The 62,292-nt window shown below is 49.9% G+C and overlaps 1 protein-coding gene across 1 annotated transcript; it reads right to left on the reverse strand.

The window, feature by feature from the left end:
• Nucleotides 1-32,085: 32,085 nt before the first annotated feature.
• fam83c (family with sequence similarity 83 member C) lies at nucleotides 32,086-58,445 on the reverse strand. Its single transcript, XM_041204434.1, has 4 exons — nucleotides 57,921-58,445; nucleotides 48,403-48,570; nucleotides 44,479-44,603; nucleotides 32,086-33,543 (listed from the first exon to the last, which is right to left on the reverse strand). Exons 1-4 carry the CDS (start codon nucleotides 58,443-58,445, stop codon nucleotides 32,706-32,708), a joined length of 1,656 nt encoding a protein of 551 aa, XP_041060368.1. The 3' UTR covers nucleotides 32,086-32,705.
• Nucleotides 58,446-62,292: the final 3,847 nt, after the last annotated feature.

Consider the following 62,292-nt stretch of genomic DNA (forward strand, 5'->3'; position numbering starts at 1 on the left):
AGACCCTGCAGCCTGGCCTTCTCCTGTACCAGACCCTGCAGCCTGGCCTTCTCCTGTACGAGACCCTGCAGCCTGGCTTGCTCCTGTGGCAGACCCTGCAGCCAGGCTTGCTCCTGTGGCAGACCCTGCAGCCTGGCCTTCTCCTGTACCAGAACCTGCAGCCTGGCCTGCTCCTGTACCAGACCCTGCAGCCTGGCCCTGTCCCTGGGGGAGACCCTGCAGCCTGGCCTGCTCCTGTACGAGACCCTGCAGCCTGGCCTGCTCCTGTACCAGACCCTGCAGCCTGGCCTACTCCTGTACGAGACCCTGCAGCCTGGCCCTGTCCCTGGGGGAGACCCTGCAGCCTGGCCTGCTCCTGTGGCAGACCCTGCAGCCTGGCCCTGTCCCTGGGGGAGACACTGCAGCCTGGCCATGTCCCTGGGGGAGACCCTGCAGCCTGGCCTTCTCCTGTACCAGACCCTGCAGCCTGGCTTGCTCCTGTGGCAGACCCTGCAGGCTGGCCCTGTCCCTGTGGCAGGCCCTGCAGCCTGGCCTTCTCCTGTACCAGACCCTGCAGCCTGGCCTGCTCCTGTACCAGACCCTGCAGCCTGGCCCTGTCCCTGGGGGAGACCCTGCAGCCTGGCCTGCTCCTGTACCAGACCTTGCAGCCTGGCCTGCTCCTGTACCAGACCCTGCAGCCTGGCCTGCTCCTGTACCAGACCCTGCAGCCTGGCCTTCTCCTGTACGAGACCCTGCAGCCTGGCCTTCTCCTGTACGAGACCCTGCAGCCTGGCCTTCTCCTGTACAAGACCCTGCAGCCTGGCTTGCTCCTGTACCAGACCCTGCAGCCTGGCCTGCTCCTGTGGCAGACCCTGCAGCCTGGCCTTCTCATGTACCAGACCCTGCAGCCTGGCCTTCTCCTGTACCAGACCCTGCAGCCTGGCCCTGTCCCTGTGACAGACCCTGCAGCCTGGCCTGCTCCTGTACCAGACCCTGCAGCCTGGCCTGCTCCTGTACCAGACCCTGCAGCCTGGCCTGCTCCTGTACCAGACCCTGCAGCCTGGCCTGCTCTTGTACGAGATCCTGCAGCCTGGCCTGCTCCTGTACGAGACCCTGGAGCCTGGCCTGCTCCTGTGGCAGACCCTGCAGCCTGGCCCTGTCCCTGGGGGAGACCCTGCAGCCTGGCCTGCTCCTGTGGCAGACCCTGCAGCCTGGCCCTGCCCTGGGGGAGACCCTGCAGCCTTGCCCTGTCCCTGGGGGAGACCCTGCAGCCTGGCCTTCTCCTGTACCAGACCCTGCAGCCTGGCCTTCTCCTGTGCGAGACCCTGCAGCCTGTCCTTCTCCTGTACCAGACCCTGCAGCCTGGCCTTCTCCTGTACGAGACCCTGCAGCCTGGCCTTCTCCTGTACGAGACCCTGCAGCCTGGCCCTGTCCCTGGGGGAGACCCTGCAGCCTGGCCTGCTCCTGTACGAGACCCTGCAGCCTGGCCTGCTCCTGTACCAGACCCTGCAGCCTGGCCTGCTCCTGTACCAGACCCTGGAGCCTGGCCCTGTCCCTGTGACAGACCCTGCAGCCTGGCCTGCTCCTGTACCAGACCCTGCAGCCTGGCCCTGTCCCTGGGGGAGATCCTGCAGCCTGGCCTGCTCCTGTACCAGATGCTGCAGCCTGGCCCTGTCCCTGGGGGAGACCCTGCAGCCTGGCCTGCTCCTGTACCAGACCCTGCAGCCTGGCCTGCTCCTGTACCAGACCCTGCAGCCTGGCCTGCTCCTGTACCAGACCCTGCAGCCTGGCCTGCTCCTGTACCAGACCCTGCAGCCTGGCCTGCTCCTGTACGAGATCCTGCAGCCTGGCCTGCTCCTGTACGAGACCCTGCAGCCTGGCCTGCTCCTGTGGCAGACCTTGCAGCCTGGCCCTGTCCCTGGGGGAGACCCTGCAGCCTGGCCTGCTCCTGTGGCAGACCCTGCAGCCTGGCCCTGTCCCTGGGGGAGACCCTGCAGCCTGGCCCTGTCCCTGGGGGAGACCCTGCAGCCTGGCCTTCTCCTGTACCATTCCCTGCAGCCTGGCCTGCTCCTGTACCAGACCCTGCAGCCTGGCCCTGTCCCTGGGGGAGACCCTGCAGCCTGGCCTGCTCCTGTACGACACCCTGCAGCCTGGCCTTCTCCTGTGGCAGACCCTGCAGCCTGGCCCTGTCCCTGGGGGAGACCCTGCAGCCTGGCCTGCTCCTGTACCAGACCCTGCAGCCTGGCCTGCTCCTGAGGCAGACCCTGCAGCCTGGCCTGCTCCTGTACCAGACCCTGCAGCCTGGCCCTGTCCCTGGGGGAGACCCTGCAGCCTGGCCTGCTCCTGTACGAGACCCTGCAGCCTGGTCTGCTCCTGTACCAGACCCTGCAGCCTGGCCTGCTCCTGTACCAGACCCTGCAGCCTGGCCTGCTCCTGTACCAGACCCTGCAGCCTGGCCTGCTCCTGTACCAGACCCTGCAGCCTGGCCCTGTCCCTGGGGGAGACCCTGCAGCCTGGCCTGCTCCTGTGGCAGACCCTGCAGCCTGGCCCTGTCCCTGGGGGAGACCCTGCAGCCTGGCCCTGTCCCTGGGGGAGACCCTGCAGCCTGGCCTTCTCCTGTACCAGACCCTGCAGCCTGGCCTTCTCCTGTGCGAGACCCTGCAGCCTGGCCTTCTCCTGTACAAGACCCTGCAGCCTGGCTTGCTCCTGTGGCAGACCCTGCAGCCTGGCCCTGTCCCTGTGGCAGACCCTGCAGCCTGGCCTTCTCCTGTACCAGACCCTGCAGCCTGGCCTGCTCCTGTACCAGACCCTGCAGCCTGGCCCTGTCCCTGTGACAGACCCTGCAGCCTGGCCTGCTCCTGTACCAGACCCTGCAGCCTGGCCCTGTCCCTGGGGGAGATCCTGCAGCCTGGCCTGCTCCTGTACCAGACCCTGCAGCCTGGCCTGCTCCTGTACCAGACCCTGCAGCCTGGCCTGCTCCTGTACCAGACCCTGCAGCCTGGCCCTGTCCCTGGGGGAGACCCTGCAGCCTGGCCTGCTCCTGTGGCAGACCCTGCAGCCTGGCCCTGTCCCTGGGGGAGACCCTGCAGCCTGGCCCTGTCCCTGGGGGAGACCCTGCAGCCTGGCCTTCTCCTGTACGAGACCCTGCAGCCTGGCCTTCTCCTGTACGAGACCCTGCAGCCTGGCCTTCTCCTGTACGAGACCCTGCAGCCTGGCTTGCTCCTGTGGCAGTCCCTGCAGCCTGGCCCTGTCCCTGTGGCAGACCCTGCAGCCTGGCCTTCTCCTGTACCAGACCCTGCGTCCTGGCTGCTCCTGTACCAGACCCTGCAGCCTGGCCCTGTCCCTGGGGGAGATCCTGCAGCCTGGCCTGCTCCTGTACCATACCCTGCAGCCTGGCCTGCTCCTGTACGAGACCCTGCAGCCTGGCCTGCTCCTGTACCAGACCCTGCAGCCTGGCCTGCTCCTGTACCAGACCCTGCAGCCTGGCCCTGTCCCTGGGGAAGACCCTGCAGCCTGCCCTGCTCCTGTACGAGACCCTGCAGCCTGGCCTGCTCCTGTACGAGACCCTGCAGCCTGGCCTGCTCCTGTACCAGACCTGCAGCCTGGCCCTGTCCCTGTGACAGACCCTGCAGCCTGGCCTGCTCCTGTACGAGACCCTGCAGCCTGGCCTTCTCCTGTACGAGACCCTGCAGCCTGGCTTGCTCCTGTACCAGACCCTGCAGCCTGGCCTGCTCCTGTGGCAGACCCTGCAGCCTGGCCTTCTCCTGTACCAGACCCTGCAGCCTGGCCTTCTCCTGTATGAGACCCTGCAGCCTGGCCCTGTCCCTGGGGGATATCCTGCAGCCTGGCCTGCTCCTGTACCAAACCCTGCAGCCTGGCCCTGTCCCTGGGGGAGACCCTGCAGCCTGGCCTACTCCTGTACGAGACCCTGCAGCCTGGCCTGCTCCTGTACGAGATCCTGCAGCCTGGCCTGCTCCTGTACGAGACCCTGCAGCCTGGCCTGCTCCTGTACCAGACCCTGCAGCCTGGCCTGCTCCTGTACCAGACCCTGCAGCCTGGCCTGCTCCTGTACCAGACCCTGCAGCCGGGCCTGTTCCTGTACCAGACCCTGCAGCCTGGCCTGCTCCTGTACCAGACCCTGCAGCCTGGCCTTCTCCTTTACCAGACCCTGCAGCCTGGCCTTCTCCTGTACGAGACCCTGCAGCCTGGCCTTCTCCTGTACGAGACCCTGCAGCCTGGCTTGCTCCTGTACCAGACCCTGCAGCCTGGCCTGCTCCTGTGGCAGACCCTGCAGCCTGGCCTTCTCCTGTACCAGACCCTGCAGCCTGGCCTTCTCCTGTACGAGACCCTGCAGCCTGGCCCTGTCCCTGGGGGAGATCCTGCAGCCTGGCCTGCTCCTGTACCAAACCCTGCAGCCTGGCCCTGTCCCTGGGGGAGACCCTGCAGCCTGGCCTTCTCCCATACCAGACCCTGCAGCCTGGCCTTCTCCTGTACGAGACCCTGCAGCCTGGCTTGCTCCTGTGGCAGACCCTGCAGCCAGGCTTGCTCCTGTGGCAGACCCTGCAGCCTGGCCTGCTCCTGTACCAGACCCTGCAGCCTGGCCCTGTCCCTGGGGGAGACCCTGCAGCCTCGCCTGCTCCTGTACGAGACCCTGCAGCCTGGCCTGCTCCTGTACCAGACCCTGCAGCCTGGCCTACTCCTGTACGAGACCCTGCAGCCTGGCCCTGTCCCTGGGGGAGACCCTGCAGCCTGGCCTGCTCCTGTGGCAGACCCTGCAGCCTGGCCCTGTCCCTGGGGGAGACACTGCAGCCTGGCCATGTCCCTGGGGGAGACCCTGCAGCCTGGCCTTCTCCTGTACCAGACCCTGCAGCCTGGCTTGCTCCTGTGGCAGACCCTGCAGGCTGGCCCTGTCCCTGTGGCAGACCCCGCAGCCTGGCCTTCTCCTGTACCAGACCCTGCAGCCTGGCCTGCTCCTGTACCAGACCCTGCAGCCTGGCCCTGTCCCTGGGGGAGACCCTGCAGCCTGGCCTGCTCCTGTACCAGACCCTGCAGCCTGGCCTGCTCCTGTACCAGACCCTGCAGCCTGGCCTGCTCCTGTACCAGACCCTGCAGCCTGGCCTGCTCCTGTACCAGACCCTGCAGCCTGGCCTGCTCCTGTACGAGACCCTGCAGGCTGGCCTTCTCCTGTACGAGACCCTGCAGCCTGGCCTTCTCCTGTACAAGCCCCTGCAGCCTGGCTTGCTCCTGTACCAGACCCTGGAGCCTGGCCTGCTCCTGTGGCAGACCCTGCAGCCTGGCCTTCTCCTGTACCAGACCCTGCAGCCTGGCCTTCTCCTGTACCAGACCCTGCAGCCTGGCCCTGTCCCTGTGACAGACCCTGCAGCCTGGCCTGCTCCTGTACCAGACCCTGCAGCCTGGCCTGCTCCTGTACCAGACCCTGCAGCCTGGCCTGCTCCTGTACCAGACCCTGCAGCCTGGCCTGCTCTTGTACGAGATCCTGCAGCCTGGCCTGCTCCTGTACGAGACCCTGCAGCCTGGCCTGCTCCTGTGGCAGACCCTGCAGCCTGGCCCTGTCCCTGGGGGAGACCCTGCAGCCTGGCCTTCTCCTGTACCAGACCCTGCAGCCTGGCCTTCTCCTGTGCGAGACCCTGCAGCCTGTCCTTCTCCTGTACCAGACCCTGCAGCCTGGCCTTCTCCTGTACGAGACCCTGCAGCCTGGCCTTCTCCTGTACGAGACCCTGCAGCCTGGCCCTGTCCCTGGGGGAGACCCTGCAGCCTGGCCTGCTCCTGTACGAGACCCTGCAGCCTGGCCTGCTCCTGTACCAGACCCTGCAGCCTGGCCTGCTCCTGTACCAGACCCTGGAGCCTGGCCCTGTCCCTGTGACAGACCCTGCAGCCTGGCCTGCTCCTGTACCAGACCCTGCAGCCTGGCCCTGTCCCTGGGGGAGATCCTGCAGCCTGGCCTGCTCCTGTACCAGACCCTGCAGCCTGGCCCTGTCCCTGGGGGAGACCCTGCAGCCTGGCCTGCTCCTGTACCAGACCCTGCAGCCTGGCCTGCTCCTGTACCAGACCCTGCAGCCTGGCCTGCTCCTGTACCAGACCCTGCAGCCTGGCCTGCTCCTGTACCAGACCCTGCAGCCTGGCCTGCTCCTGTACGAGATCCTGCAGCCTGACCTGCTCCTGTACGAGACCCTGCAGCCTGGCCTGCTCCTGTGGCAGACCTTGCAGCCTGGCCCTGTCCCTGGGGGAGACCCTGCAGCCTGGCCTGCTCCTGTGGCAGACCCTGCAGCCTGGCCCTGTCCCTGGGGGAGACCCTGCAGCCTGGCCCTGTCCCTGGGGGAGACCCTGCAGCCTGGCCTTCTCCTGTACCAGACCCTGCAGCCTGGCCTTCTCCTGTACGAGACCCTGCAGCCTGGCCTTCTCCTGTACGACACCCTGCAGCCTGGCGTTCTCCTGTGGCAGACCCTGCAGCCTGGCCCTATCCCTGGGGGAGACCCTGCAGCCTGGCCTGCTCCTGTACCAGACCCTGCAGCCTGGCCTGCTCCTGAGGCAGACCCTGCAGCCTGGCCTGCTCCTGTACCAGACCCTGCAGCCTGGCCCTGTCCCTGGGGGAGACCCTGCAGCCTGGCCTGCTCCTGTACGAGACCCTGCAGCCTGGCCTGCTCCTGTACGAGACCCTGCAGCCTGGCCTTCTCCTGTACGAGACCCTGCAGCCTGGCTTGCTCCTGTGGCAGACCCTGCAGCCTGGCCCTGTCCCTGTGGCAGACCCTGCAGCCTGGCCTTCTCCTGTACCAGACCCTGCGTCCTGGCTGCTCCTGTACCAGACCCTGCAGCCTGGCCCTGTCCCTGGGGGAGATCCTGCAGCCTGGCCTGCTCCTGTACCATACCCTGCAGCCTGGCCTGCTCCTGTACCAGACCCTGCAGCCTGGCCTGCTCCTGTACCAGACCCTGCAGCCTGGCCTGCTCCTGTACCAGACCCTGCAGCCTGGCCCTGTCCCTGGGGAAGACCCTGCAGCCTGCCCTGCTCCTGTACGAGACCCTGCAGCCTGGCCTGCTCCTGTACGAGACCCTGCAGCCTGGCCTGCTCCTGTACCAGACCTGCAGCCTGGCCCTGTCCCTGTGACAGACCCTGCAGCCTGGCCTGCTCCTGTACGAGACCCTGCAGCCTGGCCTTCTCCTGTACGAGACCCTGCAGCCTGGCTTGCTCCTGTACCAGACCCTGCAGCCTGGCCTGCTCCTGTGGCAGACCCTGCAGCCTGGCCTTCTCCTGTACCAGACCCTGCAGCCTGGCCTTCTCCTGTATGAGACCCTGCAGCCTGGCCCTGTCCCTGGGGGATATCCTGCAGCCTGGCCTGCTCCTGTACCAAACCCTGCAGCCTGGCCCTGTCCCTGGGGGAGACCCTGCAGCCTGGCCTACTCCTGTACGAGACCCTGCAGCCTGGCCTGCTCCTGTACGAGATCCTGCAGCCTGGCCTGCTCCTGTACGAGACCCTGCAGCCTGGCCTGCTCCTGTACCAGACCCTGCAGCCTGGCCTGCTCCTGTACCAGACCCTGCAGCCTGGCCTGCTCCTGTACCAGACCCTGCAGCCGGGCCTGTTCCTGTACCAGACCCTGCAGCCTGGCCTGCTCCTGTACCAGACCCTGCAGCCTGGCCTTCTCCTTTACCAGACCCTGCAGCCTGGCCTTCTCCTGTACGAGACCCTGCAGCCTGGCCTTCTCCTGTACGAGACCCTGCAGCCTGGCTTGCTCCTGTACCAGACCCTGCAGCCTGGCCTGCTCCTGTGGCAGACCCTGCAGCCTGGCCTTCTCCTGTACCAGACCCTGCAGCCTGGCCTTCTCCTGTACGAGACCCTGCAGCCTGGCCCTGTCCCTGGGGGAGATCCTGCAGCCTGGCCTGCTCCTGTACCAAACCCTGCAGCCTGGCCCTGTCCCTGGGGGAGACCCTGCAGCCTGGCCTTCTCCCATACCAGACCCTGCAGCCTGGCCTTCTCCTGTACGAGACCCTGCAGCCTGGCTTGCTCCTGTGGCAGACCCTGCAGCCAGGCTTGCTCCTGTGGCAGACCCTGCAGCCTGGCCTGCTCCTGTACCAGACCCTGCAGCCTGGCCCTGTCCCTGGGGGAGACCCTGCAGCCTCGCCTGCTCCTGTACGAGACCCTGCAGCCTGGCCTGCTCCTGTACCAGACCCTGCAGCCTGGCCTACTCCTGTACGAGACCCTGCAGCCTGGCCCTGTCCCTGGGGGAGACCCTGCAGCCTGGCCTGCTCCTGTGGCAGACCCTGCAGCCTGGCCCTGTCCCTGGGGGAGACACTGCAGCCTGGCCATGTCCCTGGGGGAGACCCTGCAGCCTGGCCTTCTCCTGTACCAGACCCTGCAGCCTGGCTTGCTCCTGTGGCAGACCCTGCAGGCTGGCCCTGTCCCTGTGGCAGACCCTGCAGCCTGGCCTTCTCCTGTACCAGACCCTGCAGCCTGGCCTGCTCCTGTACCAGACCCTGCAGCCTGGCCCTGTCCCTGGGGGAGACCCTGCAGCCTGGCCTGCTCCTGTACCAGACCCTGCAGCCTGGCCTGCTCCTGTACCAGACCCTGCAGCCTGGCCTGCTCCTGTACCAGACCCTGCAGCCTGGCCTGCTCCTGTACCAGACCCTGCAGCCTGGCCTGCTCCTGTACGAGACCCTGCAGCCTGGCCTTCTCCTGTACGAGACCCTGCAGCCTGGCCTTCTCCTGTACAAGACCCTGCAGCCTGGCTTGCTCCTGTACCAGACCCTGGAGCCTGGCCTGCTCCTGTGGCAGACCCTGCAGCCTGGCCTTCTCCTGTACCAGACCCTGCAGCCTGGCCTTCTCCTGTACCAGACCCTGCAGCCTGGCCCTGTCCCTGTGACAGACCCTGCAGCCTGGCCTGCTCCTGTACCAGACCCTGCAGCCTGGCCTGCTCCTGTACCAGACCCTGCAGCCTGGCCTGCTCCTGTACCAGACCCTGCAGCCTGGCCTGCTCTTGTACGAGATCCTGCAGCCTGGCCTGCTCCTGTACGAGACCCTGCAGCCTGGCCTGCTCCTGTGGCAGACCCTGCAGCCTGGCCCTGTCCCTGGGGGAGACCCTGCAGCCTGGCCTTCTCCTGTACCAGACCCTGCAGCCTGGCCTTCTCCTGTGCGAGACCCTGCAGCCTGTCCTTCTCCTGTACCAGACCCTGCAGCCTGGCCTTCTCCTGTACGAGACCCTGCAGCCTGGCCTTCTCCTGTACGAGACCCTGCAGCCTGGCCCTGTCCCTGGGGGAGACCCTGCAGCCTGGCCTGCTCCTGTACGAGACCCTGCAGCCTGGCCTGCTCCTGTACCAGACCCTGCAGCCTGGCCTGCTCCTGTACCAGACCCTGGAGCCTGGCCCTGTCCCTGTGACAGACCCTGCAGCCTGGCCTGCTCCTGTACCAGACCCTGCAGCCTGGCCCTGTCCCTGGGGGAGATCCTGCAGCCTGGCCTGCTCCTGTACCAGACCCTGCAGCCTGGCCCTGTCCCTGGGGGAGACCCTGCAGCCTGGCCTGCTCCTGTACCAGACCCTGCAGCCTGGCCTGCTCCTGTACCAGACCCTGCAGCCTGGCCTGCTCCTGTACCAGACCCTGCAGCCTGGCCTGCTCCTGTACCAGACCCTGCAGCCTGGCCTGCTCCTGTACGAGATCCTGCAGCCTGACCTGCTCCTGTACGAGACCCTGCAGCCTGGCCTGCTCCTGTGGCAGACCTTGCAGCCTGGCCCTGTCCCTGGGGGAGACCCTGCAGCCTGGCCTGCTCCTGTGGCAGACCCTGCAGCCTGGCCCTGTCCCTGGGGGAGACCCTGCAGCCTGGCCCTGTCCCTGGGGGAGACCCTGCAGCCTGGCCTTCTCCTGTACCAGACCCTGCAGCCTGGCCTTCTCCTGTACGAGACCCTGCAGCCTGGCCTTCTCCTGTACGACACCCTGCAGCCTGGCGTTCTCCTGTGGCAGACCCTGCAGCCTGGCCCTATCCCTGGGGGAGACCCTGCAGCCTGGCCTGCTCCTGTACCAGACACTGCAGCCTGGCCTGCTCCTGAGGCAGACCCTGCAGCCTGGCCTGCTCCTGTACCAGACCCTGCAGCCTGGCCCTGTCCCTGGGGGAGACCCTGCAGCCTGGCCTGCTCCTGTACGAGACCCTGCAGCCTGGTCTGCTCCTGTACCAGACCCTGCAGCCTGGCCTGCTCCTGTACCAGACCCTGCAGCCTGGCCTGCTCCTGTACCAGACCCTGCAGCCTGGCCCTGCCCCTGGGGGAGACCCTGCAGCCTGGCCTGCTCCTGTACCAGACCCTGCAGCCTGGCCCTGTCCCTGGGGGAGACCCTGCAGCCTGGCCCTGTCCCTGGGGGAGACCCTGCAGCCTGGCCTTCTCCTGTACCAGACCCTGCAGCCTGGCCTTCTCCTGTGCGAGACCCTGCAGCCTGGCCTTCTCCTGTACGAGACCCTGCAGCCTGGCTTGCTCCTGTGGCAGGCCCTGCAGCCTGGCCCTGTCCCTGTGGCAGACCCTGCAGCCTGGCCTTCTCCTGTACCAGACCCTGCAGCCTGGCCTGCTCCTGTACCAGACCCTGCAGCCTGGCACTGTCCCTGGGGGAGATCCTGCAGCCTGGCCTGCTCCTGTACCAGACCCTGCAGCCTGGCCTGCTCCTGAGGCAGACCCTGCAGCCTGGCCTGCTCCTGTACCAGACCCTGCAGCCTGGCCCTGTCCCTGGGGGAGACCCTGCACCTGGCCTGCTCCTGTACGAGACCCTGCAGCCTGGCCTGCTCCTGTACCAGACCCTGCAGCCTGGCCTGCTCCTGTACCAGACCCTGCAGCCTGGCCCTGTCCCTGTGACAGACCCTGCAGCCTGGCCTGCTCCTGTACCAGACCCTGCAGCCTGGCCCTGTCCCTGGGGGAGATCCTGCAGCCTGGCCTGCTCCTGTACCAGACCCTGCAGCCTGGCCTGCTCCTGTACCAGACCCTGCAGCCTGGCCTGCTCCTGTACCAGACCCTGCAGCCTGGCCCTGTCCCTGGGGGAGACCCTGCAGCCTGGCCTGCTCCTTTGGCAGACCCTGCAGCCTGGCCCTGTCCCTGGGGGAGACCCTGCAGCCTGGCCCTGTCCCTGGGGGAGACCCTGCAGCCTGGCCTTCTCCTGTACGAGACCCTGCAGCCTGGCCTTCTCCTGTACGAGACCCTGCAGCCTGGCCTTCTCCTGTACGAGACCCTGCAGCCTGGCTTGCTCCTGTGGCAGACCCTGCAGCCTGGCCCTGTCCCTGTGGCAGACCCTGCAGCCTGGCCTGCTCCTGTACCAGACCCTGCAGCCTGGCCTGCTCCTGTACCAGACCCTGCAGCCTGGCCTGCTCCTGTACCAGACCCTGCAGCCTGGCCTGCTCCTGTACCAGACCCTGCAGCCTGGCCCTGTCCCTGGGGGAGACCCTGCAGCCTGGCCTGCTCCTGTACGAGACCCTGCAGCCTGGCCTGCTCCTGTACGAGACCCTGCAGCCTGGCCTGCTCCTGTACCAGACCTGCAGCCTGGCCCTGTCCCTGTGACAGACCCTGCAGCCTGGCCTGCTCCTGTACCAGACCCTGCAGCCTGGCCCTGTCCCTGGGGGAGATCCTGTAGCCTGGCCTGCTCCTGTACCAGACGCTGCAGCCTGGCCCTGTCCCTGGGGGAGACCCTGCAGCCTGGCCTGCTCCTGTACCAGACCCTGCAGCCTGGCCTGCTCCTGTACCAGACCCTGCAGCCTGGCCTGCTCCTGTACGAGACCCTGTAGCCTGGCCTGCTCCTTTACCAGACCCTGCAGCCTGGCCTTCTCCTGTACGAGACCCTGCAGCCTGGCCTTCTCCTGTACGAGACCCTGCAGCCTGGCTTGCTCCTGTACCAGACCCTGCAGCCTGGCCTGCTCCTGTGGCAGACCCTGCAGCCTGGCATTCTCCTGTACCAGACCCTGCAGCCTGGCCTTCTCCTGTATGAGACCCTGCAGCCTGGCCCTGTCCCTGGGGGATATCCTGCAGCCTGGCCTGCTCCTGTACCAAACCCTGCAGCCTGGCCCTGTCCCTGGGGGAGACCCTGCAGCCTGGCCTACTCCTGTACGAGACCCTGCAGCCTGGCCTGCTCCTGTACGAGATCCTGCAGCCTGGCCTGCTCCTGTACGAGACCCTGCAGCCTGGCCTGCTCCTGTACCAGACCCTGCAGCCTGGCCTGCTCCTGTACCAGACCCTGCAGCCTGGCCCTGTCCCTCGGGTAGACCCTGCAGCCTGGCCTGCTCCTGTACCAGACCCTGCAGCCTGGCCTGCTCCTGTACCAGACCCTGCAGCCTGGCCTGCTCCTGTACCAGACCCTGCAGCCTGGCCTGCTCCTGTACCAGACCCTGCAGCCTGGCCCTGTCCCTGTGGCAGACCCTGCAGCCTGGCCTTCTCCTGTACCAGACCCTGCAGCCTGGCCTGCTCCTGTACCAGACCCTGCAGCCTGGCACTGTCCCTGGGGGAGATCCTGCAGCCTGGCCTGCTCCTGTACCAGACCCTGCAGCCTGGCCTGCTCCTGAGGCAGACCCTGCAGCCTGGCCTGCTCCTGTACCAGACCCTGCAGCCTGGCCCTGTCCCTGTGGGAGACCCTGCAGAATGGCCTGCTCCTGTACGAGACCCTGCAGCCTGGCCTGCTCCTGAGGCAGACCCTGCAGCCTGGCCTGCTCCTGTACCAGACCCTGCAGCCTGGCCCTGTCCCTGTGACAGACCCTGCAGCCTGGCCTGCTCCTGTACCAGACCCTGCAGCCTGGCCCTGTCCCTGGGGGAGATCCTGCAGCCTGGCCTGCTCCTGTACCAGACCCTGCAGCCTGGCCTGCTCCTGTACCAGACCCTGCAGCCTGGCCTGCTCCTGTACCAGACCCTGCAGCCTGGCCCTGTCCCTGGGGGAGACCCTGCAGCCTGGCCTGCTCCTGTACGAGACCCTGCAGCCTGGTCTGCTCCTGTACCAGACCCTGCAGCCTGGCCTGCTCCTGTACCAGACCCTGCAGCCTGGCCTGCTCCTGTACCAGACCCTGCAGCCTGGCCTGCTCCTGTACCAGACCCTGCAGCCTGGCCCTGTCCCTGGGGGAGACCCTGCAGCCTGGCCTGCTCCTGTGACAGACCCTGCAGCCTGGCCTGCTCCTGTGGCAGACCCTGCAGCCTGGCCTGCTCCTGTACCAGACCCTGCAGCCTGGCCTGCTCCTGTGGCAGACCCTGCAGCCTGGCCTGCTCCTGTGGCAGACCCTGCAGCCTGGCCTGCTCCTGTACCAGACCCTGCAGCCTGCCCTGCTCCTCGGCCCTTCCCTCCAGCATGCCCTCCAAATGAGCATTATAACCTAGTGCCATTGCCCTGCCTTTTCCCTGTACCCCTGCACACTGTTTCTATTCAAATAATCAGCTAACGCCCTCTTGAATGCTCCATTGAACCTGCCTTCACCACACTTCCAGGCAGTGCATTCCAGACCTGAACCACTCGTCGTGTGAAAACAGTTTTTTCTCACATCACATTTGCTTCTTATGCAAATCACTTTGAATCTGTGTTTTACGAGTGGGAACAGGTTCTTCCTATCTACTCTGTCCAGCCCCTTCATGATTTGGAACATCTCTATCTAGTCTCCTCTTAGCCTTCTTCCCTCCAAGGAGAACAGGCCCAACCTCTCCAATCTATCCTCTGCTGAAGTTTCTCATCCCTGGAACCATCCTTGTAAACCTCGTCTGTACAATACTGCAGCTGAGGTCTAACAAGTGTCTTATATAAATTCAGCGTAACCTCCCTGCTCTTGTACCCTATGCCCCTATTAATAAAGCCTAAGATAAGATATGCTTTATTAACTGCTCTCTCCACTTGTCCTGCCACCTTCAATGATCAATGCACATGTATACCCAAGTCTTTCTGCTTCTGCACCCCCTTCAAAATTTCACCCCTTATTTTATATTGCCTATCCATGTTCTTCCTACCAAAATTCATCACCTCACACTTCTCCACATTGAACTTCATCTGCCACCTATCTGCCCACTCCACCAACTTGTCTATGTACTCTTGAAGTTCCATACTGGCCCCCTCGCTATTCACAACTGTCCTAAGCTTCGTATCATCTGCAAACTTTGAAATTATCCCCTGCACACCAAGATCTAGATCATTAATATATATCAGGAAAAGCAAGGGTCCCTGGGGAACTCCACTGCAAACCTTCCTCCAGCCTGAAAAACATCCATTGACCATTAATCTCTGCTTCCTACTTTTCAGCCAATTTTGTATCCATGTTGCTACTGTCCCTTTTATTCCATGAGCAATAACTTTTCTCACAAGTCTGTTTTGTGACAATGTATCAAATGTCTTTTGAAAATCCATATACACCACGTCAACAGCATTACCCTCGTTGACCTTTTCTGTTACCTCTTCAAAAAACTCCAGCAAGTTAGTTAAACACGATTTCCCCTTCAGAAATCCATGCTGGCTCTCCCTTATCAACCCATATTTTTCCCTGTGACTACTAATTCTACTCCGAATAATTGTTTCTAGAATCTTGCCCACCAGTGAAGTTAAACTGACTGGCCTGTAATTGCTGGGCTTATCCTTACAACCTTTTTTGAACAAGGGCATAATGTTTGCAATTCTCCAGCCCTCTGGCAACTCCCCTGAGTCTAGGGAAGACTGAAAGATTATGGCCAGTGCCCCTGCAATTTCTACCCTCACTTCCTTCAATGTCCTTGGATGCAAGTTCCTTTTTTAAATGTTACTTATGCAGCCCTAAAAGTTTCTGACTCTAACTGAAATCTTTCCTGTACCACTCCCGCGTCACTGACCTACATTGGCTCCTGGCTAAGCAATGACTTGATTTCAAAATTCTCTTTTTTTTCCAATCCCTCCATGGCCTCACCCCTCCCTAAAATATCCTCTAGCCCCATAACCCTCCAATTATCTGCTCTCTATTGCTGGCCTCCTGTTCATTCCAACTTTTAATCATCCACCATTGGGGACCTTTTGCCTAGGCCCCAAAATCTGGAACACACCAGCCTCCACTTTCCCCACCTTGCTTTCTGCCTGTAAGACACTCCTGAAAACCCACCCCTTTGATCAATGCTCCTCTGAAGCTCCTTGGGGCATTACATTGAAGGCGCTACATAAATATAGGTTGTTGTTATTGTTGAAATGTTGCAATAAGTTGAAGCCAGAATCTAATGAGACCGCTGGAAAATCTATGACCCTATTTATGAGCAGGTTCTGTCTCATGTGCCAACTGATTTGTAAAATTATATTGCTTGTGGGCAATAGCACAGATAATCAGCTGCATTTTTCCTATTAGAGTCAACTTTTACCATTATTTACATACTCTTTTGGCAGGTGGGCATGTAAGATATTGCTTGTGTTGTTATCAAAAAAGATAGCAACGATGTCTGATGGTTCATTGGAAATTGCTGATAGGATTATGGCTTTCAGCAGAACATCTTATTGACCAAAGGTTCAGGCAGCAATGTTCATTCAATGTTGATATTTGATCAGCTCCACAAAAGCTACTTCTTTACAAGCTGAATATAACAGCTGATAAGCGTGGGTTAGGTTTCTGTATGTTTTTTAACACGCTCTATGACTTGGTGACTAAGTCACAAAACAGATAGAGAAACAAGTTTCTCTGGTCTTAAGTCAGCACGAAGAGCAAGGTGATGCACTATTATCATAATGAGAAAGTAAGAGTTTAAAGATTGGGGGGGTGGTGGAGCTGAGGTTGGGGTGGGGTAATGGGTATTTGCAAAATGTACACTAGAGAACTTTCTGATCCATTCCAACCTGGAAGGAAGCAGTGCGGGATCCAGTTCTGGGATGTGGGACAGTTGGAGCATATTTCAGTGGGGGAGAATTTAGGGAACATTGCTCATAATATTATCGGGTTTCAAATAGTTATGGAAAAGAACAGGGCACAATCAGGCATAAATGACTTCATTTGATATCTTGGAATGAGTGAGTTGTCTTACAAGGAAAGGTTGGGCAGGCTGGGCTTATTTCACCACCCCCTAGACTCTGGGGTGGTGCCAGGGGACTGGAGAATTGCAAACATTACACCCTGGAGTTTAGAAGAGTGAGGGGTGATTTGATTGAAGTATACAAGATCCTGAGTGGCCTTGACAAGGTGGCTGTCGAAAGGATGTTTCCTTTTGTGGGTGAGACCAGAATTAGGGGGCACTGTTTTAAAATGAGGGGTCGCCCTTTTAGGACAGAGATGAGGAGAATTTTTTTCTCTCAGAGGGTTGTGCAACTTTGGAACTCTCTGCCTCAGAAGGTGGTGGAGGGGGGTTCATTGAATATTTTTAAGGCAGGAGTAGATAGATTCTTGTTAGGCAAGGGAATCAAAGGTTATCGGGAGTAGATGGGAGTGTGGAAATCGAAACACAAGAAGTTCAGCCATGATCTTATTGAATGGTGGAGCAGGCTTGAGGGGCTGAATGGTCTACCCTTGTCCCTATTTCTTATATTCTTATGTTCACAGAGGAAGTGGCTAACTCCAGTGTGTTGAAAGGGATCTGGCCTATGTGGGTTGGAAACAATAAAATTGGCCTTCAAAAAGAAGATAGTTCAGGTACAGTTTTGACACATTTCCATGAGGAGGAAAGGAAGGGTATCTGAAACTATAGAGTCCCCTGGATGAGCAAAGATATAGAGGTTAAAATGAGGCAGAGAAAGAAGATTAATGACCATCCTGTTTGCTATCTGCTTGCATTTGTTTAAGGCAGAACCTGCAGGACAGTAAAAACTGGAGGGAAGAAAACAGGAGAATGTCTTAAAATATATTTGATGTTTGTTTTGTTTTGCCTCAATTTAAAATTCACTTCCTTGTGTTCATATTCCTCATTGACCTTGCCTCTCCCCATCTTTTTACTTTCTCCTCTGAGATCTCTACCCTCCTCCATTCTGGCCTCTTGCACAACCCTGATTTTCATTGTTCCATCATTGGTGGCTGTGCCTTCAGCTGCCAAGGCCTTAAACTCTGGAATTTCCTCCCTAAACCTCTCACTGCTCTGCCTCACTCTCCTCAATGTTTTTGGTTACCTGTTCCAACATTTCTTTATACAGCCCAGTGTCAAATTTTGTTTGCTAACCGCTCCTGTGAAGCTTCTTGGGACATTTAACTCTCAAGGGTGCTAAATAAATGAAAGCTGTTGTTTTGTCTGTTCCTAGTGATTTAAGGAAAAAACATGAACAAGATAATATTAGAGGCTGTGACTGTTCGTCTGAAATTCTACCACTGTTTTAAAATAAAATAACATTTGTTAAAATAGCAGGAGAAAGGTTTCTACCTGAATGATTACCTGTTCTGCTGAAGGGTCATGAGGACTCGAAACATCAACTCTTTTCTTCTCCACCGATGCTGCCAGACCTGCTGAGTTTTTCCAGGTAATTCTGTTTTTGTTGTGAATGATTAATAGGTTTGTTATCAATACCACAGGATGCGATTTCAATACACTGTCTACTCAAAGAGGAATTTTCCTGATGAGATCCATATTGAAACCTGGTTGGAAGGTATAATTCATGCTGTTTCTACTGAGTGTTGTTAATAGAGATTTTGTCATGAGCTGAGATGAGTCTATCAGCTGTACGTGTTAGTTCAGCCCCTTCGCTCCATTTGACCTCCTTCGACAGCACCTTCCAAACCCACAACCACTACCATCTAGAAGGACAAGGGCAACAGAGAGATGGGAACACCACCACCTGAATGTACCCCTCCAAGTCACTCACCATCCTGACTTGGAAATATATCGCCGTTCCTTCACTGTGGCTGGGTCAAAATCCTGGAATTCCTTCCCTAACAGCACGGTGGGTGTACCTACACCACATGGACTGCAGCGGGTTAAGAAGGCAGCTCACCACCACCTTCTCAAGGGCAACTAGGTATGGGCAATAAATGTTGGTTTAGCCAGTGATGCCCACATTATAATTTACTTATTAATAATTTAAAATGATTTATTAATGAATAAACAACTATATAGCAATATTCCTGATGATGTCATCAATAGTTAACCTTTAAACCCAGAACCCAACACCAAAATTATAATCATAATTATTTGATTTTGATAAGGAGATCTACTTGCAGGAGCAACTCGTATTCTTTCAGCTTACTCCTGGAATTATTTAGGGAAAGTGTTACCTGGTTCAATGACCCACTGGGTGGGGTGGGGTCACTTTGACCTTGTGCAGTAGTGTAAAACAGAAATAAAAACTAAAAGGGTAAAGCAGTCTGCTGATTCGTTATCACCCATTTTACACTCTCAGATACACTTGACAAATGATTCTTATCTCATCTGAAGCCAGATAGTGGGCTTGGCAACTTAATTAGAGGAATAGCCACTTGGGTGATGTATGGAAGGCTAATGATATCACGGAACTCAAACCCAACTGGGAAACGATGGAACCAAAAATCCAAAGCTTGTCCCAGCAGATTCCAGTTGCAACTCCTGTGGGAATTACCGGAATAGCCACGAACTGGGGTCTCATGCTCAAGTTTCCTGGATGGCCTTGCAAAGGATGGGGGGGATCTCCACCCCCACAAGCCTATTGAATATTGGGAGCTCCTGTGCCCTGAGCCTAACAGCTGCCAGTGGGGAACCCCCAACTGTTTTGTGGTCTTGACCCCATAAAATTACTCTGGGCCTGGACACTCCACCAGACTTTTTCACCACTTCAAAAACAGGGAGGCACGTGCTGTAGATCAGCCCTCCTCAAGGCAAGAACCTGCACTTGTGAACAAGGCAGTTAATTCAGGGTAGCACTGAAGGAGTGCAGCATTGTCAGAGGTGCCATCCTTCAGGATAGATGATGAATAAAAATCTACATCTTCTGGTTAAAGATCCGACAGCACAGTTAGAAGCAGTACTTTTGTCTAAAAGCAACAGGAGCTTCACTTCAAAGCAATGCAAGCTTGGAAATACTTTAGAATGATACCATACCAACTGACTTTCTCTCAGCTCAGATCAACGACCTGAAATGTTGGCTGGAATTTTGCACTCCACAACCACCAGGACTGGGCTGCCAGGCTGTGAAGGGGGGGTTAAATTGAGTGGGATGGTGGGTACCATGCACATCACCTACCAGCCTCTGCTGGAATTTTACAAGCAGCAGGGTAAGTGTTGGCTGGCCATCTGCCCTTGGACCAATTGAGGTGGCCCCTTAAGGGCTTCCTCCTGCCCCTGCTCGAATTTTACCAGTGGTGGAGGGCCCACGCCACATGGCAAAACTGTGAGTTAAACCCTGGCAGGGGTGTCCCTCCTGCTTGGGCATCCTATGCCCAATGGAAGCCCCCTGAACAGTGACTCCACCCACCACTGGCACTCCCCACTGGCCAACCAATCGTGCCATCCCCTCACCACCTCCCCCACACACCCCACACACACACCCCCCCCCCCACCCCCCCACCACTTTGCTTGCCAGGGCCTGCCTGTCTGATGAGCCCGGCTAAACCACCCAACTTACCTTGTTATCCAGCTCTCCGAGGCTCCCTGTGGGGGACCGACTGCATTGGCTGCCAGCTGTTGGAGGCAGAACCTCCACCCAGATGTGGGGGAGGGGTGGTGGAACCCACGATCTGAGCCAATTAACAAATAGTTGGCTGTAAAATCAGGTTGGGGCCTCCCAGCCCTATGGAGGAGGGCTTGACCCCAAATGTTCAGCCTGTGGGGGGCATTGGGTAGGGGGGGCGAGGGGGGAGGGGGGGGGGGGGGGGGGGGGGTGAGGCCACCACCTCTGTGAGAAGTTCCAGTCATTAACCCTCCACCGAAACTCCCCAACCTGAGCATTTCCAGCATGCTCTGTTTATATTTCAGATTTCCACCATCTGCAGTACTTTACATTTGTTTTTTCAATCATATTGGACACAGTTTATTGTATCATAAAGTATGTGCAAGGACATAATACAGGTACAAGTAGCCTCATGAAACCAGAGTATATAATTCACCACTTATTCCAATAAAGAAGAGTTGTTGCACAGAGAACCAGCGCAATACAATATGGTGAAAAGCAATGCAGACACCTAAGGCTACTCCTTCAGACCATGTAGGATCTATCCATCATTCCTGTAATGGCATCTCCATATAAACCACGGGCAGAATTTTCCACTTGGCATGTGGGCATTCGCCCGAGTGCAAAATAGCGCACGATGACGTTGGGTTAGTGTCCCAATGGCATCGCGCACTCATGTGATATTTCAGTCAGTGGGCACTTGCGAGAGTTGGCAGCGCGCCTGCTGACAACTTAGAGGCCTATTAAGGCCATTAATCAATTACTTTTCGCTGCCCGTCCAATCTTATGGTTGGGCAGGCCGGAGAATTGGCCAGAGGGCCTTTGGATTTTTGAGGAAACCTCATCCAAGGGCGGGATGAGGTTCCTGATAATAATTAAAAAAAAACATTTTGACTGAATTTTTAGCATCAACACGTTTAGGCCACTGCCTATTACGTGTGGAAATTTTTGTTCCGCGATTTTGAAATCTTTATTTGAGGGTTTAAAATCCTTCAGTTCCCAGAGGCAGCTCTCTGCCTTCAGGGAGTTTCATTGCGCACACCCGCACCCCCCACACTCGCGCAGACTTCAGCGCTCGCCTCCTCCCACCCCCACCCTGGTAGCGCTGGGCCTTCCAGTGCTCGCCAGCGGTGGACTGTTTCCCGGCCGCTCCCAGGATCGCCCACCGCACCTGCCCGACGACCTCGAAATCCTGCCCCACGTGTTTCTTGGAACAAGCAACTCCCAAGGTTCATTGGAATGTGAAAACTGGGAACGATAACCTGGTCCATCTAGAAAGGGCGCAAGGAAAAGGCCAACAGGATATGTTTCCTTCCTCAGTGATACCATGGCCCGGATCTTCTGCGAAGCAGCAGTGATGGTCGGATTGCCACTCCGCTCAAACTTTTCCAGGCCTCAACGCTGCTCTGCATTTCTTGCTGGGTCTCCTGAGCCCGGTTTCTCCAGAAATGCAGAGCGCAGTGTCCATCGGAGAGCTCCATGGCAGTGTTGTGTGGTCGGCTGGGGGAGGGGGAACAGAAGACAAGGTGTGTCCCCTTTTTATGGCACTAGTTGCTGCATGGTGAGCTTAAATGTCCAGTGTGAATGTTAGTGAATGGCTGAGTGGATGAATGAGTGAATGGCTAGGGGGTCAGAGTGGGCAGTGTGGGTGAGGTTAAAGGGTTGCAGGTGGGTAGGGTAGTAGGTGGGTTGGCAGGTGGTTGGGATACTCCGGCAGGGGCAGTCAAGTCAGAGGCTAGACAGGGTGAGTCGGGGGGGGGCAGTCAGGTGATGGGGTCAGGGGGTCAGGTCTGGTCAGGGGGACAGTTGGGTAGTTCGGGGGGGGTGGGTAGTCATGTTGGGTTGGGTTAATGTCAGTGGGAGTTGGGGGGTCAGTGTGAGTGATTGGGGGTGGGTGGGGGGGGGTGGGGGTCAGCTCTGTACGTTACCCAGGAATTAAACTAGGATTTTTCCTAGTAACTATTCAGGTAAGTCCAACCGAACTGTCCAAAGTTTGTCGGTGGGATTCTCCGCACCTGACTGCTGCCAGGATCTTCCGGTCCCACCACAAGTCAATAGACTTCTGGCTGGAGTGCCGTCTCACCCGTGATGGGTCCCACCCCTGACAGGGCCGGAAAATCCCGGCCTCTGGCTCTGGTTCTGAGTCAGAGATATTCGCAGAGGGGAGCAGGGGAATTGCCCATCATAAGCTCAAACTTCCCAGGCAATTCCCACGGAGTTCAGCCATCGAGACTGACGCAAGGCCCTGGTGGACATCTTGGGTCTGACCTCTACCTCGTGGAGGCTGACCGTCAACTCGCAGACACTCCCTCCTACCTCTCCCTGGACCATGACCCCACCACTGAACATCAAGCCATTGTTTCCAGGACTGTCACTGACCTCATCTGCTCTGGGGATCTTCCTCCCACAGCTTCCAACCTGATAGTCGCCCAACCTCGGATGGCCCGCTTCTACCTCCTACCCAAAATCCACAAACAGAACTGTCCCGGTAGACCGATCGTGTCAGCTTGCTCCTGCCCCACAGAACTCATTTCTCGTTATCTTGACTCCCTTCTCTCTCCCCTTGTCCAGTCCCTTCCCACCTACATCCGTGATTCCACTGACACCTTACATCACATCAACAATTTCCAGTTCCCTGGCCCCAACGGCTTCCTCTTCACCATGGACGTCCAATCCCTCTACACCTCCATCCACCACCACGATGGTTTGAGGGCCCTTAGCTTCTTCCTCAAACAGAGGCCTGAACAATCCCCATCCACCACTACTCTCCTCCGTCTGGCTGAACTTGTTCTCACACTGAACAATTTCTCCTTCAACTCCTCTCACTTCCTCCAAATAAAAGGTGTGACTATGGGTACCCGCATGGGCCCCAGCTATGCCTGTCTCTTAATGGGGTATGTGGAACATTCCTTATTCCAGTCCTACTCCGGCCCCCTTCCACAACTCTTTCTCCAGTACATCGATGATTACTTCGGTGCTGCTTCATGCTCTCGTCGGGACTTGGAAAAATTTATTAATTTTGCTTCCAATCTCCACCCCTCCATCATTTTCACGTGGTCCATTTCTGACACTTCCCTTCCTTTCCTTGACCTCTCTGTCTCAATCTCTGGTGATAGACTGTTCACCAATATCCATTACAAGCCTACCGACTCCCACAGCTACCTTGACTACAGCTCCTCACACCCCGCTTCCTGTAAGGACTCCATCCCATTCTCTCAGTTCCTTCGCCTCCGTCGCATCTGTTCTGATGATGCTACCTTCAAAAACAGTTCCTCTGACATGTCCTCCTTCTTCCTTAACCGAGGTTGTCCACCCACGGTCGTTGACAGGGCCCTCAAACGTGTCCGGCCCATCTCCCGCGCATCTACCCTCACGCCTTCTCCTCCCTCCCAGAAACATGATAGGGTCCCCCTTGTCCTCATTTATCACCCCACCAGCCTCCGTATTCAAAGGATCATCCTCCGCCATTTCCGCCAACTCCAGCATGATGCCACCACCAAACACATCTTCCCTTCACCCCCCCGGCAGCATTCCATAGGGATCGTTCCCTCTGGGACACCCTGGTCCACTCCTCCATCACCCCCTACTCCTCAACCCCCACCTATGGCACCTCCCCATGCCCACGCAAAAGATGTAACACCTGCCCCTTCACTTCCTCTCTCCTCACCGTCCAAGGGCCCAAACACTCCTTTCAAGTGAAGCAGCATTTCACTTGCACTTCCCTCAACTTAGTCTACTGCATTCATTGCTCCCAATGCGGTCTCCTCTACATTGGAGAGACCAAACGTAAACTGGGCAACTGCTTTGCAGAACATCTGCGGTCTGTCCGCAAGAATGAGCCAAACTTCCCTGTTGCTTGCCATTTTAACACTCCACCCACCTCTCTTGCCCACATGTCTGTCCTTGGCTTGCTGCATTGTTCCAGTGAAGCCCAACGCAAACTGGAGGAACAGCACCTCATCTTCCGACTAGGCACTTTACAGCCTTCCGGACTGAATATTGAATTCAACAACTTTAGGTCTTGAACTGCCTCCTCCATCCCCACCCCCTTTCTGTTTCTTCCCCCTTCCTTTTGTTTTTTCCAATAATTTATATAGATTTTTCTTTTCCCACCTATTTCCATTATTTTTAAATCTTTTATGCCCCCCACCCCCACCCCCACTAGAGCTATACCTTGAGTGCCCTACCATCCATTCTTAATTAGCACATCCGTTTAGATAATATCACCAACTTCAACACCTCTGTGTTCTTTTGTTCTTTTGTCTGTGACATCTTTTGATTATCTGCTCCTATCACTGCTTGCTTGTCCCTACAACCACACCCCCCCCTCCACTTTTCTCCCCCCACCCAAACCACCCCCCCACCTTAAACCAGCTTATATTTCACCCCTCTCCTTGGATTCACCTCGTTCTGTTGAAGGGTCATGAGGACTTGAAACATCAACTCTTTTCTTCTCCGCCGATGCTGCCAGACCTGCTGAGTTTTTCCAGGTAATTCTGTTTTTGTTTTGGATTTCCAGCATCCACAGTTTTTTGTTTTTATCTTGGGTCATATATCTGGCCTCCAATGGCCTGGAGACTTGGAAATCAGGGCCCGTTTCTTTACCCCTGTAACTTGCTTTAAGTATAAACCTCTATTCATGAAAAAGCAAATAGTGGAGGCTTATCCTGCAAACAGGGAGAGCTCCATTAGCTACAACAATAAAGTAACAATTGATGGCTGAAACATAGAGACAAGGCAGGGCCTACCCTGTCTCTTGCAGTTCATAACTCACGTGGCATGGGTCAGTAATTCTCCTCAACCTGAAAAGATGCTTTGCTGCAGCAAATGGTGCAAATTTTGTGTCAAGGATTGCTTTCCACACAGGGGAAAAGATAAAGGGTAGAAGTTATAGAGATCTTCAAAATTGTGGAGTTTTCAGAGAGTAAGTAAGGAGAAACTGTTTCCATTGGAAGGAGGGTCAGTAACCAGAGAACACAGGTTCATAATGACTGACAAAAAAAAGGCCAGGGGGCGATGAGGAAGCTTTTACCCAATGAATTATGGGGCAGAATTTCCTGCCTCTCGGGCAGGCGGAACAGGAGCTGGATCCGGGCGAGTGGAGACTGGATCGGTGCCCGCGATCGGGGCTGTGCCACCATTTTGTGCGGGTGGGCCAATTAAGGCCTGCCCAGCGCATTTCCCGACTCCTGTGAATAGCGGGGGTGTGTGGGCTGCGGCGGGCGTGCACAGACCCCCGGGTCCAATGGCGACCTGGCCGCCTGTTTAAAGCTCCTGTCGGCTGCTCACTATGGCCACTTCCAGGTCACACCGCAGGGGGTCGGCTGAACAGGGCATGCTGGAGGGAAGGGCCGAGGAGCAGGCCAGGCTGCAGGGTCTGGTACAGGAGCAGGCCAGGCTGCAGGATCTCGTACAGGAGCAGGCCAGGCTGCAGGGTCTGGTACAGGAGCAGGCCAGGCTGCAGGGTCTGTCACAGGAGCAGGCCAGGCTGCAGGGTCTCGTACAGGAGCAGGCCAGGCTGCAGGATCTCGTACAGGAGCAGGCCAGGCTGCAGGATCTCGTACAGGAGCAGGCCAGGCTGCAGGGTCTGGTACAGGAGCAGGCCAGGCTGCAGGGTCTGGTACAGGAGCAGGCCAGGCTGCAGGGTCTGCCCCAGGGACAGGGCCAGGCTGCAGGGTCTGGTACAGGAGCAGGCCAGGCTGCAGGGTCTGCCCCAGGGACAGGGCCAGGCTGCAGGGTCTGGTACAGGAGCAGGCCAGGCTGCAGGGTCTGTCACAGGAGCAGGCCAGGCTGCAGGGTCTGTCACAGGAGCAGGCCAGGCTGCAGGGTCTCGTACAGGAGCAGGCCAGGCTGCAGGGTCTGCCCCAGGGACAGGGCCAGGCTGCAGGGTCTGGTACAGGAGCAGGCCAGGCTGCAGGGTCTGGTACAGGAGCAGGCCAGGCTGCAGGATCTCGTACAGGAGCAGGCCAGGCTGCAGGGTCTGGTACAGGAGCAGGCCAGGCTGCAGGGTCTGGTACAGGAGCAGGCCAGGCTGCAGGGTCTGGTACAGGAGCAGGCCAGGTTGCAGGGTAGGCCAGCTGGGGGGGTGCCAATGCGCCCCGCGCTTTTCTGATGACTGCCTTGCTGCCCTCCTCGAGGAGATGGCAGCACGGTGGGAGGTGTTGGTCCCCCAGGATGGGAGGAGGAGTCTCCCCAACATGATGAAATGTGCCTAGAGGAGATGGCGGAGGTGGTGAGCTCCCGTGACGTGGTACAGCACACCTGGGTCCAGTATCGTAAGCGCTTCAACAATTTGTTGCACTCTGGAAGGATGAGTACCATGTTGGCATTGGGCATTTAACCCAGCAGGTAGCCTTAGCCTTTGAGGCCCCACCACCCCAAGCCTTACTGTCGTGAGTGCATTGAATCATGTTGGGCATTTCTCGTATGCTGGGTGGACAAGCAGATAGTTCCCATGCTTACATCAGCCTGAGGGGTTCATGAGGAGATGGGTTCTTCCCTGCACCATTTGTTCCTCTTAGTCGCACATGACTAGTCAGGGGGCAACCTGCAGGAGATGCAGCCAGGCGCATACTCAGAACTCCAACACATGTCCTATTCACGGTGATGAGATGTGGAAGGGGAACCTCAAGATCTCGTGGCCAAGAGCCATCTGCTGGCCTCGACGCTGCACATAGTTGCACCTCCTTACTATGGGAGCTAAGACTGTGTGTTTCCTAAAGTGATGGACGCAGAATTTGTCCATGGTGGCCATTGGCGGGGTTTGGGAGCAGGTGTACTATCTTTGTGTGACTGATCAGCAGTAGTAGGGAGAGGAGGCCCTGGAGGCCTGATATGGGGCACTGTGGTTGGGGTGCGGACTGCCCATGCAGAGTCCATGTGCGATTTGTCGCAATGAATGGTCTTCTCTGTTTTTCGGGAGAAGAATGCTCACAATGCGTCTGAGCGTTGGAGGACTGGAGGCGGCCAGGCCCAGCTGTTGATGTTAATCCGCTTCAAACAGGAGGACCTGGAGCTTGAGAGGCACCATGCGCCCAGGTCACCTGGTGTCAGTGAGGCTGGGGTGGAACAGCCAGGTATTTGAGGCCAACAGTGACATCAGCTCTGTCTTCCCACCATCCAGAGCACTGATGATTGTTTGATTTGTTATTGTTGCAACGTTGCTCATTCACAGAGTGATAGAGTCAGACGTGTGGGTCATAGACAAAGGTCCCTCAGCCCTTCGAAAATGCGCGTGTCAAGCACCTTCCAAAGTCGCCTTATCCCATTTCCCACCACTATCCCCATGGCCTTGTATGCTATGGCATCCCAACCGCACATCCGAATATTTATTACATGTTAGGAGGGTTTCTGCACCAACCACCCAGTCAGGCAGTGCGTCTCACATTCCCAACACACTCTGTGTGCAAAAGTTGTTCATCACATCCCCTGTCAACCTCATGCCCCTTACCTTAAATCAATGCCTCCTGGTTACTCATCCTTCTGCCAAGGGGAGAAGTTCCTTTCTGTCCACCCTGTCTATGCCCCTCATAATGTTATAAACCTCAATAATGTCACCCCTCAATCTCCTCTGCACCAGGGGAAATAACCCCAGTCTATGCTTTGTCTCCTCATAAGTCAAACTCTCCAGCCCAGCCAGCATCCTGGTCAATGACCTCTGCGCTCTCTCCACTCCAATCACATCCCTCCCGTGAAGCGCATTTCACAACTGAATGCAGAACTATAGCTGCACTTGGAACGTTATCTTCCTGTTCCTATATTCTATTCCTTGGCTAATAAAGGCAAACATGGCATTTACCTTCTTAAACGCCTTATGTACCTGTCCCGCTATCTTAACGGCCCTGTCGACATGCACAGCAAGGTCCCTCTGATCCTCCTCACTTTCCAGGGTCCTACCATTCCTCGTGTATTCCTGTGCCTTGTTTTCCTGCCCAAGTGCATCATCTCACACTTATCCACATAACATTCCATCTGGCATTCCTTAGGTCATGTGACCAGCCTATCTGTATCCGCCTGTAATGTAAGGGTATCCTCCTGACTATTTGCCACCCCGCCAATATTCATCTCCATTGATTCTGGAAGGTTGAGCACATAATGAGGCAGGGGGAAAGGGATGAAGTGTGTCACTGTGTAGACGCTAACTGATCCACTGTCCTTGTTGTCACCCAGCAGCCATCCATCAAGCTGGGCTGGAGCACTGAAGCGCCTCGGCACCTGGGAGTGTCTGAGGATGTAGGCGTCGTGGGAGTTGCCTGGGTACCTTGCACAAACTTGTAGAATCTGCATCCTGTGATCACACACTATCTGCACGTTCATGGAGTGGGAGCCCTTCCTGTTGATGAAGGCACCGGGCTCACCTGCTGGCGCCTTGATAGCCACATGTGTACAGTCTATAGCACCCTGGACACGGGAGAAGCCAGCAATGGCTGCAAAGCCTCTGGCTCGCTGTCTCTGGCTTGCCTGGTCCCAGCGGAAGTTGATGAATGTCAATGCACGCCTGAACAGAGTATCTGTAACCTGCTTGACACAAGTGGGGACAGCTGATTGGGAGAAACTGCAAAGATTACCCACTGACCCCTGGAAGTAGCCAGAGGCAACTGTGACTATCAGGGCCACTGGCATGTGGGTGGACACCCCACAGTTAGGGGAAATCTCAGGCCCAATCATCTGACAGGTATAGTTGGCTGTCTCCCTTGACAGTCGGAGCCTCCTTTGGCACTGCACCTCAGTCATATTGAGGTAGCTGCTTCACCGTCTGTATACCCTGGCAGCAGGATAGTGGTGTCTTCTGCACCCCTTCCACCTTGGACTACCTCTTGGCCCTGCGCCCCTTGTGCATGTGCCTGTCCTCCCACAGATGGGTCCCCCGGAGGCTGAATGTGCACTCCTTATTCTTATTCTATCCCTCCCTTCCTCCTCAGAGGAGCTGCCTCCAGTGGAGATGTCAGAACCCATACCCAGGCTAAAGGGAAGCCTCCAGAAAGCTGCAGGCCCGATAAATATTACTGTCTGCAGACTGATGAGCTGAAGGTTCAAAGTACAGAGAAAGCTGCTGGAGTTTGTTCTGAACTGCTACAGATCACACAGGCAAGTTTGAAACACTTCCTGCAATAAATACTCTCAGACCAGATTGACAACTCCACTGAGCCCTCTTATCCCACCCGTGGATGAATTTGATTAAGAAGTCACTTACCCGCCTGCCTGTTGCGCCTGTGCGCTGACCCGAAGATCACACGGGTGCCTGAAAATCACAGTCGATTGATGATTTAAGGGCCTTAACAAGCCTGTTAATTAATGGTGAGAGCGTGTCAAACTGCATCACGTGCCCACCCAGTGAAATAACGCAATGGCGCGCGGTGATGTCGAGACACTCTCCCAATGTCACCGCGTGTCATTTTACGCACTGACATGCAGGGTCCTTCCCTCTGCTCGTCAAGCAGAAAATTCTTCTCATGATGATTTGGAATACACTGTTTTTAAGGATGGTGGAAGTGGAATTAAGAATGGAGTAAATACTTGAAAAGGGAATAAAGATTCTGGCTGAGGAAAGAGCAGGAGAGTGGGACTAATTAGTAGCTCCTTCTGATAGTTCAAACTATCCTACTTCAAACGATTATGACTGTTAAGGGTTTACTAAATATAGTTGGAACTAATTTGATCTTACTGGAAAGACCTTTCTCCCTGGATCAATACACAATTTATTCCAGAAACTTTGAAAAGGGGACAAATGGTTTTATTCTCCAAAATTGAAGGTTTAGAATTACTCAAGAACATAGATAATCAGAGGCCAATCTCAAAAGGCTTGATCCTGCCTCATCTTTTTAATAAAATTATGATTAAAAAAAACTATCGAAATCCATTATCTTGAACCCCAGGCAGAAAGGTTTCATTGTTGCAAAGATAAATTATCTGTTCTGAAATTATTTTAGGGATGCCAAGAAAAATAGGAACTAACTGGTCATTGTGGTTGCTCACCCTGCCTTTGACTCCATGGGGCATAAGCAGATATCTAGGTGCCTGACCAGGAGAGAGGTGGAGAAAGAGTTCATTAAACTGATGGTAAAATTTGCAATCAATTATTATAATGGATGTACTCCAAATCATTCACAATTATTGAAGGTATGCGCAAAGGTTTAATGTTTATGTTAATTAGACAATGGTGTTACTGATTAAGTAAGCATGAGTTCAAATCAGTTGGCCAAGGGGCTCCGAAGAGGCAGGTCACAGAACAGCCTGTGTAGAGAGTAAATGTTTCTTACCATGTGGTCTGGATTGTAGATAGTTGCAGATAGATAGTTTTAAGAAAATTTTAATACAGCCTATGTCCAAGTCACTCATTGTGTAAGAGGAACCTTGTTCAGCCTGAAACCAACACGGAGCATAGGACAACGATCCAAACCAGTGCGTACTGTCGCAGTTCCGTGGGTGTCACTCACAAGGCTGGCACTTACTAGCCTCTCCAGGTTGTCCTCAGGTGATGGGTGGGTTTTGTCCTTGAATTGCTCCAGTCTTTGTGCTAATGGTGCACCTGTAATGGTGTTAGGTAGCATGTTGCAGGATTCTGGCACAACAATAATGAAAGAATGGCGATATATGGCCAGGTTAGGATGGTGTGTAACCTGCAGGTGATAGCGTTCTCACTAAAACGCCAGGGCACCAAAAGTTACACTTGCATTATTTCACCGTGATCCATCATATAAAGCCCAATATAACATCTACTCCCATTGCGATTTGAGTCTACTAAACCTACCCCCATTCATTTCCCATGTAGTGAATGCCACTGTAGCATATACAGCTCCTGTTACTGTCCCAATTTTATTTCCTTCACTGTGGAGGAATCTTGCTCGAGTATATTTATCCCTCCAGAATCTTAGTAATGTCCACATGGGAGCCACAACAGGGAGTGCCAATAGGATATTCAAATGTGAGAGATGACAACGTCACATTAAGAGGGTGTGGAAATGTGACGGTTTTGTTATTGGACTAGTAATCCAGAAGTCTGGACCCATTGATCCAGAGAATGAGAGTTCAAATCCCAACATGAAAGGTTGAGAATTTGATTTCATTTTCTGAAACAAAATCGGGAATAAAATTTTAAAATCCAGGAAGTGTGACCATGAAGCAGTCAGATTCTCATAAAAACCTGACTGGTTCCCTAATGTGGAAGCCTATTCATGGAAGGAAACCTATTGTCCTTACTTGACCTGAGTCTATATGACTCCAGTATCACGCCATTGTGGTTGACTATAACTGCCTTCTGAAGCCAGTCAGCCATAACCCAAGGATGAATAAAAAAAGTTGATCCTCAACTCATTAGATATACCCACGTTCCTGCTGTGGTCACACTGTAGCAAATCAGAAGCAGGACCCCAGAGGTGCCACAACTCAAAGTACTGTTTTCATGGAATTGTTGAATCAATGACTAGTGTGCTGCGATAAGTAGTTTGCAGATTGAATACTTTTATATAAAATAGGGTGCGAACAGGACACTGTTTACCAAGTGACATTTATTGGAATTGAAAACAGAACAACTTTAGAGAAAGTTTTACATTGCACAAATTCATTGTGTCTAACTGAATTTCCAATTACAGGCATGCATTTAAAAAAAAACACATTTAAGTCAGCTTCCACCATCTTCTCAGCTAATTTCCTAGTGTAAAAAAACACTACTTGACTTCCTCCCTTAGTTACGTGCTAATAGTGTCTCTATATATCTGAACCATTGATACCATGAACAAATTCTCTTCAGAGAATGATGCAATACAGAAGGAGGCCATTTGGGCTCATCCCACCTATGCTGGTTTTTGGAAAGAGCTATCCAATTAATTCCATTCTCTTGTTCTTTCTCCACAGCCCTGGAAATAATTTCCCTTCAAGTACTTATCTAGTTCTCTTTTGAGTATTATGACTGAAGCTGCTTCCACTACCCTTAGCCAATACTTTCCAGATCATTATAACTCGCTGGGTAAAACATATTTCCTCATTTGTTTCTGGTTCTTTTGCCATTCTCCTTAATCAACTTTGTCAAATATTTTCCCATCACAGAAGTTAAATGGAATCTCAGTGAGACACTAAATTCCTCCTGAGCTCAGATTTGGAACGACAAGTGTCGTTTCCTCCAGTTGGACTGATGCCCTATTAAACAGTATCTCTTGTTGCAAGTATTGAGTATTAGCGAAACTGAAATTGTACACTGAAATATTTCAAAGGCTAACATTTCTTAAAAAAAACTATCTTATTATCCTTTCAAGATTAGAGATTTGACACTGTACATGATTTAAAAAAAAAGTTATGTCACTGAACCAGTAATCCAGGGACTCAGGTTAAGGGCACGGGTTCAAATCCCACCATGGCACTGGTGGAATGTAAATTCAATTAATAAAAAATCTGGAATTACAAAGCTAGTCTCAATAATGGTGACTATAAAGCTATCATTGATTGTTTTTTTAAAAAATAAACCCATCTGGCTCACTAATGCCCTTTAGGGAAGGAAATCTTTCTTCCTTACCTGGTCTGGCCTACATGTGACTCCAGACCTACAGCAATGTGGTTGACTTTTAACTGCCCTCTGAAATGGCCTAACAAGCCATTCTGTTCAAGGGCAATTAGGGATGGGCAACGAATGCTGGCCTTGCCCACAGCCCATGAAATAATAATTAAAAAAAAAATTAGCCAGTGAAACACTTTTTAAAAAAGTGCTTTTCAACATATGCACTTGATTCATCTGAACCTCTCGTTCCACCTTCCCTCCCTCAGCCCCAAAAATTCTAATAAGGTGATAATACCTACCCAAAAGGGTCAACATTGTCACCTCTCATCTTCATTGTCACTATACATGCGGTTGTGAATCAGATCGATCCTGTGAGCAGCCTACAGATTTTGAACGACACCATTCCCTGCCCCCCCCTACACAACACATCCTACCCAGGCTCCAGGTAACATTTGTGTAGGAAACTGGCTCTTCACTGAACACAGCAGCTTTGGTAACTTGCCTGCCAGCAAGATGATCAAGGAAGAGTTATGCAGGAAACAATCCGAAGAAGTCACTACCAGGTAGGGGAACCTGTGCTCAAGAACCTCCCTTCAGTTCTGAAGAGTCAGTTTCAACTTGAAACGTTAACTCTGTTTCTCTCTCCACAGATGCTGCCAGACCTGCTGAGGTTTTTCCAGCACTTTGTTTTTATTTCAGGTTTCCAGCATCCGCAGTATTTTGCTTTTAGTCCGAGCTTAAGGACCATGTTTCATTAATTGAAACCGGCTGTAGACACTTCTGGCCTTCATTTTATCGTTATACTCCACCATCATTTCTAATTTACTGTGCCCAAGGGTCATTCGATTTGCTGACCTCGTCATCCCCCCTGGGGCTTTCCGTAAATCCTTGGTGGGGTCATCAGGCTCCTCAGCTTGACGGGGAGCGTCTGCACGATTGATCCGCTGTGAACTGGGAACCCATGGTGGCGGTAACGATGGGGGGGTTGGCTTTCTTGCATTGGGCAAGTCATCCTTCGGTATTTGAGTAGTTCTGGGTGGGACTATGGGAAATCTTCTTTGCTGAACAGCTGCCCCTTGATTTTGAAGGCAAAAGTTGTGAGGATAATGCACAGCTTGCACATTGCTAGGATTTGCACTGTAAAAGCCTAATCCACTAAGCCTACCCAATGGACTAGGAGTCCGGTTGTTGCTGGATTTGTCATTCTCTTTGATTTTATAATCAATGTCAGAAGAGCCATTGGAAGCACAAGGGCTGATTTGCTTACCTTCCCAGAATATTTTCACAGCTGGAACAGTTAGCTCTATGACACTGCGAGGACTACTTCCTGACTGGCTGCTGGATGTGTTGGAATGGATTGGTTCCACCAGCCTCTCCTTCATGTTGCAGTGTTCCGGAAGGATCCGGAGATTGGATGTGTAATAAGAAAGAACCTCGTCCGTCGAACAGGAGAAACGCTCAATCGGTTTCGACTCTGCGTAAAGGCATCGAAACTCATCATCAAATGCTTGCACTACCTGTCCAGTCGAGAGTGTGATAAAATTCAGATGCACCTGTCCTGCCAGCCAGGTAAAGCTAGAAATAAAGAAAACAGGTGGTCAATTTTTCATCAGCACATGACATCTAATGGGTTTTTTTTGGCTTTTCTGGACTAAACAATACTTGTAGTTGACAGAACAAGTGGGCAATCTACCCTGAGCCCTCTGCCAACACTGCTCAGAGCTGCCTACCTGCAACATGTAAGACCAAGAATATCTCTTCCTTTTTTTGCATTCACACTCAATTTAGCACCTTCTTCCAGTGATATTAATGTCACCTGCATCTTACCAATGCCACTATACAGCATCACAGCACTGCCAACAATGTGCTGGCAATAAACCCTGGGTCCATCTTTGTAGCTTCGGTTGCCATTAGTACCGCTTGAATTATTAAATACATTTTTTTTTTAGACTGAATACCCCTTTCAGTCGTGGGAGGGGAGGGGAGGGTGAAGTAGAAGAGATATGTCAAAAAATTCAGTCATGACCAAAAACGGAATGGCGGAATCAGAGGCACACCTGGGCAACAACCGGCAAGCTGCAGAAAGCTAATGGAAGCCCCAAAGCAGGTTTCCTGTGAAGGAGTCTCAAAATTGGGATGCTGCTTTGCTGTCTGTGGTCTTCAGGTAAGTCCTTTAAGAGGACTGGGAGAGAGGGTAGCAGTGGCCAGGATCATGATGGTGTTCGTGCCCATTCGGTGCCAATAAAGGGGCACATGTCCATCCAATTTCTAGGCCGTAAGGAGGAGGTCTCCATTCCTTTAGGCACCAGCTCTTTGTGGTTCCGTCAGTGTGTTCTCCAAGCTGCTCATTGCCCCTGCACCCAATCTGGGGAGTCAAGCACCTTGCGCCCACCTATTGCTTCTTAAAATAGACAATTACCACAATGCAGAGTAGGGAGACATAGTTACGATTAAATTCAAGAGGTTTAGGACAGAGAATTTCTTCCCCCTAGCTAGATAATCGTCAGGCTATGGTATTGAAATGAGTGATTGAGCAGAGATCATGTCAACATTTAAGAGATTAGGTTTGTGGCTAAAGGAAAAGGGATTTGGACTACTGGTCATGTAGAGGATATACACCAATGCAGATTGGTTGGGCCAAACAGCCTGTTTGCGTTGTAACTTTTACGTAGGCCAGGATCTTCAGCTCAGCCTGCGGATGCGCATGCCTGACACACCCGAGCGTGAAACAGTGTGCGCGATGACGTTGGGCGAGTTTTCCGACATCATTGCTCACTCGCACGATATTTCAGTCAGCGGGTGCCCGTGAGAAACTGCAGCATGCCCGCCAAGAATTAAGAAGCCCATTAAGACCCTTAAGCAGCTCATTAAGTAGGTCTCTTAGCTGCCCGTCCAACACTCATTTTTAACATGTCCCTCTTCATGTGACTGAGCCACGAGTGGGGACACGTTTATATTATTTGTGAAATCCTCATTTTTCATTTTAAAACTCTTCAGCTCCCTGAGGCAGCCCTGTAGCTTCGGTGAGTGCACACCCGCTTATGTACAGACTCCAGCGCTCACGCACCTCCTACCCCCATCCCCAGCAGCGCTGAGGCTCTCAGCGCGCGTCTCACACTGGCTGGCCGTGAAATTGCGGTTTAGTAAAAGCAAACTGCCACTTTATTAAATTAGGCTGCAATTTTTAACACTGGCCCCCTCTATATTTTCATTTCTTCTTAGAAACTGGGTGACGATGGCATGACACAATTTACTACCCATCCCTCGTTGCCCCGAGAAAGTGTGGCAGTCATTCTTACAACATTAGAAAGCAAGAAGCACTTTGTACACCATGTGGGGCTGGCGTAGTAACCCCTCTGAAGGGCATTCATCAATTAGTTGGGTTTTTAAGACAACCTGGCAGCTTTCATTGTCTTTTTTCCGGGTGCCAGCCCACACACCACCAAACGTATAGAATTCCATTTCACAACTTGTCCACAGTGGGAACTGACCTCCCAGCCTCTGCCCAGGGTTCTAACCTAGGTGTATTAATCTGGCACAGCTCATGTCTGCCATTTTATTTTTTTTTTTACAAAAGTAAAAATCTTACTCCAAACTCCCCATTTTGAAGTAATTGCCTCTGTTGCTCCTTGACAAGTTGAAGATTAGAAAGGGAGTCAGCTCCCTTGCTCCAAGCTAATGCTGCAACTGCTGTTAATTCAACCTGCTTAAGCTGATGGATATTTGCATCTCTTGTGCATGTACAATCATGACTAGAGGGTTGAACGACCTCTATAGCGTGTGTAATGTAATTGGTAAATTCCTTCGCGTGCTACTTTAATAGTCACCAATTCAGAGAGAGGTTTTCCATGAAATAATTTTCCTTGATAGTCACCATTTAACAAACCACTTGGAATAATTAAACATCATCCATGATCCTCAAGACATCGCAAAGCACTTTAGAGCCAGTTAAGTACTTCAAAAAGGTAGTCACTTGTAATGTGGGAAATGCAGCAGCCAATTTGTGCACAGCAAGCTCCCACAACCAGTAATGTGATTATAACCAGATAATCTGTTTCAGTGATGTTGGCTAAAGGATAAATATTGACCAGAACATAAGGAGAACCTCCCTGATCTTTGAAATAGTGCCATGGGAGCTCTCATGTGGACCCTGAGAAGGTAGATAGGCTCTAAAGAGGAGCCACACAGATTCGAAATGTTAACTCTGTTTTTCTCTCTCCACAGAAGCTGCCAGACCTGAGGAGTTTTTCCAGCGTTTTCTGTTTTTATTTCAGATTTCCAACATCTGCAGTATCCTTTTATGTTAAGGTAGCTAGGACCTCTACCTAACATCTCATCCAAAAGACGGCACCTCAAGCAGTGCAGCACTCCCTCAGTACTGGCACTGGATTATGCACTCAAATTGCTGGAGTGGGACAGAACCTTCTGACTCAGGTGAGAGCGCTGCCCACTGAGTCCTGGCTGAAACCATAAAACCCCTTGTTTCATGATCGTAGGTTACCCTTGATGTCAGTGTATGGCCACATGTACATCAATCCCGCCAAGCCTCAGGTCCTTTGGTGACACCTGTCCACATTTGTTGAGGGAGGCCTCACGGAAAGACTAGCTTTCAAAATGAGCATCTGTGCACAACCTGTGACATTAAAAAAAGGGGAACAACTAGCTGAGAGCTCCCTGGCTGTAAGCCTCTGCAATATTCCTTGCAGCAAATGAGCACATTTGACACGAGATTGTCAAGCCAATTCTCAAGCCAGTGGAGCTCATAGACTGAACACCCAAGGTCATGAGATTTCAGTACTCCTCAGCCTATCAGTACTTCATTTCTGTTAAAATCTCCCAATTAAAAAAAAACACATAGCACTGGTTTTCCTTCAGGTGATGACAGACTTTCAAAAGTTCAGATTGGAGTCCCTGGGCAGGTGTCAGTGTTTGTAGGAATCCCTGCGGACATACTGTTAAGGAGCCATGCTTTATATATAAAAACGACTGCGATTTACTGGCTAGAAGCCACTAATTGAATTGTTAAGAAGACTAAAGCCACATTATTCCAATTATTTTAAATCACGGTCAAAAGTGGCTGAACATTTTCATCACCGTACCTTCTGCATTCCAAAGCCATTGGAATGCATACAATCTGTCCGCAAAGCCTCTCCAGGAACAATTGTTTTTTCCTGTTAGCTACACCAATTCTCTGCCATGCTAATATGTTACCGTCTCCACCATGAGCTCTTATTTTGCACAGTAACCTTTGATGTGCAGCTTATCAAATGCCTTTTGGAAATCCAGGTACACCACAGTTACAGGTGCCCCACTATTATCCACACTAGTGCCTCAGAAAACACTAATAAATTAGTCAAACATGATTTCCCTTTCACAAAGCCATGTTGACACCGCCTGTTTGCATTAAGATTTTCTAAGTGCCCCACTATAACTCCTTTAATAATAGATCCTAGCATTTTCCCTATGACCGATGTTAAGCTAACTGGCCAATACTTTCCTGCTTTCTGTCTCCCTCCTTTCTTGAATAGAAGAGTTACATTCACTATTTTCCAACTTGATAGGACCTCTCCAGAATCTAAGGAATTTCGGAAAATTACAACCTATGCATCTATTATCTCAGCAGCTGCTTCTTTTAAGACCCTAGGATGCAGGCCATCAGGTCCTGGGAACTTGTCAGCCTTTAGTTCTAATATTTTTCTCAGTATCTTTTCCCTGATGATTGTAATTGTTTTAAGTTCCTCCCTCCCTTTCACCTCTTGATTTACAAGTATTTCTGGGACGCTATTTGTGCCTTTTACAGTGAAGACAGACACAATATCTGTCCAATGTTTCCATCATTTCCTTACCCATTATTAATTCTCCAGATTCATTCTCAAGAAGACCAACGCTCCCTTTAGGTATTCTTTTCCTTTTTAGATACTTTTAAATCCACCCTGTATCTATGTCAGCTCTACATTTCATAGAATGATACAGCACAGTAGGAGGCCACTTGGTCCATCGTGCCTGTACTAGCTCTTTGAGAGCTGCCAGTTAGACTTACCTCCAATAGCCCCGCAAATCTTTCTCTTACCCAATTCCCTTTCGAAAATTACTACTGAACGTATTCTCTTTCAAAGTGCATTGCAGATCATAACATCTTGCTGTGTAAAAACATTTCTCCTCATCATCTCAACCTAACCCCACCCTCACCCAACACACCATTGCTTCCTCTAAGTTGCGCAACTGTAAGCGATGCAAACGTTCAGGCACAAGTTGGTCCTTTTTTATGATGCTGCATGTGCGCAAGAAAATATGTTGGGAGAGCTGACATAGATGCAGGGTGGAATTTTTTTAGGCTTTTATATTTGCACACTAATTCTTTGTGAATTTTAATCAAAACTTTCCGGTAGACTTTATAAGCTTTCACACCCAGGTAAGCATGCACTTGATTCTATTCCAATTGTAGAGATCCAATGCTCCCAATAGCTTGCAAGCTGTGAATCGGTAACTGCTTTATTGGCAACTTAAACTGTTTGAAAGCAGCTGCACTCTTACATGTGCAAACCACACCCCACCCCTGGCAAAAATAGTGCGTGCCATTTTCGGGCGGGACTTCTGGAATCGGGGCTCCAGTGCCATTTTGGCTAAGTTGGAGACCCTTTCTGTCCCCATGAAAATCCAGCACCTGTGCACTTAAGTGAATCAGCTGCCCGTCAAAAAACAGATTAGAGGCTATGTTGCCACCACTTCCTTAAATTTGCATCTTGTTTACATCAAGGTTTTAGGAGGGTCACAAACCACAACCCAGTGGTTATGCTATTTGAATCACAACCCAGAGTTTGGTAGTTCTTCCATTGGGATTTTGTGAAATTGAATTATATTGGGTTACCACAGAAGAAAAAAATAAGGTCTACTGTAATCTGGTTCCCTTGCAATTGTCAAGGAAGGGAACCTACCACTTTTGCCTGTTCTCGTCTATTTGTGACTCTCGTTCCAACTGCATGTGTAAAAATTGTGCTTATTCAATTTACCTTGCAAGCAAAACGTATTAAACACAACAACATAGATCAGGGAATATGGAGCCACTTTCACTGCAAGTATATACATATAGTATCAGATTTTTTGGCATATTTCCAGTAGCATGCGATCTATGAATCATTTGTTCCCATGTGACAGAGTTTACAGGATACATTTCCAATATCAACTGAAAATGCCAAACTGAGGCTGATGGATACTTGTTAGGCTAAGGGCATTAAGAGTTACTGAACCAAAGTGAACAGATGGAGTTAAGATACAGATCTACCATTCAATTAGATCACAGCTCAACAGGCTTCAGGGACTGAATGGCCTCCTCCTATTCCTACCTCCTATTCCTATATTCCTAGACAATCAGTCCAAATAGGGCATGACTTGAGAAAATTGCTTGATCCTTTTCGGATTTGGTTTTCCATTTTATCTTGCTCAATATTAGATTAATGATTCGATAGATTATTCCCTTTTCCTAATTTCAACAATTCCTAAATTTCATCCTTGGTCACCCCCGCAGTAGACTCTTGTGAGGAAATGGTTCCTGTAACACCAACCCTCCGGTGGCGCTTTTGTGCACTCCTGTAACCTGGTGACTTGGAACCTTGTTGAGGCGTCGGGGGTCTGGCCTTTGCGAGAGACCCGCACTGCGTCTTTGGCCAACCGAGCTACCTGCCAATCAGGCAGTGGTGAGGCCAGCAGCGGGTCTTGCCTGGAATCAAGACCCTGAGGGCGGCAGGCTCGCCTATCAGAGGCCGGTAGTTCTTGTGCTCAGCAGCATCACGAAGGAGGCCATGGTTGCTGCCTGAAGTATCAGGATTGTCGTGCGACCCAGGACAAAGGTAAGGGATTGGGGGGTTCACAGGATGGGGGTCGTGGGGAGAGGCGGGCAGGGGGGTTGCTGAGTGGGCACCCCCTTCTCAGTATCCAGTCCCTTGATTGTGGCCATGGACTCCTTTCCACCCATCAGAGAGGGCAGATGGGGCCTTGGTTTAGTGTCTCATTTCAAAGAGGGCATCCCAGACAGTGCAGCAATCCCTCAGTACTGCTCAATTGTGCGGGAAATCACGACTGAACCTGGTCCTGTCCTTATCCATATATGCATTTTCCAATAGGGATCAATGATTATTAATGAAGTCCGGCTGCTTCTAGCACAGGGCCCAAAAAAAAAGCACAAAAAAGAGAAAATACTAAAAGACTTAAAAAAAAAAAAAATTTAACTGCTGGCTTTGGAACTTGTATCCGCTTCTTACACCTTTTACTATAAAATGGACATCACAAGCCTTGAGGCACAAATGAAAAGCACCTAAACGCACCCCCCCCTTCCAATCGGCCAGTTTTACAGAAGGTGAGCTGTTGCCCCTGGTCACACATGTTTCAGATAACAGGAGTGATTCTGTAAGGACATCATTGTTTAATGTCCTCAGATTAACTGGCAACTGTACCATTTGCCACTCAACTCTACTGCAAGATTTCTTGAGCCCGTGTATGCTGTGGCTTCTATTGCCACTCAATGATTCCCACTGGCAGGAGGATCAGTAACCAGAGGACATCGATTTAAGATCGCTTGAGTAAGATGTATAGAGAAAGGGAGGAGGAGACAACACTTATTTTTTACATATAAAAAAAAATTGGTTCATGAGATGTGGGCATCACTGGCTAGGCCAGCATTTATTGCCCATCCCTAATTGCCCTTGCTCAGAAGGCGTTTTGAGAGTCAACCACATTGGTGTGGATCTGGAATCACATCACATGTAGGCCAGACCAGGTAAGGACAGCAGATTTCCTTCCCTAAGGGACATTAGTGAATTAGATAGGTTTTCACAACAATTGACAATAATTTCATGGTCATCATCAGAATTTTAATTCCAGATTTTTATTGAATTCAAATTTCACCATCTGCCATGGTGGGATTTGAACCCTAGCCCAGAGCATTACCCCAGGTCTCTGGAATACTAGTCCAGTGATAACACCACTGAGTCAGGAATATACAGTCCAGAGCAGATTCAATATTTTTATGTCTCTATGAACAGTAACTTTCAAAATGGACTTGGATGAATTATTGAAAAGAAAAAAAGTCTGCAGGGCTGTGGAAGAAAGAGCTAATGGGAGTGGGCTAATTGGGTAGCTCTTTCAAAGAGCTGGCAAAGGCACAATAGGCTGAATGGCCTCCTTCTGTACTGAAAGATTCTATGGTCAGAAATCAATTAATAAAATTAGCTTAAAATAAAATTTGAGACTATGCTGCTTCTGTACAACTAGGACAGATTAATTTGTACACAAGAAACCTTGAACAGAACTTACCCTTTATCTTTTTCTCAGGTACCATCAGGGTTGTTGTGTATTTTTAGCACTGTTATTTTTTTTAAAAGCTCACGATGTCTAATGTTCCTTTTGTTTGGGTGGGAGGAAGGGTCCTGTTGCATATTTCTCATTAAAACAAGGAGTGCTGATGGCCTCAGTGGAGTTGATTGTTTGAGGATTAATGAGCGTGACAGAGGGAAAGAGCCAAGTCAACACACATCAGTGAACCTGAATCACCCGAGGGAAATGGCTCTGTCTCTGCAACCTGCAGATCACACTATACTGGGATCAGTAACTCTTTCCAGTTGGGAAGATGGCAACAGGATGTTGAACATTCAGCCCCTCGACTCTGTTTCGCCATTCAATGAGACCAACTGTCCCTTAACACCATTTACCCACCTTACTCAAGAAAAACCCCTCAATCTCAGGCTTTTGACATTTTCAGTTGACCCAGCCTCACCAGCCTTTTGACAGGAGTGTTTTTCAGATTTCACCTTTCCTTTAAAAATGCAAAGTAACCCTGGTGCTATCCTCAACATTCGCTATTTTAAATAAAACCAATTCACTTTTCCTGGTATCTCATTTTAAATAAGGATTTTCCAATGACAATGCTGCTTTGTTTTTTTTTAAAAAAAAAGCTAATAACTGACTCATCACTGTTGAATGATTGACAGAATTTGGTCCTCCCAATTTTCTTTTAAATAATCACTCAACTACTGATTTACAATCAGCCTCAAGGCTGAAATAAGTCTTAGTTCTGTACCTATCCGTTCAGTTCACATTGAGTGTAGTGAACAAGATGTCATTAACGTGACTGGCCGCAAAACCTGGTGAATGGAATGAACAAAAATGAAGTAATTCAACTTTTTTAAAAAACAAAGTCTCCATTTAGCAACAGTCTCTTATGAACTGATTAGCAGTTGCACCCATAATCGCATCACCGAGGGAGTCCCACTTTAACTAGCTGCGAACAAGAATGAAACTACTTGACTTGGGCTGAAATTAACAGATTTTAAATGTCTATGGATAGAGTAAGTGCTGACCAAATCCTCCACTTAATACGTTACAAGTGGCGCCTTTGTAATTGATTCTCAAAGCGATGACGAACGGTCAGTGCCACTTTTATCACCCAGAAGGACAGCAGCGGGTAATATGTGGAGACTGTAAGCAATGGGGATGGTATTGTTGAAACTGTAATCTGCTAAGCAGGGTTGATCTGGGCTCAGCCAATGTGCATCCACTGACCCAGCCTCTCTCACCTAATAGCAACTAAACCCTATTTGCAAAAGTACAACCGTTAACGTTTAGAGTATTTCTAGTACATGATACAAGGGGCTGTTTTCTGATTCTCTGATGGACCGCACAGGTTATTCTCCCTTCCCGGGGCATTTATCAGACCTTGTTTGTGGGAGCTTGCTGTGTGCAAATTGGCTGCCACGTTTGTGACATTCCAACAGTGGCTACGCTTTAAAAAGGTACTTTGAAATGCTCCAAGTTTGTGAAAGACATTATATAAACACAAGTTCTATCTTGCTTTACAGTCAACCAATGCTGGGAGCTCTCCTGTACCTCTTTCTCAGTCAGTCATTCTTCATGCAAGTCCCCACTGAACATTGACACACACATAGCCAGGATACAATTAGGAGCAACAAGTATGGATGATTTCCACTCCCCTCACGCACTTAGTCTGCACCAACTGAAGGTTACTAAGGCACTGAGGTTAATTTACAGAGCTCTGGGTGAAAATTGTTAAAGCAGCAGAGCCCATAAATTCATATATGGGGAGTTGGTGTCACTGGCAAGGCCAGCGCTTACCATCCCTCACTAACTAAGCTTTGGGCCTGCTAAGATCCACACTGTGAAATACATTCAGTCACTGTGAGCTCAGGAGGAAGGGTGGGACAAGGTGCAGTGAAAGCTTTATTAATTCAGCTAAAAAGAAGAACAAGATCTTTGATTGCAAAAAACTCCCAAGAGAAGATGAGCTCCCAGTTGTGTATTCTGAACAATACTGGGAATGTCACCATATAGAGCCTCGGCAGGGGAATGGGGGAGTTCTCTACATGGTCACAACCATCCTTCCACAGCCTAACCAGTGTCAACCAGTACTGACTGGGTCAGTGGGTCAACAGCCAATGGGGTGTACTTCAAATTCAACAATTTTGCTGCTCCAATTACACGTGTTACTTTTTAATTTAAATGTCAATAGATGCCAATCAAAGCCTAACACACATTCCCTCCTCTCCTCTTGGTACCTTTGTTGAATTCATTTCTCGGGAAGATGCCAATGTCACTCCTGACACTTTCCTATAGGATATAATGTGGAGCCAATGCTGATCTCAAATCTGCCCGGCTTGGAAGGCAGGGAAAGAGAAACTGATGAGAAATATATATTGGATGCAGTAAATGTGCTGTTCTAAGACTTAGACTAAGCCACACTGTTGGGGTAGAGTCAAGGGAGTTAATGTGTGGTTTAACACCTGACTTAACAACAATATTTAACAACCTACATTTATATAGCGTCTTCAAATGTAATAAAACACCCCAAGGCACTTCACAGAAAAATAACTAGACAATTGATCCTAAGCCAAAGGAGGAGACAATAGGATGAACGACCAAAGGCTGTGTTAAAGAGGGAGACTTTAAGGAATTTCTTAAAGAAGAAAGAGGCAGAGAAATTTAGGGAGGGAATTCCAGAGCTTAGGGCCCAGGCAAATAAAGGCTCCTTGACTAATGGCAGGGCAAACCAAGTGAGGGATGCACAAGAGGCCAGAGTTGGAGGAACGTGCAGCTTAGAGGGTTGTAGGGCTGTCGGAGGTTACAGAGAAGGTGAGGGGTGAGGTCATGGAGGAATTTGAACATGGGGATGATAATTTATTTTTAGAAATTGAGGCATTGCTGGACCGGGAGCCAATGTAGGGCGTCGAGCACAGGGTGATGGGTGAACAGGACGTGTTGTAAGTTAGGACATGGCCAACAAAGATTTGGATAAGCTGAATCTTCTGAAGAATGGAAGGTGTGAAGCTGGCCAGGAGAGCACTGGGACAGTCTTGGGAGTGTTTGGATAGTTAGGGTCTGAAGGTGAATGCATGAGCGCATGTTAAAATGTAGGAAGCTGGAAAGGAGGCTTGGAAGGATAGACAAAGTAATGGTTTGGCAACAATTGAAATACTTAGTGCAGATCACCTTCTTATTGGTTACCTGTATGAACCTGCCAACACCTGCTCCAGGTCAATTATCATGAACTTTTCCAGGACCTGACCATGAAACTTCTTCCCAGACTTTGTACAGTATGTGTCTCCCTTCACACTCCTGATCCGCATGTTCTAGAAGGTGGAAGAGCACAACAGTATTTTCACTCAGTATTTGGGAACGAGGGAGGGAGATTTCTTGGGCAGTAAGACTCAGGTTCTGGTGCTTTAACTTGAACTTCTAAGAATAATCCAGTTTGTAATTGCCTGGTCCAGAGTGGGGTCCGTGTGAGTCTATGTCACTGCTGGAATGAAGAAGGTCACCAAGAGGGACCTGAATCCCACTGGCGCCAATTTAGCTTTTGTAATGATGTACGTTATACATCCATTTGCATTTATTTAGCAGCTTCAACATACCAGAACATCCCAAGACACTTCACAGGAGGGTTATTAAACAAAATTTGACACTGAGCCACAGAAGGAAATATTAGAACAGATTGGCCAAACAGGTGGGTTTTAAGGAGAATCTTAAAGGCGGAAATAGAGTTGGAGATGTTTAGGGAAGGAATTCTGCAACAGTGAAAAGATTCCGGCTCAGTTTTCAAAGCCGGTTAATAGTCTTAAAAAACAATTATGTTGCCCAAAGTGTTGTATAGACACACCAAAGGTTCCTGAAAAATGTTTTCTAATTAAAACCTTGTGGCTTTTACAGATCAACATCACAATCTAAATGTACCTAAAGCACAGCTGTGTTTATGGGTTTCCTGATTACCCGTTTGAATTATCAATGATAAAATGTTCAATGCCCACAGAACTGATGGGCATCAGATGCCAGTTCCACAGAGGCTGGCGATCTCCTCAGCACTCTGTCTGCTTAGCATGCTCCAGTGTTCCCAAAGCACCCATTGCAGAGGAACAGCACCTTACTAGGCATTAGTGTCATGAAAATATAATAAATTTCATAACATTGTTGTGATTTATTGTACAAGTGGGTTAATAGTGGGGTTTGGATTAGTTTCTCTCTGCGGATGTGTGTGTGTGGGGGATTTAATTGAATTGGAGACAACTGGCCTGGAGGCTTTGAGTTAACAAAAAGCTAGGTTTGAAATGAAAAATATGTAAACATGGCTGAAGTTTTAGAATGTGAGGTGTGAAGAACATTTGCATTTATAGATAAGTTAGGTTAGTTTGAATTTCTAAGAGATGGTAAGATATTACGCCCAGCCAGAAGAAGCTAGGCCAAACAGCATGTTTATTTTTCCCCCCAAGGTGACTGATAAAATTAACACCATGAAAAGACTTATATTATGGAGAAAGGTAAATTCCAAAGATGTATTAGAACAATGGAATTTGTATTAAAAAGGGAGAAACATGTATTAAAGGAGATGAGGCTATGCGCCAGACAAGTCGGCATTCTAAGATCTAACAAGTGTGAAATGCCTCCAGCCGCTGTGCATCAAGTTGCTCTCTACGGGAACTGAAGCTGAGAGAACTCACTTTGAATGTGACTGTCCAGGGTATTGTGCTGCTTTGCCTGTTTAAATATATATTTGTTTTTACTGTTGCCTTAACAGAGGTGCAACTGGGAACCAGATTATTTAGGGGTTTTAGGAGTTATTATAGCAGTAATTTGTAGACCTATGTATGTGCTTGAAATCTTTTCTTTTGTTAATAAATATTTAATTTAGTTTTCTAAAAATCTCTGAAGTCGTGTTAGTCTTATTACTTATGGAATTCAAGGCACATGTCCCAAAATAAAATACAAATTGCAAAACAGTTGTGACCGTGAGATCAAGTTTCCCGCGTGGATTTGATCCACCTGGAGCACATCATCTGCCATACGATAACACTGGGCTCACTGTAGCCCTGAGTTTAACATTGTAATATGGCTGGAACTCCTGAACGACATATTGAATGTGATAGAAACTTGTTTTGCTGGGGCATTCGTTCCTTGTACTGCTCCCATTTCCGTTCTAAAAGGAATTTCTGCCCCTCTTTTGTGTTTTATTGTGGAGAAGGTGCAGACCTTTCAGACAGGGTAATCCTGAGGCAGGAAATATGGAGAGGAATCCACTTGAAAGCAAGTACGATGGGGGAAAAGAGAATTATTCTAATATAAGAAAGTATCTAATCTTCTCCACAATTAATGGCTTCTTGAAATTATAGAAATTCAAAGTTTAGATTGTGCAATCTCCTAGATTAAAATTTTGTTAGCATGTCTTCATTACAAGCTCTTTATGCAAATAGTTACAGAATAAAATGATTGTTCCAAATGCAAGTCCATTGAAACTCTTCCAAGTGTCATAATTCCAGCTACACCTTTTGAGGATGTAGACCTTTTGAGGAATCAGAGATACCTGGTCAACCTCCCTCATGGCTGGACAGGGAAGGGAACAATCCACTCTTCACAGGTTTTTTGGATCTCACTATTGGCATTCCCAATGCAAGATGCATTCCTCTGTCACAACCCTAGACACATCCCCATCATTATCCACATCCAGCTGGACAGAGTTAGGATTATTAAAAATTGTTTTTTATTCATTCATGGGATGTGGGCTTCGCTGGCTGGGCCAGCATTTATTGCCTATCACTAGTTGCCCTTGAGAAGGTGGTGGTGAGCTGCCTTCTTGAACCGCTGCAGTCCCTGTGATGTAGGTACACCCACAGTGCCGTTAGGGAGGGAGTTCCAAGATTTTGGCTCAGCGACAGTGAAGGAACGGCGATATATTTCCAAGTCAGGATGGTGAGTGACTTGGAGGGGAACTTCTAGGCGATGGCTTTCCCATCTATCTGATGCCCTTGTCCTTCTAGATGGTAATGGTTGTGGGTTTGGAAGGTGCTGTCGAAGGAGCTTTGGTGAATTCCTGCAGTGCATCTTGTAGATGGTATACACTGCTGCTACTGTGCATCGGTGGTGGAGGGAGTGAATGTTTGTGGATGAGCAGGCTGCTTTGTCCTGGATGGTGTCAAGCTTCTTGTGTTGTGGCAGCTGCAGTCATCCAGGCAAGTGAGGAGTATTCCATCAAATGCCTTGTGGACAGGCTTTGGGGAGTCAGGAGGTGAGTTACTCGCTGCAGGATTTCTAGCCTCTGACCTGTTCTTGTAGCCACAGCATTTATATGGCTAGTCCAGTTCAGTTCCTGGTGAATGGTAACCCCCAGAATATTGACAGTGAGGGATTCAGTGATGGTAATGCCATTGAACATCAAAGGGCGATGGTTGGATTCTCTCTTGTTGGAGATGGTCATTGCCTGACACATGTGTGGTGTGAATGTTACTTGCCGCTTATCAGCCCAAACCCGGATATTGTCCAGGTCTTGCTGCATTTGGACATAGACTGCTTCAGTATCTGAGGAGTCACAAATGGTGCTGAACATTGTGCAATCATCAGCAAACATCCCCACTTCTGACCTTATGATGGAAGGAAGGTCATTGATGAAGCAGATGAAGATGGTTGGGCCGAGGACACTACCCTGAGGAACTCCTGCAGCGATGTCCTGGAGCTGAGATGACCAACTTCCAACAACCACAACCATCTTCCTTTGTGCTGGGTATGACTCCAACCAGAGAGTTTTCCCCCTGATTCCCATTGACTGCAGTTTTGCTTGGGCTCCCTGATGGAATCATGCAGTGGTTACAGCACGGAAGGGGGCCACTCAGCCCATTGTGTTTGTGCTGGCTCTCTCTAACAGCAACTCACCTTGCCCCACTCCCCTGCCTTTCCCTGCAAAGTTTTTCTCTTCACTGAGTGAAGGAACAGGCTTGAACGGCCTCCTCCTGTTCCTATGTTGTTCTCAGGGCCATATGGTCCAAAGGTCCTGGAGTAGCAAACGGAGGGGTTTGTGACAACAAGCAGCTAATGCAAAGGAAGCCTGCCATTTTAAAACAATCGCCATCACTTGTTGACATGAGGTAGTATAAGCCAGAAACTTACAATAATGTGCTCTTTTTGGATGTCAAGCTCATCGCACATTAGCATAAAATGCTCCAGGTTACTTTCATCCAGAAGTAGGTAGACAGGGACTCCTCGTTTACTAGAAGCTTCCAACAAGTCACAAAATATGTCAACGTCAGTGAATAGATCCATCACAATCGCAATGAGCTACAAAGGAAAGAGGACATGAATATTAGAGAGATTGACACCATCCTTGTACATTACAATATTTGCAACACAAAAAAAAACCCAAAGGATATACTGACTGCAAAATAAAAACAAATCAATCACCCGAAGCCACGTGAGGTGGTGTCCAACACTGGAATTTTAACAGTTTTTGAACAGATTCGAGTTTTCTACCTAGAGTTGAGAAGGTCAGGGGGACGGTGGAACAATGATAAACAGCAACTAATTTAAATTGATTGAGATGGCAGATGGGGAAAAAGTTCTGAAACCTGTTCAGTGAATTTTATGTTCAAGGCAGCAGATAGGATCGGAGGATATCATAACACAAAAACTGGTCATTGTGCCCATCAGGTCTCTGACTGTCCCTTTCACCACATGAGCCACCATGATCCATTGCATCCCTTACCTTGTAATATTACTCTATTGCAAACGATTCTCTAAAACCCTTTGTAAGGATTCAAGGACACAGCCTCAGTAATTTTTTGTGGCAGAGAATTCCACAGTTTAGCCATTCTTTGCATGAAGCGTTTTAAAAAAAAACCTCCATTTAATGTTTTTGTGACTATCTATCTGTCTTCTCATTTCTGCCCTGTCTGTTGCTGAGACTGTCATCCACGCCTTTGTCACCTCCAGTCTCAACTAATCCAACACTCTTCTGGCCAGCCTTCCATCTTCCGCACTCAGTAAACATCAGCTCATCCAAACCTCTGCTGCCAGTATCCCACGGTTCACCCACCAGCCTTGTCCTTGCTCAACATTAGCTCTTCAACACCTCAAATTTAAAATGCTCATCCTTTTACTGCTTTATGATTCTGGGTAAAATAATTCATGGTTCACTCTTCCCTATTCCTAACATATTCCAGCCCCTAAACCCACCAAACTCTCGGTTCCTCTGACTGTAGTCTATTATGGAACCCCTCCTTGAGTCACCCCACCATTGGCAGCTGTACTTCCGTCATCAAGACCTCACACTCTGGAATTCCCTCCCTAAAAATCTCTCCACCTCGTCTTCATCAAGATCCCACTTGAAACCCAACTCTAGCCAACTTTTTGTTTCTCTCCCCTCCCTATTCCCTTGTTTGGCTGGTGTTCACTTATCCTTCTACCTCCACATCTTGGGACATTTTCTTATTACATTAAAGGCGCTTGTTGTCAATGAAAAAGATCCATTATTTGCTTTATGCCAACTAGGTCAACTGATAACCACATGAATGTTGGTACTGGGAATGAAAAGGCTTGCATTCTTGGCATTGTCATCATTAAGCACTCCCGGGTCAAATGGCTCAGAGTATTTATACAAGGCAGCACTTCCTTGATCTCAGCCAAATTTTAGAGAAGTACCACTCCAGTGAAGCTGTTATGATTGATGCAGTTGGTAAAGCGGAGTTATTTTTAAAAATCCCAGAGGGAAACTTTACACAACTGTCATAACCTATAATTTTAAGTGTTATGTTTGGGATGCGACTAAATTCAGGAATCAGACCACTTTCAAGGTTTTATATTAAACTAAATGAAACATTTTCCTAACTTACGCAGGTTAAAAATATATATACATATGGCTACAAATTACCACTATCATAACTTTTAACAAATCCCCAAACTAATCTCCATTAAGGCAACAGCAACCCCTAGACTTAACCACACAATAGGCAAAACATTTTCACTTTAAGTATACAAAATGAGGTTCCTTTCACTGTGGAGACAGCTGGAGGCTTGCAACTGCCTTTTGATCTTACATTACCTCTGCCTGCGTACCCGAAAACTACTGAAGTTATACCTCATATACCTATGAGAATTCAAATTCTCATAGTCTCACCAGTCTTTTTGAACTATACCTTTTAACAATGAAACCCCTTTCATAGTACCAATTTTATTAGTAATATAAACATATGGCTTGGTACCTGCTAGATAGGCATCAAGTTTTCACCCCACTTCTTGAATGCTCTATTCAAAAAATGCAAATGCACGCTATCTCCCTTACATATCAAAACACCCAAACTAGCTGACTTTAATCCAATTAAGACATACCCGTAGACTAAACCTCTGTTTTAAAAGAAACATATTTTCCAAAATATTATATACATTAACAGCTTCATGACATCCCCCTCCTTATTGAAAAATGAACTGTCATAATTCTAAAAGACGGCTTCGTTTTAATAACCGATCTCACACCATCTCCTATACTTATTACACCGTTACATGCATTATCACACGCACAGTATCAATAGAAATCACTCCAGTTCAGTGTCCAGGTTTTTTAAAAAATGTCCCATTTTCCTTTAAGCTTCAAGCTCTTGATAATACATCTGCGAACAGATTTTCTCTTCCAGCAATATGTATAATATGTAGACTAAATGGTGAGAAGCCTTGCACTTATGTCACAAAATTTGTCCAAAAACTTCAAAGGATTGTGGTCTGTATAAACGATTGTTTGCAAATTTCAAAGTGCTGCAAGGCAAACTCAAAGTCTCTTTTTTAATCATTGAATATCTTCTCTGTTGTACATTCAGTTTTCGTGAAAAATACCCTATCGGTTTTTCAATTCCAGTGTCATCTTCTTGTAACAGTACAGCCCCAATGCCTATATCACTTGCATCAATGGCCAACTTGAATTGCTTGGCATAATTAGGTACTGGCAACACTGGTGTCATAGTTAATACAGTTTTCAAACTATTGAATGACTCCTGACACTCCAGTGTCCATTGAAGCTTCTTGTTCTTTTTTAATAGTTCGGTCAGTGGAGCAACCACTTAGCTAAAATTTGGTACAAATTTCCAGTAAAACCCACTCATGTCCAGAAATCTCAAAACTTCTCATTTTGTTGTGGACACTGGGAAATCCACGATAGCCTTGACTTTCACATCTCTCAGAGCCACCTTACCATGTCCAATGGTATGGTTTAGATACTAACTTGCACTTTTGCAAATTCACTTTTAGCCAAGTTCATCATCAAATTAGCTTCTTGTGGTCAAATAAACAATTCTTCCAGATGCTGTAAATGCTCCTCCCATGTCTGACTGAAAACTATTAGACCGTCAATATAAACCACACAATTGCTTAGACCCACAATTACTTTGTTTGTCAGTCTTTGAAATGTCAGAGATGCATTTTTCATATCAAATGGCAGTGACTTTAAACTGATATAGTCCACCTGGCATTACGAAAGCTGATATCTCCTTTGCCCTCTCCGACAACAGTACCTGACAATATCCTTTTAGCAAGTCAATCTTTGTGATACATTTTGATTGTCCCACTTTCTCAATGCAATCTTCCAACCGTGGTATGGGACATGAATCCGCTTTTGTCACCGCATTCACCTTTCGATAGTCCACACAGCCTGTGTGTCCCATCCAGTTTCGGTACCAGAACAATAGACGAACTCCAGTTACTGCAATTAGACTCGATATTATTTTGAAGCAAGAAATCAATTTCTTTTTGTACTTTTGATAACTTTGCCAAATCTAATCTGTAAGGTTTTTGCCTTATTGAAGATGATATTCCTATACATACATCATGTAAAACTAAATGTGTCTTTCCCAACTTATTTCCGCAAATAGGTTTGTGTGACTGCAATAGCTTTTCCAAATCACTTTGATATTTGCTTGGAAAGTAACTCAATATTTCATTTAAATTTTCAAGCACCCCTTTCATTATCCAATGTGATTAGAGGAAAATCAATTTCAGAGTCCTGCACTTCTACCTCTTTCTCATGATCCACCATTACTAACACCTCTTTTTGTTCCTCTTCCCTGTGGAAGAATAAAATACATCTACAGGACAACTAAGGGTTAAACGGTTAAAATCATAGTGGAATACTATAGCACAGTTCCCTCTTGGTTCTCGCAGAACTGGTTGAAGGGTCATGAGGACTTGAAACATCAACTCTTTTCTTCTCCGCCGATGCTGCCTGACCTGCTGAGTTTTTCCAGGTAATTCTGTTTTTGTTTTGGATTTCCAGCATCCGCAGTTTTTTTGTTTTTATTTCTGTGTATTCTGATCCTTCTTTAGAGTGTAAGCTAGCTCCACTGTAAGCTGCTGGGCTCTCCGTGATATCACGATTTTAATAAAAGGCTTCCGAGACAAACCTCCTGGGTCTGAGTGTTCACTCCAATTTCCGTGATATTCCCTTTCAAAGTGCTTTTTAAGCATATTTACATGACACACCCTCTGCTTCTTTCTTCTATCTGGAGTATTTATTAAATAATTTACTGCACTCATGTTTTTTTCAAACCTGTAAGGCCCACTAAATCTTGCATTTAATGAATCACCTCATACTGGTAACAAAACCATTATTTTCTCTCCAGAAACAAAACTGTGAACTTTATAGCTTTCTTATCTGCTTTCACTTTCATCACTTGCAATGAGATCTTTAAATGATCTCTAGCCAACTCACATGCTCTGTTCAATCTTTCCCTGAAATTTGATACGTAATCCAGTGGAATAGTTTCTGAGTAAGCTTTCTAATATAGCTGTTTTAATTGCAAATCATTTTTCTGTAACTCCACTAACCTCTGAGTTAAACACTTCAAATGAATTGTCCTGCATTCCTTCCTCCTGAACAATGTTGTCAAACACAGTGCCAGCTAATTGGATTTCGACGTCTCCTTGCCTTTGAACAGCCTGTGTATCTAGTTTATTTTGTTCTTCCCTGTGGGCCTTTGATCTCATTATAACACAATCAGGAAACAATCCAGGATGTTCCTTCTGTAGAACTTCTGCTGAAAACACTTCTACAGGCTGCTCAACTACCATAGATGTCACCCACATTTACGATCCAGCTATATCATTACCCAGAATAAATTGAATCCCCTGCAATGGGTAATTTTTCCACCTCTTGAGCTATAACTTCATCATTCTTCCATTTGCTCTTTAAATTTACCTTCTACAATGGAATAGATTTAGCATCTCCTTGAACCCCACTTAGTATTACCTTCTCCTGTAACACTCCCTCTGAACAACAAATATCACTATCCAGTTAAGGCATACCTGCAGACTAAATCTCTGTTTTAAAAGAAAAATATTTTCCAAAATATTATATACACTAATAGCTTCATGACAAAGAACTACGTGCCAGTTTGGTTTTTATACATTTCCCACACCAACCATTGCGTGACCTTTCCAATATTGCCAACCTCATGTCAATGAGAGTCAGTTCTGTGTCGGATGACTTCAGCTATACAACCTCTTTCACCATGTCATCCGCATTGCTCAAATTACTGTCTTCTGAACAAACACTCATTGTGTATTTTCATTTTTTGGCCCTCCCTAGTGTGTCAAGTAAGACAAACTATAATGAACAACAAACCAATAACAAAAACAGAATTACCTGGAAAAACTCAGCAGGTCTGGGCAGCATCGGCGGAGAAGAAAAGAGTTGACGTTTCGAGTCCTCATGACCCTTCAACAGAACTTGGATTCACATAGTTCTGCGGAAGGGTCATGAGGACTCGAAATGTCAACTCTTTTTTTCTCCGCCGATGCTGCCAGACCTGCTGAGTTTTTCCAGGTAATTCTGTTTTTGTTTTGGATTTCCAGCATCCGCAGTTTTTTGTTTTTAATAAACCAATAACATTACTTTGAAATGTCATGTGAAGTTTGTAGAAATTCAACTAGATTCAAAACCTGACCAGATTTGCATAGCATTTCAAGAAAAAGCTATTATAGAGAAATTTGCCCGAGGAGATGTTATTGAACATTGAAGGCATTGTAAGAATTATCAGAAAGTTTCTAGATAGGCTGATTTCCTAGAATAGCTGCCATGGAAATTAGACTTTGCTCATTTTTGGACGTGCTGGAAGACACAGTGATTGATGGCTGTATCTGATAGGTGAAGGCCCATTAGTGGACTTTAGCTCCATAGAGCCGGTGAGCTATGCAGAATTGACAGCGAAGTATAAGTGGAGGCTGTGTAAATAAGGAACAAGATAATCTCAGGAGGTGAAGAGCCAGCAGGCCTCGTCAGTTGCCTCGGAATCCTCCAAGATTTGCCTTGAAATCCAAAGTAAATTGTGGAAAGAGCGAGGTCATGTTCCTAGGTAAATGGGCCAATTACCCCTTCACCATCAGGTCAGACTTCTGAAGGTCCTGGGATATGGTTCAGAGGGGTCAGGGCATGCACCAAAAACTGGCAGGAGTGAGTAGTCAAGCTCAAACAGAAACTGGCTCTGTGGGAGTGATGATCCGTCTCTATTGTGGGTAAGAACCTGTTCATCAGGTGCGAGGTGCCCTCACATGCTGAGGTTCTGTGTGCCCCTGGGGCTGCAGAGAGTGGGCCTGGCCACATTGCCATGGAACACACCATTCATTTGGACTGTGCTGTACCTCTCTCGTAGAAATGTTTATGCAGAAAAGCACCTTTGACCACCATCAGGCAGTGGTCCACACATAACGCTCCTGAGGCCCTGCGGGAGAAGAAAATAGTGGATCCTGTTGGATGGTTCCCCGAGCACACAGTAAAAGTCATTTGGCGAAACACCTCATTGCCAGGACTTTCAAACAAGCATCAAGATATAGCTTTGGCTTTTGTGAGAATGGCCCTCCCCATCAGATCCTTCATGCTGGAATCTCCGTGCCACCACACGCTATTCTCGAGATGCTGTGGAGGGGGAGAGACAAGCATTCTAGGATGAGCCTTTGGAAAAAAAGATCTGGAAACAGATGCAGTGCTTTTTGTCCAGGTTGATCCTGAACAGCTTCGTAATGTCTGTCCTTGGCTTGCTGCAATGTTCCAGTGAAGCCCAACGCAAACTGGAGGAACAGCACCTCATCTTCCGACTAGGCACTTTACAGCCTTCCGGACTGAATATTGAGTTCAACAATTTTAGATCACGAACGCTCTCCTCCGTCCCCACCCCCTTTCCGATCCCCTTTTTTCCAATAATTTATATAGATTTTTCTTTTCCCACCTATTTCCATTATTTTTAAAATGTATTTCCATCCATTGTTTTATCTCTGCCTTTTAACCTATTTCAATCCCTTCCCCCCACTCCACCTGCACTATCTGTACCTTGCTCATCCTGCTTTCTACCCTTAATGTCCCCATTAGCACATTGCTTAGATAATATCACCACTGTCAACACCTCTTTGTCCTTTTGTCTATGACATCTTTGGCAATAGGCCCTCTATCCAGCTCTACCTGTCGTCCCCCCCCACCGCACCCCCCCACCCCCCTCACCCCCCACCACCCCCCACCGCCCCCGCCACCCCCCCACCCACCACCGCCACCACCTCTCCCCCCACCCCACCAAACCAGCTTATAATTTACCTCTTTTCTATTTTTACTTAGTTCTGCTGAAGGGTCATTCGGACTCAAAACGTTAACTGTGTTCCTCTCCGCAGATGCTGCCAGACCTGCTGAGTTTTTCCAGGTATTTTTATTTTTGTTCTAGGTTTCCAGCCTCTGCAGTATTTTGCTTTTATCCATAATGCAAGACTCTGCTACGTGGGCTGCTTCCACGGAAACACACCAAGATAAACATCAACTGCAGAGGAAGGACCATCAACTTGGTGAAAGATGCTCTTTGATCTGCCTGAAACTTGGTGGTCTTCCAGTGCAAAGAGCAACTATCTGTTGAGGGATAGATAGAAGCTTGGGGCAGCCATCACAAAGGTTCAGCTGGGAAAGGTCATAGTCTAGAGTCCTCCTACCATAATACACTAGCTAGTCTCGGTAATAGTGATTTTGTTTTATTCAATCACGGAATGTGGGTGTTGCTGGCTGGGCCAGCATTTATTATCCAAGCCTAATTGCCCTTGAGAAGGTGGTGGTGAGCTGCCTTCTTAAACCGCTACAATCCTTGTAGTGTAGGTACACCCACAGTGCTGTTAGGGAGAGAGTTCCAGGATTTTGACCCAGTGACAGTGACACCCAAGTCAGGGTGGTGAGTGACTTGGAGGGGAACTTCTAGGTGGTGGTGTTCCCATGCGTCTGCTGCTCTTGTCCATGAAACTATCATCGATTGTCGTAAAAACCCATCAGGTTCACTAATGTCCTTAAGTGTAGGAAATCTGCTGTCCTTAATCTGGCCTGGCTGACATGTGATGTGACTCCAGACCCACAAGCAATGTGGTTGACTTTTAACTGCCCTCTGAAATGGTCTAGCAAGCCCCTCAGTTAAAAGGGCAACAAATGCTGGCCTTTCCAGCAATATCCCATGAAAGGATAAATAAAAATACCAAAGGAACTGGAAACAGAGTAAAACTGCACAAGCTGTATGCTTAATGTACATGCAAATGTAGATATAATCTGCATCTAAGTATAATGAGGCACTCTAGAGTGCCACATACAATATTGAACCAATTAATCTGTAATGCACTTTATGTACTGTCACACTCATATTGCATTGTAAAGTACCTTTATATATAAAAAAATATATAAATGGAGAGAAAAGTGAAGGGAAGGGGTGGTGACCAGGGTGGGGAACTGGGCTATTGGGTCAAGGAGGAGAGAAGGTGGAGAACAGGAGGGGACACTCAGGACCAGCAGGTTTTTTATGTGGGATTGAGAGGGGCCCTCCAGCTCCTGGTCCCATAATCTGCTTAATGAACAATATGTTTTAAGATTCCTAACAAAAAACACAACCCAACCAGGAACCTTACCCGTTTGTAAGTTACTCAATTTTAAACGATCTTCTTTTCTAACTTATCTGTATACTTTGGGATGGATTTGAGCTGGTCTCTTGGCTACTTCTGTTGTGATGACAAAAAACACAACCCAACTGGGAACCTTACCCACTTGGGCGGTGGAAGCAAATTTGCTAATTTTCAAAATGGAATTGGATAAATATTACGCAGGGCAAAGAGCAGGAGGGGTGGAATTAACTGCGACATCTTTCAAAGAGCCAGCACCATGGGGGCTAAATGGACTTTTTTTTAAAAAAAAATCCATTCATGGGATGTGGGCATCGCTGGGTAGGCCAGCATTTATTGCCCCTTTGTTCAGAGGGCATTTAAGAGTCAACCACATGGTTGTGGGTCTGGAGTCACATGTAGGCCAGACCAGGTAAGGGCAGCAGATTTCCTCCCCTTAGGGGCATTAGTGAACCCAGATGGGGTTTTTTTTTTAAAACAACAATTGGCAATGACTTCATCAGATTTACTTTAATTCCAGATTTGGACTGAATTCAAATTTCACCCTCTGCTGCCATGGTGGGGGTGGGGGGGATTGGAACCCGAGGTCTCCAGAGAATTACCCTGGGTCTCTAGAATATTGGTTTTAATGAGGAAAAACCCACAGTGCAACCCCCCACCCACCCCCATTCTTATGGGAGCGTTTACCCCCCTCCTCTCAATTTGTCCAGGGTCATGATGACTTTAGGAAGGCATATCCTTACCGACTTGGCTTTGCTGAGTCGCCGGCGGATCGTGTCCTTGATGCTCTGGCTCTTGTCCCTTCGGAAGATGATGTGGGTCTCAGAGGGCAGGGAGAGTCTGCGCTGGGGCTTGGACCAGCCCAGGTCCAGCAGGGGAGCTTCCGAGTCCGACTGCATGGGGAAGTAGGTGACGGAGGTCAGCTCCGACCGGGCGTCCCCCCCGCTGCCGGGGCGCGGCTCGGTCGGGGGCTCGGTCGGGGGCTGGGGCGGCCGGGCGGCCCCGCCGCGGGTGATGTAGGCGATCTCCAGACCGGACAGGAAGCCCGGCTCCCGCTCCTCCGCCAGCGCCCGCTTGTAAGCCGGGAGGCCGGACTCCAGCAGCGCGTCCGTGGCCAGCCTGGCCGCTTCGCTGTGACTGAGCTCCAGGACCGACCTCCGCCTCCAGGGATTCTTCACCTCCTCCAGCCTTCGCGCCAGTTTCCCCAGCGGTTTGCGGGAGCTGAGTTTGTGCAGCGGGTGGACGTCGTAATTTTCATCCGCACTCATCATCACCTCTCTCCCACCCTCCCCCCACCCCCCCCCCCAAAAAAAAAACAAATATGATGGGTCTCTTCTTATCTGGCAGCCTCTGGATCTTCTCTGGCTCTCCCTGACACTCCAGCCCAGAGCTGTACCTGGCGGTAGGTGTCGGCAGTTCCTGAACTGTGGGTATAGGTGACGCTCTCGGTTGCAACAGGTAAACCAACCCAACGCTCATCTCCCCCTAGAAGCTGGGAGTGACACACAGCCACACCCCGCCCCCATCCCAACACAATTATCCAGTAATCCTGGAGAGCCAGAGAGTTGCACGGCACAGAGGCAGGTCCTTTCGGCCCATCGCGTCCCGTGCCGGCCATCAAGCGCCTATCTTTGCTAATCCCATTTTCCAGCACTTTGGCCCGGTGTGCTGTGGTGTTTCAACCGCTCGTCTCAATACTTCTTAAATGCTGTGAGGGTTCCTGCCTCTACCACCACCACCACCCCCCCCCCCCCACTCAGGCAGTGTGATCCAGATCCCAACCACCCTCGGGGTGAAAAAATGTTTCCTCAAATCCCCTCTAAACCTCCTGCCTCTTACCTTACCTTAAATCAATGCCCCCCTGGTTATTGACAGCTCCGCTAAGGGGAAAAGTTTCTTCCTATCCACCCTATCTATGCCCCTCATAATTTTCTATACCTCCATCAAGCCTCACCTCAGCCTTCTCTGCTCTATGGAAAACAATCCTAGCCTACCAAGTCTCTCTTCACAGCTGAAACGCTCCAGCCCAGGCAACATCCTGGTGAATCTCCTCTGCACCCTCTCCAGTGCAATCACATCCTTTCTAAAGTGTGACGACCAGAACTGCACACAGTATTGCAACTGTGGCCTAACTAGCGTTTTATACAGCTCCAACATAACCTCCCTGCTCTTATATTCTATGCATCTGCTAATAAAGGCAAGTATCCCATATGCCTTCCTAACCACTTTATCTACCTGAGCTGCTGCCTTCAGGGGTCTACAGACATGTACACCAAGTCCTCTGTACTTCCTAGGATCCTACATTTATTGTGTATTCCCTTGCCGTGTTAGTCCTCTCAAAATGCATCACCTCACACTTCTCAGGATTAAATTCCATTTGCCACTGCTCTGCCCATCTTACCAGCCCATCTATATCATCCGGTAATCTAAGACTTTCCTCCCCACTATTTACGATGCCACCAATTTTTGTGTTGTCTGCGAACTTACTGATCATACCTCCTATATTCATGTCTAAGTAATTAATGTACACTCCAAAAGCAAGGGTCCCAGCACCGATCCCAGCACCACTCGTCACAGGCTTCCAATTGCAAAAACAACCTTTGACCATCACCCTCTGCCTCCTGTCACTAAGCCAATTTTGGATCCAATTTGTCAAATTGCCCTGGATCCCATGGGCTCTTACCTTCTTGACCATTCTCACATGCGGGACCTTGTCAAAAGCATTACTGAAGTCCATGTAGACTACATCAACTGCACTAACCCCATCTACACAACTAGTCCCCTCCTCGAAAATTCAATCAAATTTGTTAGACATGATCTCCTCCTGACAAAGCCATACTGACTATTCCTGATTGAACCCTGCCTCTCCAAGTGGAGATTAATCCTGTCCCTCAGAATTTTTTCCAATAGTTTCCCTACCACTGATGTTAGACTCAGTGGCCTATAGTTCCCTGGTTTATCCCTTCTTGAATAATGGTACCACATTCGCTGTCCTCCAGTCCTCTGGCACCTCTCCTGTGGCCAGAGAGGATTTGAAAATTAGTGTCAGAGCCCCTGCAATCTCCTCCCTTGCCTCACATAGCAGCCAGGGATACATCTCACTTGGGCCTTGGGATTTATCCACTTTTAAGCTCACTAATACCTTCTCCCTTTCAGTGCTAATTTGTTCAAGTATATCACAGTCCCCTTCCCTGATTTCTTTACCTACATCATCCTTCTCCATAGTGAACACAGACAAAAAGTACTCATTCAAAACCTCATCTATGTCCTCTGGCTCCATGGACAGATTGCCACTTTGGTCCCTAATGGGGCCATTTACTCTTTCCCTGGTTATCCTCTTAAGAACAAAGAACAAAGAAAAGTACAGCACAGGAACAGGCCCTTCGACCCTCCAAGCCTGCGCCAATCAAATTGCCCGTCAACTAAAACATTTTGCACTTCTGGGCTCTGTATCCCTCTATTCCCATCCTATTCATGTATTTGTCAAGCTGCCTCTTAAACACCACTATCGTACCTGCTTCCACCACCTCCTTTGGCAGCGAATTCCAGACACTCACTACCCTCTGTGTAAAAAACTTGCCCCACACATCTCCTCTATAGTTTCCTCCTCTCACCTTAAATCTATGTCCCCTAGTAACTGACTCTTCCACCCTGGGAAAAAGCTTCTGACTATCTACTCTGTCCATGCCACTCATCATTTTGTAAACTTCTATCAAGTCGCCCCTCAATCTCCGTCGCTCTAGTGAGAACAATCTGAGTTTCTCCAGCCTCTCCTCATATCTAGTAATCTCCAGACCAGGCAGCATCCTCGTAAACCTCCTCTTCACCCTCTCCAATGCCTCCATATCCTTCTGGTAATGTGGTGACCAGAATTGCACGCAATATTCCAAGTGTGGCCTAACCAAGGTTCTATACAGCTGCAGCATGACTTCCCAGCTTTATACTCAATAACCCTGCCAATGAAGGCAAGCATGACTACCTTATCCACCTGCGTTGTCACTTTCAGTGACCTGTGGACCTGTACACCCAGATTCCTCTGCCCGTCAATGCACTTAAGTGTTCTTCCATTTACTGTATAATCCCTGCCTGTATTAGACCTTCCAAAATGCATTACCTTGCGTTTGTCTGGATTAAACTCCATTTGCCATTTCTCCGCCCAAATCTCCAACCGATCTATATCCCGTTGTATCCTTTGACAATCCTCTTCACTATCAGCAACTCCTCTAACCTTAGTGTTGTCTGCAAACTTACTAATTAGCCCAGTTACATTTTCCTCCAAATCATTTATGTATACTATAAACAGCAAAGGTCCCAGCACTGATCCCTGCGCAACTCCACTAGTCACAGCTCTCCATTCAGAAAAGCACCCTTCTACTGCTACCCTCTGTCTACTATGACCAAGCCAATTCTGTAACCATCTTGCCAGCTCAACTCTGATCCCGTGCGACTTTATCTTCTGTACCAGTCTGCCATGAGGGACCTTGTCAAAGGCCTTACTGAAATCCACGTATATAACATCCACGGCCCTTCCATTGTCAATCATCTTTGTCACTTCCTCGAAAAACTCAATCAAGTTAGTGAGACAAGACCTCCCCTTCACAAAACCATGCTGCCTCTCACTAATACTTTTTTTTAAAGAGCAGTGAAAATAGACAATTGTAAGTAGACAACTGGTTGGAGCAGTCAGACAGGGCAATAGGATCATTGTTCTTGGGAAACAGAATGGCAGGTTGGTGCAATAGGAGGTTGAGATAAAAGTATATTGTCGAAGGATTCTTATTCAACATCTGCAGCATGTCTACCTGATAATGACATTGGGGACAGAGCAGGAAGGCATTGCATCCATCATATTACCAATTAAACATTTAGTTTTGACACAAAACAAATGGCATAATTTTAAATTTAAATGGAAGGGCCATATATAGGCATAACATAAATTGTGAGACATTTGGGGGTGGGGGTTGGGGGTGGAAGCTTAATTTTTCTCTTCCTCTGCCTTTTACTCACTACTAGAAAGGATGAAGAAAAAGGTCAAGATGATTCCCCCATCAGATTTTCTGGGAAAATGCCCAAGCTTGAGTAGCTGCAAGTTATTGGTGTCTATCATGCTTTAAA

Source organism: Carcharodon carcharias, chromosome 14, assembly GCF_017639515.1.
Source record: "Carcharodon carcharias isolate sCarCar2 chromosome 14, sCarCar2.pri, whole genome shotgun sequence".
Classification (NCBI taxonomy): Eukaryota; Metazoa; Chordata; class Chondrichthyes; order Lamniformes; family Lamnidae; genus Carcharodon; species Carcharodon carcharias.

Excerpts from the sequence above, each read along its gene's own strand:
- fam83c (XM_041204434.1), bottom strand. The coding sequence starts at position 58,445 with ATGAGTGCGGATGAAAATTACGACGTCCACCCGCTGCACAAACTCAGC. Across the intron at positions 48,571-57,920 it reads GACTCAGCAAAGCCAAGTCG|CTCATTGCGATTGTGATGGA; the intron begins GTAAGGATATGC and ends TTTCCTTTGTAG. Across the intron at positions 44,604-48,402 it reads TCCAAAAAGAGCACATTATT|AACATGCGGATCAGGAGTGT; the intron begins GTAAGTTTCTGG and ends TCCACCTTCTAG.